This window comes from Lasioglossum baleicum, chromosome 2 (assembly GCF_051020765.1).
Source record: "Lasioglossum baleicum chromosome 2, iyLasBale1, whole genome shotgun sequence".
Taxonomy (NCBI): domain Eukaryota; kingdom Metazoa; phylum Arthropoda; class Insecta; order Hymenoptera; family Halictidae; genus Lasioglossum; species Lasioglossum baleicum.
Genome location: NC_134930.1, coordinates 1,927,333 through 1,999,421, shown reverse-complemented (window position 1 = coordinate 1,999,421; position 72,089 = coordinate 1,927,333). Strand labels below are relative to the sequence as shown.

Below are 72,089 nucleotides of genomic sequence, written 5' to 3'. Positions count from 1 at the left end.
CTTTAGTATAATAATTCGATTACACTGGATTTTGTGACTCTCGTATAATCTTTTACACACACGTGGCATTTACAGACCATTTTTCGCTCGACATCTTTACAATACTCTCTCTCTACCGCTTCTACCAACTCTCTCACGCATCCACACTTTCGGTGTTACCAACATGCAGAATCATTATGAACTCCCGCCAAGTATTCAAATTCCAACACACCTGAAACCCAATCGATACCCCCCACGATGCGCCGATAAGACCCAGTATATAATGTCTGATGAGGGACTGTAACAATGCTAATAAAAAAAATTGTCTTTGACCACGAGCACATCTCATTTCGCTTCACCTCGCCTCATTCACTTTACCTCTTATTGTTAGTGTAAGAGTTATAAGATATATCTTTCCGCGAGTTACTCTTTCCCTTAGTTCATTCGCGGCAAAATACGAGTGTCAGTTCGACGACTATATGTATATTAGTTTCCTCCTTCCCTCGATTGTGCCGCGTGACACCACCAACGCCCGGCAACCGGCGCGCCGTACAGTGGGAACTTTCGACCAAACTCGATTCAAAATCAAAGAACTTTCGATAGACATGAGGTAGAGCGATGAAATTTTTGTTAAATTATAGCTGAAACTTGACAGAATATGGGAAAAATAGGGAGATTTTGGTACGAACGTTTTTTAACGTTCAACCTATCATACATTATTCTTATTTTTATCACCAGAAGTTAAAGAATTCGTTGATGAGAAGTAAGTTAAAAAAGATTAAATACTTACGTTCTTCCTGTGTAAATGAAAATATAATCATGGAAAATAGATATCTAATTTAAATTACAATACAGTCTCACATAGCCTACAAGGAGTGCCAGCGACAATCGCAGCGATACGTCGGGTGATCGTTCGTCAAGTGATATACGTCAAATAAACGTTCGAATACTTCATTATGTTTAATTTTATTGTGTTTTATATATGAGAATACAATATACCTTCAAACTGGTGGGTTATCAAATCATTTCAACGAAAAAATGATTAGGACATTAGTTCTGTTCACAAAAATCGATTTCTTGTAAAATCCTGAGGTCGTAGACAAATTTTGAGACCAGATTTGAAATCAGCGTGAAAAAATCTACGGGAAGTGATATATAACATGTTAAAAAGAAATTTTTCCGCGCGTGGTAACGGAGAAACCATATTTTCTTGAAATTATGAAAGTTTAACGAATTTTCTCGCAATTTTCTCAGTTTGGTCGAAAGTTCCGACTGTACGCCCCGCCGCACAGTGGTCTAAAACGCGAAATTTAGTGACATTTTGGTATAACTTCTAAGTTATTAAAGATATCGACGTGAAATTTGGGGTGTAGGATATTAACATGTAATCTTTTTTAATAATGTATAATGTGGTATACTTTTCGTTTATGTAATAGTTTTTTTTACTATTTTTTAAACATATTTACAAATTTAACAACCTTTAGCAAATTTTTTTGAAACGGAATACATTCAGCTTAGTCAATATATTATTTTTCTAAATTTTTGAGAAATCGCTATTTGAATAAAATTTGTTTCTTGATTTTCCAAAGCCTCCGGAGAAAATCTATCTGATCCTTATAAATTCACAATCTATAGTACCTGTATAATGCACAAAGTGAAATGTAAACAATAATAAAATCTATTGCAAAATTTGCCACCGAACAGACAAACAAACAAACAAGAAAGCGAGCTAATAAAAACGTGGTAATAAATATAATAAATTCAGATTTGTACGGAACGCCTCCATTCTTAATAAATAACAAATAGCAGAATAATAAAGGAAGAAATGTTGAACACGGAAAATAGTTAACGTAATAAATGTTCAACTATTTATGTACTTACCAAATATTAGTGGAACGATATGTTTTATCACGAACGAGATATAACAAACACAAAATATAAATATAAACGCAATATAACAAATACAAAATATAAATTACTGTAAACAACGTATGACTCGTGCTGAGTTAAAGTATGTTGCAGTGAGTGTGTGATGATGAACGAAGTGACAACAATATAAATTTGGAGTAGGCGTGAAATTGACGATCGGGCAAACCAATTCATCGATAGCATTTTTTTCTGAATATTGATGGGAGAAACGGTCGTATAAGATGATTGTTTAAAACGTATACAACGCGTTCGGAGAATTATACTTAATTCTCCTTGTATATTAATATAAACTGTACTAAACAATGGTATAATACTGAACTAATGCATAAAGTATACTGAGGTACGCACTAAATATAAACTGCACAAAACAAAATTTAAATAAAAAGGAAAAAACATAGTATATAACGCTCAAAAAATTGTAGCATAGCATAAAGATTTGAAGTGTTTCAAGTATAAAGTGTTTCTTAGTTGTCACGCAGTCCCGACGATAGATGCGAGAACCAATACGCACAGCCGCACGGACGGCTTTAAACAATAATAACTTTTGATATAGGACGATCTAGGAAATGATTTTTGCATGACTACATAGAGGAAAGTATGCGGAAAATATTCCCTTTTGTCAAATTCTATGACCTCTTATGACTCAAAAGATATTCCTTGCGAAGCCTTGATAATTTTGCAAATTTTCTTCATTACATTTAGCGTAACATTTTTAATGCATTACAAATACTAATTTTCAATTGACAAATAGTAATTTACAGCGTAAAGATTAACCTTTCATTTAAAAAAAAATTGGAAGGAAAATATTAAAAAGGATCGTCAGGGCATCTTACAGAAGAAAAGCAATTTTTTCCATGAGAAAGACTATCTTCAAAACTTCCAACTTTAACTGTTTGTTACACTAATGCTTTTTATTAAATTTTATTAATATTTTCATTTTCGAGGTTGATGGATATTTAGAAAGCAATAAACACTCAAGAGATATCTATATGATAGAGTTGGTTTTTGGGCAAAATGTCACTAAATTTTGCGTTTTAGACCACTGTGCGCCGCGCCGCACAGTGGGTAAAACCGACGTTCTAGCTGTTCACGCCTATTTCACCATTATTTCAATACATAAAGACCACATTAAATAGGTCGTTGGATTCGTCTTGCCGTCAGCTATAACATTATTGAATAAAAAATATATAGTTATAAATAAATAAAGAAGGTGACCTCAATTTTTTATTAAAAAAAAATTGTTTTTGAAATTTTTGTATTGATATTTGTAAAAAACTGTGTACTGATTACTTTTTGTAGGAAACATTTTTTTGTCACACCATCGGAAATGTCTGAAAACTCGTGTGAATAATGAATAATTTGGTCACGATTTCGATCGAACTCACCACTGTGCGCGTGTCACGCGACGTTTTAAACTATCATAACTTCGGATAATGGATTATAATGGATCTAAATTTTGCACGATCTTTTAGAGGAGATCTTGCCGAAAATGTTCCACTTTGTCAGAACATGGGAATCCCCGGGCATGATAACTTTATCCCTTGTCAAAGGTGAAAAACTTCGACAATTTTCCTTAGTTGATTAAATATTTTTTTTTATATAAATTATGAACAATGATGTTTAGTTCCTGGTGCGTTCTCAACATAGATATACATTCTTCATATAAAAAAAATTGGTCACTTAATCTTCAGTAGGTTTTCCAGGACATCATTATGAAGACAAGGAATTTTTTCGGTGATAAATCGTATCTGAAAAAGTTTGATCTTTGACCGTTTATTGTAACGAGAGTTTTTAATAGCTTTAATTAATATTATCGTTTTCGAATGTAATAGACATTTAAGAAACATTGTGCATTCGTTAAAAATCGATATGAGGACTTTGAGTTTTTAGCCCGTGAACAGCTAGAACGTCGATTTTACCCACTGTGCGCCGTGCTGAACGCGTCTAGGTCGCGCTCTGATTGTTCCGTGTTTTTCGTTAATAACTACTGAACGAAGCAGCGGACGCCTTTTTGCAGAGGAAATTGTCGCTTCAGATGACCTCAGGAACCTTCCAATTCCGGGTTCTGCAGAAGTTTTGAAACACCCTGTATACACTCCTAATCTCCCAAACCTTCTCTTACCACCCCGTAACGACCCAGTACCGAAGTCGCAGGACAGTCCTTCGTTCTCGATGAAAAAGTATCGGGGAGGGTAATTTATGACACCTTCAAGTGCCCACGTTGCTCTCGCGATTTCTTACAACTTCAATGAGCGTGTTTCGACAGTTGCTTCCTGATGAAATTTATTGTTATTTTAGTGCTAATTTCTCCAAGTACAATCATTAAAAAGTCGATATTATTGGTAAATAATAGCTTTTTATTTTTAAAAAGTACAAAATTGCGTACGAAATATATACAGGGTGAGTCCGAAGAAACAGAACACTTAAATATCTCCGTTACTTTTCGTTGTACAAAAAAACTTCTTACGACCAAGTTACACTGCTTGAAGGGCCACATGTAAGGGTGTAAGGGAAAAAATTTTCGAGGTCATTTTTTTATGAGATATCAAGGTCATTGATATTTTTTTAAATGGAATGAGGTATTTTTTAATACATCAATCGATGCAACTGGACATTCGTTATAAAAAAGTAGTAACCTATGTATGTCGAAAAGTTAGTAGTTCAGGAGATATTTCAATTTAAATAACTCTAAAACACCATTACTGTCTTACTAAGACGTTACATAAGCTAGTAAACGCTAACATCAATTTCAATTTCAATGTCAATTTTTCAATGTCAATTTTTCAATTCCAACTTTAATTTCAACTTTAATTTCAACTCTTCCATTTCAACTTCAATTTCAACTCTTCCACTTCAACTTCAATTTCTATTCTTCCATTTCAACTTCAATTTTTACTCTTCCATTTCAACTTATTGTTAGCCCGTCTTATTGTTAGTACGACAGTAATGGTGTTTTAGAGTTATTTAAATTGAAATATCTCGTGAACTACTAACTTTTCGACATACATAGGTTAGTACTTTTTTATAACGAATGTCCAGCTGCATCGATTGATGTATTAAAAAATACATCATTCCATTTAAAAAAATATCGATGACCTTGAAATCTTGTAAAAAATGACCTTGAAAATTTTTTCCCTTACACCGTTACATGTGGCCCTTCAAACAGTGTAACTTTGTCCTAAGAAGTTTTTTTGTACAACGAAAAGTAACGGAGATATTTAGGTATTCTGTTTTTTCGGACTCACCCTGTATACATACATATAAGTAATGTAATTTATTAAATTTTTACAACATTGTGGCTACTAAAAATTTGCCTGCATGCATTACGTAACCAGTCACTAGCTAGTCACTGAAGGGTTTAACTATAGTTTTTTTGTTAAAGCTATTGCCATTTTCCAATTAAAATGCTTATCAGAATGTATGTATAATCTTCCACTTTTTCACCACAGCGATTCTGTTCCTCTATAAATTCTAATCCCACTTTATGGCGGATAGATTATCATGGATTGTTTGATGTTTTATCTTGTCATAAATTGTTGAAACCACTTATTAATCTTGGGACGATCATAACAACCGTTATTAGACCAGCTCCTGCTATTATGTCAATATGAAGTTGTGACGTCAATCTTCTTTGGTCTCGCGAATACTTTTCATTGCATGGATTTCCTCATGGAATAATTTTAGTTTTGTAAAGTATTAATCACTTTAATTTTTCTAACGTACAAGCTTTTTTTACATGGTACGTTACAAGAAAATATAATACTTTTAGAATGTTTTGCTCGATTACTCCTAATATAATTATTTATAACTTCATACTGTTAATATTTCTAACCGAATTGTAATACGTAAACTATAAATTTTCGTGGGTACACATCATGAAGACCATTGATAGGCGATAAGATAACTGCAAGATCCAGGAATATACCGGGTGACCCACGGTAAGTGCCGTTTGATATAACTCCGGACTTTAATCATAATTTTCTATATAGAGTGTCACTGTAACAAAAAATGTTCAACCACATTTTTTCAAGGTTATTTAAAAGTCACTGTATTTTTTAAATGGAATGCCATATGTTTGTTTTGATATTATGAAGGTAAGAAAAAAAAAGTGGAGCATACCACAATGTAAAGGAGTGAGGTGATTCACATATAGACAGGCAGTAGTTGATTGGTTGATCGATATCGATATATGGTGAAAACATAGTCACCTCTGGCGGCGAATTTGAACAAATGTTCGTTCACGATGTTCAAATTCGCCGCCAGAGGTGACTATGTTTTCACCATATATCGATATCGATCAACCAATCAACTACTGCCCGTCTATATGTGAATCACCTCACTCCTTTACATTGTGGTTAGCACATGGTTGCTCAGTTACATATCTCCGCCCATAGCTGTTGTATATGGTCTCTCTCTCTCTTTATACAAATAACAATTTATTCTTAATGTTTTTCGCACTCTCTTTTTCGCAGCAAGTAAGTGCTTCAAATTTATTTGATCCTGTGATTTGCACAGGTGTGGTATAAAATTATCTTACAAAATTTAATTTTTTCTTACGAAAATTTTCACGCGCAATAAATGTTTCTTAACGAAAATGATCCACAATGATTCCGATCCATGATTAGGATCGGAACATCGAGATACATGGTTAAATAATTGCACAATTGCTGTAGTGTTACAACTGATCGAACCTTGCGCCGAAATCATCAATTCTTATATAATTGAATTACAATGTATTTTATAATTCAGATCTTCATTCAATTAAATTACAATGTAATTCGTAATTGCAATGGAGTACAATTATAAAATACATTGTAATTGAATTACATTGTAATTCAATTATATTGTAATTTATAATTCAGATCTTCATTCAATTAAATTACAATTGTCAATTATACATTGCATTTCAACTATATTGTGTTTCAATTATATTGTGTTTCAATTATATTGTATTTCAATTATATTGTATTTCAATTATACATTATATTTCAATTATACATTGCATTTCAATTATACATTGCATTTCAATTATATTATTTCAATTATATTGTATTTCAATTATATTGTATTTCAATTACACATCTGATTAAAATACTTAGTAATTGAATTAAATTGTATTTCAATTATATAGTAATTCAGTTGCGACGTAATTGAATTACTATTAATTGAAATACAATGTAATTCAATTACGTAATTGAATTACAATGTAATTCAATTAGCACAACTCTGCCTGGCGGCAACTCGTGTCGGACGAAGATATTTTGCTTTCTGGTTCGAAGAAAACGTCGTCGTTGCAAACTTGAAAGAGTTCTCAAGATAAAAGTAGAGTTCGATTTTCCGCTGGACCCTTATTTTTTGAGATAAATTCAAAAATATCCTCAAAATTTGGTGCATAAGTGGTGTATCTCCATCTTTAATGATTGTTTAAACATATTTAATCATAATGTATTAATATTGGATATCACTGTATTCAGGAAAGTCTACAGAATCTTTTGCTGTAAAGAAAAATTCAATATCTTTTATAATAACATCACAATATTTGTTTAATGTTGAAAAATATGTCTTTTTTTCAAACTCAAATTCAAAAACTGTGCGTCTAGGGGAAAAATTAAGGGCAGTCTAGGAATCAGCGCGAAAAACTCTATAAGAATTACATAGTGAGAATCGAAACGTTTTCTGGCTGTTGGACAGTAATAACCGCTAAATAATCACACGTAATAGTTCATGATATCATCCGCAGTTAACGATAATTGACAGACCGATAATGAACGAACAGATCAGAGATTGCAACAGAGTCACTGCTTGCATTTATTGATATATCTTATGTAAGATGACTCCCATTACTTGCCAACTAGGAGTTACTTTTTTCATGAGTAGATCATTTCGAAACCAGACTACAGTACTGTTAAAAAGTAAGAGACACTGCTTAAGTATGTTCTGGAGGTACAATGGGAGACAAAAGTACAAGAAATTCGAAATCTATCAATATATTGACAATGAAAGCCATTCATGAGTATATTTTGCATTAAACTTTTGCGAATACTGTACCCTCTGTAGCTATATTCAGTGGTCTACACTTGTCGCGTTTCCATGCTAGTGGGAGACAACACGATAAATTTGACGTTTTGTAACAGTTTATAATTTTTTTGCTCTGTAACTGTTTAGTGAATCTTAACAAATTTTGAACATAATTAATTACATAATTTTTACTACATATAAAAAAACTGGAGTTTCTAGTTGCGTTTTTTCAAGGTTTAAATAGGGTTTGAAGTGGAATTTTATGAATTCTCCATAAGAAGACGTGTTAAAATGTGCAAACTTTAAGTTGCTATAATTCTTAAACGGTGCAGTGAGTCGAACACAAACTTTGGTAATTGCATTAATTTAGTAAGAATTATTTCTTGTCAAATTTTCAAAAATTTTGTTGCGTTTTTATATACCTCCAGAACATCCTTAACTTGTTTTTTTTTCTTACCCTCATAATATCAAAACAAACATATGGCATTCCATTTAATAATCATAAAGCGACCTTGAGATAACCTTGAAAAAATAAACCGAAATGTATTATGCATAGTGACATTCTACATAGAAAATGATGATTTAAGGCCCCCTACATCTCTGTCTTATTATCATCTTGTCACGTACTGTTCAGGAGTTATATCAAACGGAACACTCTGTATAATAGAGAACTATTTTATTTGTACTTCATCAAAGCCATTTATGTATGTATAAGGGAATTAGAATCTGATTTCACATTAGCTCCTTCAGTTTCGTTTAAACAAGTTTTACATTAATTCGCGCAATCTTATACAGGGTGTCCAACGCAACTGGTTGTACCTCCTAGACGGTCGGGAATAGAGGAAAATATTATAAGAAAAAGTTGAATGGCATCAGACGGTGCATACTACGCAACTAATTTTATGCACTTTTGTGCATCGGTGCATCAGAAAAATGCAACTGCACTTTTTTTAAAACTGAAAACCTACATTTTTGACTGCGCCAATCGATGCAGTTTGTTGTGCTCTACATAAAAGTACTAACATACTTATGCCCTAAACTTATTCGTTAGGAAGTTATCGAAGCTAAAAGTTCTCTGATTTATAATGGAACATTTTACGTAGGTACTCCGGAACACTTGCCGAGACCGAAATAATTCAGTGAACTTTAGCTTCGATAATTTCTTAACGAATAAGTTTAGGGCATAAGTATGTTAGTACTTTTATGTAGAGCACAACAAACTGCATCGATTGGTGCAGTCAAAAATGTAGGATTCCATTTTTTAAAAAGTGCAGTTGCATTTTTCTGATGCACCGATGCACAAAAGTGCATAAAATTAGTTGCGTAGTATGCACCGTCTGATGCTTTCCAACTTTTTCTTATAATATTTTCCTCTATTCCCGACCATTTAGGAGATGCAGCCTATTCCAGTTGTGTGGGACACCCTGTATAGTGTGTTCATGCATGGACTCTATCTACCAGAAATGTCATCGTTATTTTAAATAGTGCGTGAAAATGTTTAAAATAAAAGTTATAGGATTAAAAGTAATAGCAGTTTTTTAACAAGACAGCTTAAAATCAGCAACGTATTTAAGATGTCCAACTTCGGTGGGAAATTATGTATGTATGTACGTACATATGTATACAACCTATAAGGAGTTCTGTCAACAACCACGTTAAACTCATATTAGTCTGTGAACAAAAAAGTAACATATTGACCAATGAGCTGAGGCTCTCATGTAAAAGTCTACTGTTTAAGAGGAAGCATTTTGTGAATAGGGGTAGTACAAAAACATTACTTGTTCATGAGTTATCATCAAATGTGTTTCTTTTTGATTGATCAAAAGTAATTCACTGTTTTTAATGTGCAATACGTCGAGGGTATTAATATATTTTAAATAATTTAGTTATAATTTATTTATTATAGTTTATTTAGTTTATAATTTATTTTAGTTATAATTATTAATTTAGTTATAATTTAAATAATTTAGTTAAATAATTTAATTTAATTAATTAAATAATTTAGAACAGAATCAATATTGGCGTGTTTCTTATTGGTATTACGTAAAATTACATTAATTCTTAATGTATACCCTAGAGAGCACACGACGTCTCCTAGACGTCCATTTTACGTGTATTTTAGGTCTGAAAGTCTTGCATCCTAAAGAGACGTATTATTTGTTCGAGTTAGTGTTTTTGCTTCAATTCCAATTCCAATTCCACGTCCACTTCCACTTCCACTTCCAATTCCAATTCCAATTTATATTGTGATTTTAATTTTTATTATTTTTATTGGGATTTTAAGTGTAGTTGTTATTTTTATTACACTTTTTATGTCAATTCCATATGCGTTCTTCTGATAATGCTATTTTTTGGCTTATTTTGATTGGCTTGGCAAGAAAGTAATTTCGGTATTTTGAGGTGAAATAGAGCCCAATTTTTTTATCCAAGCAACGAATTTTAATGAATAAGATATTCTCCCGTTTGTTCGCTGATCTTTTGCCAAAAAGAATAAATACGAAAATATTTTATTGATTAAAGTTCATTGTTTGAATAAAGAAATTCGGTTTTATTTCACTTTAAAATACCGAAAATACTTTCTTACCAACCCAATATTTATTGGTTTATCTTTAAACTCGTTTTTGTCGAAATCTATTTTTACTCTTCCCTTCTTTTAATTTAATTAACATTTATGGACCTTTAAGACTTCTTAGGGACGTCTATAAGACCACACGAATGTCCTACGAACGAATCCTGAACGTCTTTTATTATTTGACGTCAAACAGACGTGTTAAAGATGTACCGTTTTATAACACAAGATGTTCGGGACATGTTTAAGACGTCTGAATGTCCAATTGAAGATGTCTTTGTGCTATCCGGGACGTTATATTAAAATATAGCAATATATTAAACAATTTTATGCTATTACTAGACTGCAGATTCTATGCATTTACGACAAAAATGGCACACAAGGAACACAAAACACTGCCCAGATAGCACAAAGACGTCTTAAAGATGTCCTTAAAACGCCGACAGTTATACATCCAGACGTCTTAAAGATGTCCTTAAAACGCCGACAGTTGTACATCCAGACGTCTTAAAGATGTCTCGAATGTCCTGCGAACGTCTTTCAAACGTCTCCTGAACGTCTTGTGTCAGAGAACGGTACGTCTTAAAAAACGTCTGTTTGACGTTTAATAAGACGTTCAGGAGACGTTCGTAGGACATTCGGGAGGTTCTTAAGACGCCCCTAAGAAGTCTAAAAGGTGGATAACGTTAATTAAACTAAAAGGAGGAAACAGCAAAAATAGATTTCGACAAAAATAAGTTTAAAGTTAAACCAGATTAATCAGAAAAACGCATGTGGAATTGAAATAAAAAGTGTAATAAAAATAACAATTGCAATTAAAAATAATAGACATTAAAATTACAATTACAATTAAAATCACAATAAAAATTGAAATTGGAATTGAAATTGAGGTGGAAATAGAAATTGAAATTGGAATTGGATTTAGAATTGAGATTGAAATTGAAATTGAAAATGAAATTGAAGCATAAACACTAACTCGAACAAATAATACCAATGCTAATACTTACTGCTAGATTATGGCTATACATATATAAATACGACTCTGTTTATGGTCTTAAGAGCGTTTTAAAGACGTCTTTTTAGGACGTAAGATTTTCAGACCTAAAATAGACGTAAAATGAACGTTTTTAAGACGTCGTGTGCTATCTGGGTCAACGCAACAAAAAAATAGAAGGCTAGAGTCACATTGCTGTTAATTCAATAAAGCTATCTCTATTCAATTTTCGTTCGTTGACATTAAGAACGAAAATTATTAATTTGCATAAAGATACTCACAATCAGTCTGGTCACTGCAGTTGTCATTCTGTGCTTGAGTTTCCAATCAAGACCACGATCACTGATATAGGAACAAAAGTAATCAGACATGAAAAAGCACTTGTGGAATTAATGATATCTATTTGAGTCATTCCTTCCATTAGCGATATAAGGTAAAACCGGAAGAAAATTAATAGATCTCTTGTTTCAAGTTCAGTATTACGTGCTGGGGCCTCGAGTTTTGCAACGTCGCGTAAGACGGTGGACAATGAATTGCTATAACACCACGCATTGACACCGTGACTCAGCAGCACCATCTATGGATTGTACTACTGATACTGCTACATCATAAAGCTCAACGTTCTCGAGTTTACGTTAACGTGCGATCCGATGATTAGTAGTTTCGCGGCCAGCTCCGATAGTTGATCACTGAATCTCGTCTATCATGAGGTTCGATGTGATGATCGTAGTCTCGGTGTTCGGCCTGTTGTGCATCGCCAGGCAAGCGGATCCAGCCAGGATCTTAGCCCTCGTCCCGACACCTTCTTACAGCCACCAGATCCCGTACCGGCGATTATTTCTCGAGCTGCACGAACGCGGCCACGAAATCGTGCTTGTCACACCGAATCCGATCCCAAACATGAACTCGACGACGTTCAAGCAAATCAACATCAGCGGAACGTACAAGGATGCCAGGACCTTCGAATTTGTTAAGCTTCGATTCGACAAGTACGAATGGTTGTCGTTCGTCGAAGATAGTCTGTTCGAGATGGCTGAGAAACTCTCCGAACATATATTCAACCACACGGACATGAAAGCGATCTACGCGCCCAACAGCAACAAGAAGTTCGACGTCGTGATGATCGAAATGCTCGCGGTGCCCGCTACATACGTCTTCGCTCACAGGTTCAATGCGCCGTTAATAGGTATTTCTTCACGTTTACGTACAATTTATGTCAAAGTATAATCTACAATTCAATGTAATGCCTTGTACAGACCTAAACATTTCGACAAACAGCACGCGGAACCGCACTAAACGGCGCACAGTGGGCTCGATTGAAGAAGCACGCGACATTCTACGAAAAAATCAACTTTCTAATTTTGATATTTTTTCAATTGCTATCGATTTCTAAATGTCTACCGATCACGAAAATGATAAAATTAGTCAAATACAATAGCAGTTCTAGTTGCGATACATGCATGATGCTAGACAGTTTAGGAATATCATTTTCCCTACATAATTTGGCTGTTCATTCTTAAAGTGTCCTGATAACGGTGATCAACATCTTGCCCTGAATTTTTTTCTACATCAAAATGCACACTTTATTGATAAGAAATCATACTTTTCATTGACAATTATGATATATAACACATTTTTAAAAAATACTGAGCAAAATGAAAATAATCGTTAAAAATTTGTATCTTTGACATACGCTATCTGTCGGGTCCCAGGAGGACCCACTTTTTAACAAGTAAGAATCTATTCAGTGAACCTTCCTCTATGTAATGTGACAAAAATTATTTCCTTGTTCGAGTCCTTTTTCAAGATATTATTGTCTGAAGACATCCGCGTCGCGTTATCTTGTCCGCGCTCGGACGCGCGCTACGCGCTGAATTCGTCAAGTACGCAGCCTCTGAAAGTCTGACAGAACTGTGTTGAATATTTATATTTCTATTATATTTCTATTTAATATTAATTTATATTTTGCAGTAAATAAGTCAGTCGTTCATCTCTGATATTTTGACTGCATTGAATTTGACGAATTCTTTTCGACAGTGCATAAGTTACATTGTAATTGTTTACGCGCATCGATCTTCAAATCTTTATGTTTTGTTTTGTCGACGCAAATTGTGGATTGAAACAGAATTATCGTCAGTCAGAGCAAAACTATCAGCCTGTGCAGTACTGTGATTCCGAAATGATTTTCAGTTTTATATGTTTTCTGTTCATATTATTTAATATAATACATCAAGTAAGTTAATATATATCAATTATATTTTATTTTTAGAACTTCATATACAGTAAGGAGCATAACTGATTCCACACACTTTAAATCAGAATAACTTTTATATGAATATGGTCCTAACGACTTTAATTTCTCTGTAAGACTAGAAGAATTAGTTTAGCAAATGACGTTTAATAAATAAGTTGAAAAAATGCATTTGGTCGGAATTGTTAAAAACAATACCAAAAATTGATTTTTACAGCTTTTTTAGCGGGCCCAATAACGAAAATTTAAAAAATGTGTTTTGTCAACTGGTATAAATTATATACGCTCTGAAAATTTCATTGAAATTAGTTAATTGGTTTACAAATTATAAACGATCAAAAGTGGTAAAAATTGCAATTTTTCAAGATTTTCGGCCTTGACAAATTTTTCTCAATAATGTAAAACTTAAACATTTTATCTATTCGCATTAAATTGCGAAAATATATATATTAAATACAACATTATAGAATAAATAATTTATAAAACTATTTTAAATTAATAAAAATGGTTAAACAAATGTGAAATATATAAGGTTAAAAATCATTGAGAAGGAATTATTTTTTTATACATTCAGTTCATTGCAATATCTTCAGTGGTTTAAGAGTTATTAAAAAATGTCGCGTGCTTCTTCAATCGAACCCACTGTGCGGCGCACAGTGGGACCTTTCGTCCAAATCGGAGACAAAATCAAAGAACTTTCGATAGAAATGAGGTAGAGCGATGAAATTTTTTAAAAATTAAAGCTGAGACATTGCAGAATATGTGAAAAATAGGGAGATTATGGTAAGAACGTTTTTTAACCTTGAGAAAATTCGTTAAACATGTAGAATTTCAAGAAATCGATTTTGCAATATCCTGAGGTCGTAGACAAATTTTTAGACCAGATTTGAAATCAGCGTGACAAAATCTACAGGAAATGAAGTACAGCATTTTAAAAAAAAATTTTTCCGCGCGTGGTATTGGAAAAACCACAATTTTCTTGAAATTGTGCAAGTTTAACGAATTTTCTCAACGTTAAAAAACGTTCTTACCATAATCTCCCTATTTTTCCCATATTCTGCAAAGTTTCAGCTTTAATTTTTAAAAAATTTCTTCGCTCTACCTCATTTCTATTGAAAGTTCTTTGATTTTTTCTCCGATTTGAACGAAAGGTCCCACTGTGCGGCGCACTGTGGTGCGAAATGGCCAAAAAGCGGTCGAAAATCCGTAAAACTGAAACTATCCAACGAATTTGTTTAAAATTTTGTGGACAGGTTGCAACAGGTACAACGCTTAAATGGCAAAAAAAAATTTTCAAAAAATTATTAAACATTAAGTAATATGGGCTAATTGGAAATCTCTGTTTTCGGCTCATTTTTTATTAATGGAAGCACATCTTAAAAGTGTTAAGCAGCTTCGGTCTGGCACTAATCGTTTTGGCAAGGTATAATATTGAACTAACTTTGTGTAAAAAATCTCGGGCAATTTCGAACAATCTTGGCCGCAATTTAAGTTTAAATATCAACTTTTAGAATTTCCGCGAATGAATCGCGCGGAAATTACGATCATTTGGGGTTTAGGGTAAAAATTTTTAAGGATATATTAGTTAGTACAGTTAGTTAAAATGAATTGTGTAAATTAATTATTTTTAATAAATTGTTTAAATGAAAAAAGTTAATAACAATTTTTTATACAAAATAAACAAAGTTTTCGTTCGTTAGATCTCTGTTTTTCCAAAAGGTGGCAAAAAATCCGTAAAGATGAAACTACGTTACTCATACCGTAGAACTATCACTGGATTTCCCTGCAATCTTCTCTAACAATACTTGGAAATTCAGAATAACTGAATTCTTGAATGTATCACTTTCAGGGAGTAAAAATTCATGTTTTAGGTGAAATTTTTAAGGGGCATAACATAAATAATAAAAAAAATTGTGAAATTCATAATTAAAAGAATATTCATTCTTTCTTTTTTTAAAATTGTTATTACAATTTTTTGTGAAATAAACAAAGTTCTCATTTAATTTGCGACCACTGTCACAAAAAATTCAATAGGCATTTTTCTGACAATATATAGTGACCTCTATAAAAATAACTTATGTAATATAAAAAAATTGTTATTAACATTTTTTATACAAAAAGGATTAATAAATCATATACATTTCACATTTTTCTTTATTATTTAAAAATATTCCTTAAAAATTGTCACATTAAACCCCAAATAATGGTAAGTTCCGCGCGATTCATTCTTGGAAATTCTAAAAGTTGATATTTAAAATTTAAATTGCTCCAATATAACACCTTACTAATACAAGTAGTGCCATACCGAAGCTCCTTAACACTTTTAAGATTTGCTTCCATAAATAAACAATGAGCGTAACGCAAGGATGCTTCCGATTAATCCATATTTAATGTTAATTAGTTAATGTTAAACAACTTTATTGAAAAATTGTTTGTGCCAGTTAATAGTTTAAAGCATGCATAATAACCCATATAAATTGCAGAGCTGTAAGTATTCAATTATAGGTGTGTGCGTGTGCGTGCGCGTGTGCGTGCGCGTGTGCGCGTGCGCGTGCGTGTGCGTGTGCGTGAGAGAGAGAGAGAGAGAGAGAATCCTAAACATTCATTACATTACGAATAAGTGTCAAGACGTAGAAAGAAATGTGTAAACAAAGACGTCGGTGAATTAAATTATCTGAAAAAATTATGTCTCTACCTTCTAATTTGTTTCAAATTATTAAGGAGACCCTTGCTATGAAAACATTGGATTTGTTTAAAACAATTGCAATGACTCAGCTAAACGACACGTCGCGTCGTCGCGTCGCGCCGTTTCAATTATCTCGCCATCGTCCGCCGCTTCGGGCGAATCTACTACCTGTAAGCGTTAAGTAGTATACTCATGTTAGCGAAAGTCGTGGTTCTCTGTCAGATGTCGGACGTACGTGCCGCGTGGACAAAAGGTTGTATCGCATTTGAGCTTTCAGTAGGGGGAATGTGTTGCGGAACTATAATTTCGCGCAAGTCAGACTCCGGGACGTAACATTCAATCTCGGTTTACGGCTATCGTGTCTCAATATTGACAAAACATTAATCTGGTAATTATTTACACTCAGGGCTTCCTCACCGATTTTGATGATAGGGTCTAGCCGGATAAGCATGGGCCAGCGGCCCCCGCTCCGATTTTCCTGATTCCTGTCTTAAAACGTCGCTTTATGTCTACAAAAACATTGTGTACAATTTCAAATGTCTACCCCTACCGATAGGGGGTGATATTGAGGTAAACTCCCCCGCACTGAATTGCAATTTGCTCTACAACGAGAAAAGATATCGACATGGGATGAACGGCAAACAAAAGATATAGATACACTCCATATTTCAGATTTTTTTCAGAATTTTTTGCTAATTATTTATAGTTGAAAATAATTAATTAATTTTTTGGGAATTTTTCTCACTATCTTCCCCAGGGTTGACACCTACCAAAAACTTCTAAAATATTGCTACGATTTTAACCTATTTTGTAAAAAAATTTCAAAAGTGTCCGTTCGGTGGAACAGTATCAAAAAAAATAAAGTATGCCGGCGAACGCTCGGTTTGATCAGTAACGGCGCAGCGGCCGAGTCCCCTTGCGGTGGCTAGTGACGGGAACGAACGAGAAGTTGGCGCGTGTACGGGAAAGCTGATACATGTAAAAATGCAACTAAATCTTCTAATATATGATTACAGTTGGAAGTCTAAACAATTATATTTTAGGAAATAGCTTACATTGAAGAAGAAAAATACGTGTAAAGTTAGTTTGTTGCTGTCAAGCCACAGAAAGAAGAAGCTTCTCACAAGTATGTTGTATTGTATGGTCACGGTGTTAGAGGCTCTGCTCGATGCTACGGGGGGCTCGAGTTCGAATCCTCCCTCAACTCAACTTTCTCTTCTTGTTTTTTTTCTTTTTGTTATATGTATTTATAAACTAAACGATTTTTATTGTTTGCGCTTCAATATTCTATGTGATAAAATTACAAACATAATTATTAATTTGTAATTATCCCATAGATTAAAATGGTTTACATGTCGATATCTTTTCTCGTTTTAGAGCAAATTGCAATTAAGTGCGGGGGAGTTTACCTCAATATCACCCCTATCGGTAGGGGTAGACATTTGAAATTTTACACAATGTTTTTTAGACATAAAGCGACGTTTTAAGACAGAAATCATGAAAATCGGAGCGGGGGCCGCTGGCCCATGCTTATCCGGCTAGACCCTTTAAATATGTTGTCAAAGTCATCATTCTGAACAACTTTTTCCTATACATGTTACCGCCGCTCGATTTTAGTTTTCGAGATATTTGCGAAAAACTATCGCTAATACTGTATTGTATTTTCCGTATTCCTGCACGCTCTGCGGCAACGTAAGCCTGTCCCGGCGCGCCGTTTGTTCACATTTTGCTTGTAAACAGGCTGCAGAGATGAGAGAAAAAATAGGGTCTCACTCTGACCATACATATATAGGGTGAGCTTTCAGTTTTGAAAGACTACTCCTACATTTTCGTATGCGTGGTCGGGCCGGCCTAACATCGATCGATTTACAATTACCAACTTTTACAATAATATCGTAAACTAAAGCCGATCGACAGAAACTGTGAAGGGAAATGTTGTTCAGAATCATGGTCTTTACAACATATCCAAAGCTCGTCGAAATCGGAGAGGATTCACATCATCGAAAAACTTGTTCGTTGCGGCATCGCGGCGTGCCACCGACGCTCAGCTGCCGCTGGGCTGTACGCGTCTAGCTCGCGCTCTCATTGGTCCGTGTTTTTCGTTAATAACTCGTTAACGAAGCCGCGGACGACATTTTTTCAAAGGAAAATGTCGCTTGAAATGATTTCAGGAACCTCCCATTTTCGGCTCCGGAGGGAATTTTGAGACACCCTGTATAAAAAATGGCTATATCTCAGGAACGATGACGTATGTAGTCTTTTGGTTTTTTCAAAAAAAAAATAGAAAAAAAACATACGCGTGGAAGACCACACGCGACAGAAGTGGAACTTCTTGTTTTTTGGGTGTACATACAGATTTCAACAAAAATTGATGATATCCCAACAAAAACATTCTGTAAACAAGAGCCAAGTTCTTATGGCCGTGAAGAGTTGTGAGATCAAACAAAATACGGCCGAGTTCGTTAGCTTAGAAATACCTTTTACAATACTGAAAAAAGCGTTTGTAGAAACTAGTTTAAAAGAACGCCATTTAATTTTTAAAGAGTTACATGGAGGGCTAATTTATTCAAACTTGGCCGCTACCTAACACCTTTTATGGCCATTGGTGTAAAAAGTAACGTTTTGTTACTGTTAAACAGAATGTTTTTGTTGGATTGTTCTTTACAGCGAAACATTCTGTAGACTTTCCCGGATACAGTAATCGCCCCTTCGTTGTCCGAAAGCCGTGGTTTGCACGGCCAGCGACATTGCCCGGACATCAGTTTTGATTTATGACTGCGTCTAGATTGTCTAGATGTCGCGCCGACTGCGTCGAGCGAGACTTCAGTAGCGAGCCGAACATAGAGAAGGACAGAATGAAATACGGATCGCGTGGCCGAAGCGTGTCGCTGTCGCCGACACAGTTCAAAGAATCTCCCATACGCTGTTCTTCGTTGCGTTCGTCACCGTCGATTAAACCACTAGATACAGTTGAAATTATATCGTGTTTGGTGTCATTTTAATCAGAGAAATAAGCTAGCGAAAATCCCATAAAGAAATAATGAAAATTAAGAAGTTTGAAAATTCGATTCATTCGAGTCAATGTTGTGGTGATCACACCAATATACAGGGTGTTTAGCTACATGTGGGAGAAAAAAGAGGTGGTTCTTGAGAATAATATAAGACGAAAATGAAGAATAAAAAAAATTGCGATCTCGGCTTCGTTACTTAGTTATTAACAGTTAAAAATCTGCCCAAAATGCGGCCACTTTTCAACAGCGGTGCACGTTGCGTACGTGTCACAGGTGCGCGACAGTCTCGTATCAAGTGACAAACGCATGCATACCTTGGTTCTCATTTGGGGCCCCAGGGAGGTGAAAATGTTTAATAAATCGTTGGACGACACTGAACCTACCTACTCGTTAAAATCCACAAGTGCATTTCCAATATCCGCCCTATGACATTATCGAGTAGAAGGGGTGTATGCCCTTTCACTTTTAAATTCTTCTCACACATATCCACAAATCCTTATCCTGCACTATAATTGTTCATAACACCGTACCTAATATACTGGAATAAACGCTCTAGCACTATTTACAATATCATACACATGTAAGATAGTAATATTCGAGGGAAGTTTGATAATATTTATTCCGACTTTTCTACAACTGCTCCGGAAAAAGACTGACGGCTCTCCGTTCGGCGTTGCCCACGGAGCCTCGGCCGATCGTCTTTCTTACAACATTCGTTCATTTCTTCAAGCGACACTCATTTGTTTAACATCGGACATTCACACACACACTCACACATACATTCCCGTCTTTATCACACATGCATTCCCGTCTCTATCCCTACACTCACTCGGCCATTCCTGACCTAGCTCCGACCTCGGAGCATTATCCATGTTACTCAAAGTGTTTACGTCATTCTCGTACATTTCATTCTCGTTTATTTCATTCTCGTTCATTTCATTCTCGTCTATTCCATTTTCGTTTATTTCATTCTCGTCATAAAATCTCACATCCTTCCACGGTCGCATGTTTTTCGCCTCCCTTACTCCTTGATATGGTTTTTGAGAATTTTGAAGTCCCTCTGGATCGACAACCACATATCTATCGTTTCTTAATTTTTTATGAATCATATATGGGCCTTTGAATTGAGGAATTAATTTCTTTGATGTTCCAGGGGTAATTTCAAAATTCTTTAACATGACTAAATCATTCTCCTCGTATTCATTTGCTTTTCGTCTTTTTTGGTCTACATATTTTTTATTATACGACTGTTTTTCCACAATCTGTTTAGCCGCTTTTTCTCGCAAATCCTTTATTTCCCCCGTTTTATTCTCTCTAACCGTATTTTCCACATACTCCTTTATATCATCTATAACATTCCCTTTCTGCTTTACTCCGAATAGTAACATACTTGGTGTTTGCCCCGTGGACTTACTAATTGTATTATTTAACGCGAATTCTACATCGTCAATCGTCTTATACCAATGTCTGTTTGTTTCGTTATCGCTTAATTTCGCTAACATAGGCACAAGTACTCGATTAACTCTCTCTACCTGGCCATTCGCCTGTGGAGATCCCGTCGCAATTTTAATGTGTTTTATATGTTTTGATTCCATAAAATCATGAAATTCGTTTGATGTGAAACATGCTCCCCGATCCGATACCAGCACGTTTGGTCTGCTGTAATTCCGAAAATATTCTAACAGACATTGTATCGTTTCTTTACTAGCAGTTGTTTTCGTCGCATATAATTTCACAAATTTTGTAAACCCGTCTACAACTACTAAAACATGTTGTTTTATAGCTCGGTTCTTATCAATAGGGCCTACATGATCCACGTGGACTGTCGCAAATGGTACATTTCCTTTCGGCACAATATGCAAATACCCTTCACTTTTACCTGATACTGGAGAAAACGCGATACATTTCAGGCAATTTTTTATGTGCATCTGTACTTTCTCCCACATTTTCGGAAACCAATAATTTTCCAAAATTATGTTACACGTTTTCTCCTTTGCTAAATGTCCCATTTCGTCATGATATTTAAAAATTACATTAGTTTCCATTTGCCGAGGTACATAAAATAACAGTTTTCCGTGTCTCTTCCTATATACTAATCCGTTTCTTAGTTCGTACATTTTGTCCTCCCGGCACTCTAATCCATCCCGTATTTCTATTATTACCGGATCCTGGTTTTGGCATACTACTAGGTTCCATTCTAACGGGTTGTCCTCAATGACCATTATTATTGAATTCTTTCGACTTAATGCGTCAACATGTCTCATTCTAATTCCGGGTCTGTGTTCGACCGTATATTCGTAATTCATTAATTCCAACGCCCATCGAGCAATTCGCGGATTTAACTCTTTCTTTTTTAACGTTAACGTAAGTGAATCACAATCAGTTATTATCTTAAATTTAACGCCTTGTAAATAAACTCTAAATCTACGTAACGCATATATAATCGCCAACGTTTCTAATTCAAAGCTGTGGTATCGACTCTCGGTGTCTGTGCTTAATTTTGAAAAATAAAAAATGGGATGAAATTTTCCATCTGATTTCTTCTGCATTAGGGTTGCACCGAACCCTTTGGCACTCGCGTCACAGTGCAGTTCCGTTTCGTCTCTTGGATTATAAATTGCTAATACCGGGTAGCTTGTTAATTTTTCTTTCAACGTCTCAAACGCTCTTAATTGGTTTTCTCCGAAACTAAATTTGACGTTCTTTTTTAATACTTCATACAACGGTTTAGCAATTGACGCAAATGATTCTATAAATTTTCGGAAAAATGAACAGAGTCCCAGAAAACTTTGGATTTCGCGATCCGTTCTTGGGCAGAGAAATTTTCGTACTGCTTCAATGCCGCTTTTTGTCGGTTGAATGCCCTTCGCTGATACCAAATAACCTAAATATTCTATCTCTGTCTGCAAAAAAAAACATTTGTCTAGTCGTAACGTGATTTTATTTTCTACGAACAATTTAAATATCCGTTCCAATACCCGAGATTGCTCTTCCAACGATTTTGTTGCTACTAATATATCGTCCAAGTACACCGTAACATTACCGGCTTTAATTTCTTCTTCTAATACTGTATTTATAAATCGCTGAAACGTAGCTGGACCTGTCTTTATCCCGAACGGCATGCGTACACACTCAAATAGCCCAAACGGGGTGATAAACGCTGTATATTTTATTGATTTTTCCGCCACCTTAATACGGTAATAGCCGTCTTTCAAATCTAATAACGTAAAATATTTCATGTTTGCCAACGCATCAATCTGCTCTTCGATCTGAGGTAAAGGATAATTTTCGCGAATCAACATCTCATTTAACACCCGATAGTCGACACACATGCGTATTTCTTCGTTTTTTTTTCTTACTAATACAATCGGTGACGCATATTCCGAATTACTTGGTCTAATGTATCCCTTCTCAAGCAAACTATCTAATAATTTTCTTAATTTTTGTTTGTCGTCATATGCTAACCTGCGTGACATTGCATGAAACGGTTTCTCCTGGTTCAATCGTAGCGTTAATTCTTGTTTTACGGCCGGTTCAGCCGGTCTCTCCGGATACACATATTTTTCAATAAATAACTCTTTACATTGTAACTTCGATCCGACGTCAATATTCGAGTTTATATTGATTTCTTCGGTGATCTCACGCGGGTCTTCTATCGCGATGTTCAATATTTCCGGAACCGCTTCGCTTTCGATCGACGGTCTTAATGACAATTTAAATTTTCCTATCAGTACGTCCCGTCCTAATAATGCCGATACTTTAAATGTATTTTCCTCTACTACAAATATTGGAATGTTTTCTTTAACTTTGCCGTACAAACTAACCCGAGCTTCAATCATTCCTACAATTTTAATCGGCGATTTATTTACTCCCACATAGTTTACTTTACTCACGTCAACCGGAAGAATTTTTTCTTTATCTACAAATCTTTCCTTGATCATGCTAACCGGACTTCCTGTATCTAACTGTGTGTCTAAATTTAATACCCGCCGTATTTTCGCATTATCTAATTCAAAAATGACAATCTCACGACATTCCTCCTTGCTCGCTGGTTCCTCGTAGACGTTCGCCACCTCCGGTTGCGCCGTCTCGTTCTCCACCTTCGGTCTCCTGTTCTGCTGGTTCTCTGGACAATCTCTCGCTTGATGCCCCGTTTTGAAGCAGTAGAAGCAGGCTCCTTTCTCGCGTACCGGTCTCTCGCAGTCTCTCGATATGTGTCCGTAACCGTTACAATTATAACACTTTACTGGTTCTTTTACGTCCATCTTTCGCACTCTATTCTCCTGCCTAGAACTCGTTCCCACACCACTTATACCACTCGAAACACTGTATTCCTTCCGATGCTGGTTTCTTCCTTCTGTTTCCAGAGTGATTCCTTTGAACACCTCCAACAATTCCGCTTTCTTCTTAATTTTGAGCATTTTCGCCTGATTCCTCAAGCCTCGTTCTGGGATGCCCTCGATGACAATTTCTATAACCTCTTCTTCGTTGTCCATGGGTACACGATTTGCTAGAATCGTCTTGTCATAGAAATAGTTTTCGAAAGTCTCAGTGTATTGCCACGTCCGACTCTCGAATTCTTTTTCCCGTACAAGTCTCGTTGGGCGATGATCAAAAAATTTCTTCATTTCTTCCAACAATTCATCTAGGCTTAAATCGCGGTGTTCTGCCCGCGAATGAAACCACGCTGCCGCTTTGCCTTTCAGCTTCGTTGTCATTAATAATTGGCCCATGTTGTCGCTCAAGTTGAATACTCTTACTACATGTCTAATTTGTCTCTCCCATACAACGAAATCGGTTCCTTCACTGAACTCGGCGAGTGATTCGCCGATCGTCTTGAGGCTGACTTTTTCTGTGGACAGCACCGGTGGTTGACTGCCCAAAGCTGCTTCGCGTCTCGTCAATTCTCTTTCTCGTTCTAAAATGTCGATTCTCTCGGCCAATAATTCGCGTTCCCTCCGTACGAGTTCTAACTCCTGCCGTGCGAGTTGTTCGCTCAAACGTGCGTTTTGTAATTCTGACTGGTTTCGCTCGTCGTTCACCTTACCTTCACCGTACCGTTTGGTACGACGTTTCCCTCTTCTTCCATCCATCGTCCTTCAGGATCTGCTTCCATTAGCCTAGCCAATAATTCGTTCTTTGATCCTGACGTACTCAAATTCTTCGTTCTTAAAATTTCCTTCAGCTCCGCGACCGTATACGTACTCACTCCTCTGAACATTTCCGCACTGCGTTACTTTACTTCGCTCACAAAATATTAACCGATTACCAAATCACGCACTGTTGGACGTATTCCTCAGCTATTACGGTAAAATTTTATTTCCGATATTCGAAAACCCGAATAAATCACACTTTACTTTATTTACGCCGACTCAATCCCACTTCTGATTTGTAAGATAGTAATATTCGAGGGAAGTTTGATAATATTTATTCCGACTTTTCTACAACTGCTCCGGAAAAAGACTGACGGCTCTCCGTTCGGCGTTGCCCACGGAGCCTCGGCCGATCGTCTTTCTTACAACATTCGTTCATTTCTTCAAGCGACACTCATTTGTTTAACATCGGACATTCACACACACACTCACACATACATTCCCGTCTTTATCACACATGCATTCCCGTCTCTATCCCTACACACACGCACTACGGGTTTACAGAGAGTACAAGTTTACTGAGGGGAATGAGGAGAATGTAAAGAACTGGTAATCCTTTAATGTTGAAACACTGCACTTTATTGAACTTGATTTACGTCGGGAGACTCGCTCACAGACAGGACGGACATCTTGAGGTCGTGTGATTTCTGCGAACAGAAATCTTCGACGCGTGCAAGAAGAATCGCCCGTACCAGCCGTATGCACACTGATTCAAGACAGCTGATGTGATCAATGGCACACACATGAGATATTTCGCGGTCACAGACAGAATGAGAAAGAATCGCGAAATTCGTGAAAACATGATGGACAACGTATGTATTGGTATAGCAACGCGCGATGTTTGGGCGGTAGTTTGCTGTAGTCTTCACTTGTTTTATCGATCTGGCATCGACCTCATCAGCTGTCTTGAATCTGTGTGCATACGGATGCGCGATTACTGTATATATTTGAAAAGTGACTGCAGGAGAACGTTTGATATTTGCTAAAAAGCATTTTATAAAATCTATGTAAATTTAGAAATCAGTTATCTGGAGTGATGAATCAAATTCTGAATTACGATCAAATAGGAGAAAAAATTTATTTGAGGATGAAACATGAAACGTTTATACACAAATTGATAACACCCACAGTCAAATACTGTGATGAAGCAGAATTATTCTAGTAAATGTATTTCTGTTATCAAATCAAGCTTTATTTACTTTTACTAAGTAAGAATTTATCCCATTAATTTGTTAAACATATGATGTGAAATAATTTTCTATTTTGGTGTACTTTTAGGGTTGAGCTCTCTGGGACTTTTCACTTTTACTGAACACGCTCTCGGAGGTCTGGTGTTGCCATCGCACGAGTCCACCTGGGAAGTAGAGGCGAACGCGGGGATCAATCAGTCATTCTGGAAGAGACTAAAAAATTACCTCAAAGTCTCACGGTTAATATACCTCATGTACCGTGATCTCTATCCACGTCAGCAGAAATTAGTGGAAAAGTACTTCGGCACCGACGTGCCTCCAATGCTCGACATACAGAAGAACACCAGCCTTATATTTGTTAACCAAGCTGATCCCATTACGCCTGCCCGACCAAAGCTTGCGAATGTCATTACCTTCACTTCTTTCCACGTCGAGAAGAACCTGCCGCCTTTGCCCGAGGTATATATACTAAAAACTCAGATCAGGAAATTAACTTTTATGCTAATGTATTGAATCAACAGGAAAGCAGAACAAAGGCTTGAAAAATGTTGATCTTTCAGTTTCTGTTTGTTTGAATTCGGTACTTCAGTTTTGCGACTTTCTAATAAACCTATCTCAAACTTTTTCAATTGTTGGTAACATAGGTAATATAGTACTTAACTCGATAACAAGAGAATGTAACAAAAAAAATCAAAATGGTGTTATCAAGGAAAATATTGAAACTTGAACTCTTTCATTTTGTTAGTATAATATTGCGTAAAATAACTGATCAAAGGCAAACTTCAGTCAGTCATTTTAGAACTTTTGTCTGACCTAGCAGACTAAGATTGGTCCAGCGGCCCACCCACAATTTTTATTGATATTGTGTGGAAAACAATGGAAAACTAACCCTTCATATAAGGATGATATGAGGGTAAATACCCTTAACTGTATCATTCTTTTTTCTCGATTGTTAATTAAGATAATCAGATCTTAATCAGATCTCAATCATCTAAAAATAACTTCCCTATATAAATCGGGAAGTTAAAAATTATTATTATTATTATTATTATTATTATTATTATTATTATCGAAGAACATCGTTCTTGAATTTTTTGGAAGTGGTCACTCGAAGGGTTACTTGCAATCCCCACTGTTGGTTTTTGAGAAGCAAGATAATTTTGTAATAAGGAAACAGGCAGATATCTTTTAAACGATATTTATGTAGATGCTCTCTCTTCACAAGTTAGGCTGAGACTGAGGATGGTCTGGAGCTCGCCGGTACATTTCATGCCAAAAACGTAAGTCATGTCGGCATGCGGACTCAAAGGGCCGCCGCTCTATCTTTGTTTACAAACCTAAGATATCGCAGAGATTAATGTAACAGGACCTGCAGAGATGGTCCCTGGAATGTTTAAAACAATAGTTCTCGGAACAGTATTCATTTCTGTGTCATGACGTTGTTACGAGCCAGGGCCGCGAGCAGCACGAGTGGCCGGCGAAGGGTTATTACCCTAAGAATATGATATAAATTTGTTAGTTAAGGAACGCGGACGAATCCAATGCGAAATTGGGGAGCCGCTAGGATTATTGACAGCGAGGACGAACCTGACGCGAAGTCAGGGATCCTCTAGGAATGGAGTCAAACGCAGACGAACCCGATGCAAAACCGGGGAGCTGCTAGGAGGTTGTATAATAGCACAGACGAACCTGATGCGAAATCAGGGAGCTGTTAGGATGCGGACGAACCCAATGCGAAACTGGAGAGCCGCTAGGTTGGATAAATCTCTGTTTGGACAATTGGAATGTCGCGAAAGAACCTGATGGTTAATCAGGGAATTGCTAGGATAATTAGTAAGCCTCGTAACTAGTATAATTTAATTGATATAATCCGAGCGGTAAGATTGTATCATGTGGAGACGTTCAATTACTTGGTTAGGATATTGGACGATAATTATGGGTTTAATTAATTTGAGTTAATTATCAAAGAAGACAAATATATTCTTACTATAGAATTTCGTATTACAAGTGTGTTTGTGTCGCGAATGGACTGAATTTAGAACATAAAGAAATTGAAAGGTGATATTACCTAAGCTAAGATGCACGGTGTTGACGCACTGGCAATGCGGGGGACTCGGAGCAACCTTGTCACCGCCCAACAGATTTTACACCGAACTCGCGGAATCTGTACGCGGTTAAACTTTGATTCAAAAGGAACGAACGTCCGATCTCACTGGTAGTTGACTTCCGAGATGCAGCACGACGCGACACTATTCGTGATTACGACAGTACTAGCCCACGAGAGTAGAAATGTAAGGGCTTATATAGCCCTGCAATGACGGGTGGTACTTGTCAGTACCCTTCAAGTGAACATTCGTATTTTGTCAACGACCAGTTGGTCGTGCGTACGTTTGGGCCCTAAACTAACCTAAACAGTTATGTAGATTTATCTAGGGTAGCTCTGTTCGTTTATCTAGGACGGTTCCTGCCAGAGATGATATTGAACACCTGTTCGTCATCCGTAACAACGTCATATATCGACACCCGCAGATATGGTTCCTCGAATGTATACAGGGTGTCCCACTGTATCGAGAACGGCAGAATATCTCGGAAGACAGTGTCGTTATCAAAAAAGTGTTCCTATAAAAGTTGTTTAGTATTACGGGCTACGTTACGTGGTATTAATTGTTTTGTTGTGGGTGGAGTGGTGGAGGACATTTCAAGGTCACCTTGATTTTTTTAAATGGAATACTATATTTTTTTCTTTAGAGAATAATAGCGGGTAGTGAGACGAATCCAAAGATGTGCTACACGATATTATTCTGATTTTGATGAAGGTGAAAAAAGCTTGTGTTTACATCCTGGATCGGTCGTCGGCCAACAGCCAGCAGCCGCTGCTAAGTGGCGTCGAATACGTCGGTATTAAATTACTGCGATAGGACTGCGATAGGTTTGTAGGAATTTGTTTGTAAAACAGATTGCAGTCGCGAAAAAGCACAAAAAAATAAAATAAAAAAATTTTTTTTTTTAAAATAGCAAAAAAATTTTTTTTTGAATTAGCAAAAAAAAAATTAGCACATCTTTGGATTCGTTTCACTACCCGCTATTATTTTATAAAGAAAAAAATATAGTATTCCATTTAAAAAAATCAAGGTGACCTTGAAATGTCCTCCACCACTCCACCCACAACAAAACAATTGATACCACGTAATGTGGCCCGTAATACCAAACAACTTTTGTAGGAACACTTTTTTGATAACGACACTGTCTTCCGAGATATTCTGCCGTTCTCGATACAGTGGGACACCCTGTATATCATACAGGGTGTCCCAAAATTCGTGAAAATCCCGAAAGAGGGTGGTTCCTGAGACCATTTCAAGCGACATTTTCCTTTGCAAAAATGTTATCCACGGTTTTGTTTAGGAGTTATTAACGAAAAACACGGACCAATCAGAGCGCGAGCTAGACGCGTGCAGCCCGGCGCGCCGGCAGCCGAGTGTCGGTGGCACGCCGCGATGTCGTAACGAACAAAAGTTTCTCGATGATGTGAATCCTCACCAATTTCGATAAGCTTTGGATATGTTGTCAATACCATGATTCTGAACAACATTTCCCTTCACAGTTTCTGTCGATCGGCTTTAGTTTACGACATTATTGTAAAAATTTGTAATTGTAAATCGATCGATGTACTATTTCCTATCCGATTTCGATAATCTTTGGATATGTTGTCAATACCATGATTCTGAACAACATTTCCCTTTACAGTTTCTGTCGATCGGCTTTAGTTTACGATATTATTGTAAAAATTTGTAATTGTAAATCGATCGATGTACTATTTCCTATCCGATTTCGATAAGCTTTGGATATGTTGTCAATACCATGATTCTGAACAACATTTCCCTTTACAGTTTCTGTCGATCGGCTTTAGTTTACGATATTATTGTAAAAATTTGTAATTGTAAATCGATCGATGTACATACTATTTCCTCGCCGATGTCGATGAGCTTCATTTCAAAGGAAAAAGATATTTAAAACATCGAATTTATAACATATTTCAAAGTCATCGAAATCGGTGAGGACCCACATCATCGGCAACTTTACCCGAACGATAGAAGAAGCACAAACTTATTGAATTAAAAACTCACTTATTCAGCCGTAAATCCATTTGACTACCACATACAACCACCACACTTTTACATAATCTTCGAATCGGTGTTTTCGAGAATCATATGATTCTCGAAAAATCAATATCTCCTTGGGAACGATTTCATTTGTTTTAAACGACGCCTTCATCGAATACATTGTACGCTGGGAGAGCACAGTTTCGCGCGGCATCGCGAAGAGCATCGAACTCTTTCCGCGTCGGAGTAAGTAATTTCGTTCGATATCGATACGAGTTATAAAAGTGTGCTACGAGTTCAACAATTATGTAAAAGTGTGGTGGTTGTATGTGGTAGTCAAATGGATTTACGGCTGAATAAGTGAGTTTTTGATTCAATAAGTTTGTGCTTCTTCTATCGTTCGGGTAAAGTTGCCGATGATGTGGGTCCTCACCGATTTCGATGACTTTGAAATATGTTATAAATTCGATGTTTTAAATATCTTTTTCCTTTGAAATGAAGCTCATCGACATCGGCGAGGAGATAGTATGTACATCGATCGATTTACAATTACAAATTTTTACAATAATATCGTAAACTAAAGCCGATCGACAAAAACCGTCAAGGGAAATGTTGTTCAGAATCATGGTCTTGACAACATATCCAAAGCTTATCGAAATCGGACAGGAAATAGTACATCGATTGATTTACAATTACAAATTTTTACAATAATATCGTAAACTAAAGCCGGTCGGCAGAAACTGTAAAGGGAAATGTTGTTCAGAATCATGGTATTGACAACATATCCAAAAATTATCGAAATCGGATAGGAAATAGTACATCGATCGATTTACAATTACAAATTTTTACAATAATATCGTAAACTAAAGCCGATCGGCAGAAACTGTAAAGGGAAATGTTGTTCAGAATCATGGTATTGACAACATATCCAAAAATTATCGAAATCGGATAGGAAATAGTACATCGATCGATTTACAATTACAAATTTTTACAATAATATCGTAAACTAAAGCCGATCGACAGAAACTGTAAAGGGAAATGTTGTTCAGAATTATGGTCTTGACAACATATCCAAAGATCATCGAAATCGGATAGGAAATAGTACATCGATCGATTTACAATTACAAATTTTTACAATAATGTCGTAAACTAAAGCCGATCGACAGAAACTGTAAAGGGAAATGTTGTTCAGAATCATGGTATTGACAACATATCCAAAGCTTATCGAAATTGGCGAGGATTCACACCATCGAGAAACTTTTGTTCGTTACGACATCGCGGCGTGCCACCGACACTCGGCTGCCGGCGCGCCGGGCTGCACGCGTCTAGCTCGCGCTCTGATTGGTCCGTGTTTTTCGTTAATAACTCGTTAACGAAGCCGCGGACGACATTTTTTCAAAGGAAAATGTCGCTTGAAATGATCTCAGGAACCTCCCATTTTCGGCTCCGGACCTAATTTTGAGACACCCTGTATATACAATAGTTCTCGGAACAATATAAATGACGTCATATATCAATACCCACCGTCTAAAAATTGAATGTTTTTTTTCTACCTTTAATGATTTGATCAGATTTTCATTGCGAAAAAAATATATTATATGAAGAAGGTAAGTTCGAGTATTTTCGTTCTTTTTTTATCTGAATATCTTAATTAACAATCGAGAAAAAAAATGATACACAGTTAAAGGTATTTACCCTCATATCATCCTTATATGAAGGGTTAGCGACTTAAAATTTTAGGGGGTTATCTTCCAACCTAAAACCATTCTTATCCACACAATATCAACAAAAATTGTGGGTGGACCATTCTTAGTCTGCTAGGTCCAATTTGTGTATTGTGTATTTTGTAAATTGTTGCAGTAGAGAAAATCAATATTTAAGATTAGTCATTTGCTTAGGGTGCATCTAGAGCCACGAACCCTCCAAGGCATAAGCATAACGAGCCGCACCTTACTTGTGTTAACTTCGACCTTCATCTACACAGGCAGATGATTATCTTCTATTTTTTGCTGGTAGGATCTGAAACGCTTTGTGGACAACGCGACCGATGGGTTCATCTATTTCAGTTTAGGCAGTAACGCTAAGAGCTCGGACATGCCAAAAGAAACCCTACAGGTTTTCCTCGACGTCTTCGCCAAATTGCCCTACAAAATTGTGTGGAAATTCGAAAAGGACATGCCCAACAAGCCGGATAATGTCTTTATTGGGAAATGGCTTCCACAGCAGAGCATTCTTGGTACAGTATCATATTTTATCTAATGTATCACCTTCCCAGGTGATTTACATACTGTTTATCACACTGCGGACCTCGATATGCAAAACAAAAATTGTGTACATCTACAACAACAAACAGGAGCTACAAACTAGCACACTTTTCTTTTTTTCTTTAATAATTTCAGTAGGCCGAAAGTAAATTATTATAATGTAATTCATTGTAGTAGGTCGAAATTAAATTACCCCAAACTCATTGTCACCGAGGTCAAAGTGATCGCTTGCCTTGTTATCATCAGAATCTCGTAACAGTCGTGAGTAATCTCTTCATGTAAAAAAAACATCTTATACAGCGTGCCCCTATTGCTATTGTTACTTGTAGCAAAAGATGTTTCAGCAGAGGCTTAAATGGTATCGAGTGGAGCATATTTTGATGTTATTAGTTTTTTCGTGAGTGGACGCGTGAAGGTCATATAAAGGTCAACTTTGTTTTTTTAAAATGGAATGAGGTATTTTTTACTTCATCAATCGATGCAGCTGGACATTCGTTATAAAAAAGTACTAACCTATGTATATCTAAAAGTTAGTAGTTCAGGAGATATTTCAATTTAAATAACTCTAAAATACCATTACTGTCGTACTAATTGTAAGACGTTACACAAGTAAGTAAACACTAACGTCTTAGTACACACACACACACACACACACACACACGACAGTAATGGTATTTTAGAGTTATTTAGATTGAAATATCTCCTGAACTACTAATTTAAGCTTTAAGTTAGTACTTTTTTATAACGAATGTCCAGCTGCATCGATTGATGAAGTAAAAAATACCACATTCCATTAAAAAAAACAAAGTTGACCTTTATATGACCTTTACGCGTCCACTTACGAAAAAACTAATATCATCAAAATATGCTCCACTCGATACCATTCAAGCCTCTGCTGAAACATTTTTTTCTACGAGTAAGAATGGCGAGAAAATCAAGAAATCGAAATCGGGTGGGACACACTGTATATAAAATAGACGTTATCTAGAAAAAGAATGAAACAGTCTCACAACTTTATGGTTACAGTATTTTATATACAGGGTGTCCCAAGACCCCTTCGACTCCGGGAAATGGGAGGTTCCTTAGGTCATTTGAAGCAACATTTTCCTTTGCACCAATGTCAGCCGGGGCTTTGTTTAGGAGTTATTAACGAAAAACACGGACCAATCAGAGCGCGACCTAGACGCGCGATGGCACGTTCAGCCCGGCGCGCCGGGAGACGAGCGCGGTGTAACGCCGCGATGCCGCAACGAACAAGAGTTTCTCGAGATTATGTGAATCTTCCCCGATTTGGATGAGCTTTGGATATGTTGTCAAGACCATGATTCTGAACAACATTTCCCTTTACAGTTTTTGTCGGCCGGCTTTAGTTTACGCGATAAGTAACTTGTAATTGTAAATCGATCGATGTACTATCTGAACTATCTCCTCTCCGATTTCGATGAGCTTTGGATATGTTGTCAAGACCATGATTCTGAACAACATTTCCCTTTACAGTTTTTGTCGGCCGGCTTTAGTTTACGCGATAAGTAACTTGTAATTGTAAATCGATCGATGTACTATCTGAACTATCTCCTCTCCGATTTCGATGAGCTTTGGATATGTTGTCAAGACCATGATTCTGAACAACATTTCCCTTTACAGTTTTTGTCGGCCGGCTTTAGTTTACGCGATAAGTAGCTTGTAATTGTAAATCGATCGATGTACTATCTGAACTATCTCCTCTCCGATTTCGATGAGCTTTGGATATGTTGTCAAGACCATGATTCTGAACAACATTACCCTTTACAGTTTTTGTCGGTCGGAAGAACTTTACTTGTCAATTCATATGGGTGGATCTCTTTACCCGACTTACGGCAACTTTACCCGAACGAGGGAAAAAGCAGAAACTGATTGTATTAAAACCTCACTTATTCAGCCGTAAATCCATTTGCTGCTTCGAAATGTGTGTCACTGGGTCACTCGGTGACGAACTGCACAGATGTCTTCAGGTATACGACAGTACCGAAAGCTAAGGGATGTACGGCCAGGTCGACGAACTGCACAGCCGGTGGTAAAAGGCCTAAGGGATGCGCGGTCAAGTCGACGATCCAGAATTTCACTTTCACTTTCGAATCGATAAATAATTCGTATGTTTATTTCACACAGATGCCTTGAAATTTTTCCACACTCACAATCACTGTTCACATTTGTCAACACATAGTTATGCACTAATAATAATTGCCATATCCCTTGTCCTGCTGCACAAATCACAACAATCAGGTAATGCAATCACTAGACTGCGGATTTCATGCATTTGTAGCAAACATGAGTAGGTGCATTTTAAGACACTAGAGAGATTAAAGTAATGTCAGAACACCAATGTATTATTTTCAACTTCTTAAAATGATCACAGTAAGAATCAAATATCTGTCTGGCTCCTGTCCCTTGTAATAGCGGCAGCCAACTTTCATTTTACATAAAGATCCGCAGTCTAGTGATTAGATTAAATAATCGTTTAATTAGTTTAAGCAATTATTATTAGTGCAGAACTATGTGTTGACAAATGTGAACAGTGATTGTGAGTGTGGAAAAATTTCAAGGCATCTGTGTGAAATAAACATACGAATTATTTATCGATTCGAAAGTGAAAGTGAAATTCTGGATCGTCGACTTGACCGCGCATCCCTTAGGCCTTTTACCACCGGCTGTGCAGTTCGTCGACCTGGCCGTACGTCCCTTAGCTTTCGGTACTGTCGTATACCTGAAGACATCTGTGCAGTTCGTCACCGAGTGACCCAGTGACACACATTTCGAAGCAGCAAATGGATTTACGGCTGAATAAGTGAGGTTTTAATACAATCAGTTTCTGCTTTTTCCCTCGTTCGGGTAAAGTTGCCGTAAGTCGGGTAAAGAGATCCACCCATATGAATTGACAAGTAAAGTTCTTCCGACCGACAAAAACTGTAAAGGGTAATGTTGTTCAGAATCATGGTCTTGACAACATATCCAAAGCTCATCGAAATCGGAGAGGAGATAGTTCAGATAGTACATCGATCGATTTACAATTACAAGTTACTTATCGCGTAAACTAAAGCCGGCCGACAAAAACTGTAAAGGGAAATGTTGTTCAGAATCATGGTCTTGACAACATATCCAAAGCTCATCGAAATCGGAGAGGAGATAGTTCAGATAGTACATCGATCGATTTACAATTACAAGTTACTTATCGCGTAAACTAAAGCCGGCCGACAAAAACTGTAAAGGGAAATGTTGTTCAGAATCATGGTCTTGACAACATATCCAAAGCTCATCGAAATCGGAGAGGAGATAGTTCAGATAGTACATCGATCGATTTACAATTACAAGTTACTTATCGCGTAAACTAAAGCCGGCCGACAAAAACTGTAAAGGGAAATGTTGTTCAGAATCATGGTCTTGACAACATATCCAAAGCTCATCCAAATCGGGGAAGATTCACATAATCTCGAGAAACTCTTGTTCGTTGCGGCATCGCGGCGTTACACCGCGCTCGTCTCCCGGCGCGCCGGGCTGAACGTGCCATCGCGCGTCTAGGTCGCGCTCTGATTGGTCCGTGTTTTTCGTTAATAACTCCTAAACAAAGCCCCGGCTGACATTGGTGCAAAGGAAAATGTTGCTTCAAATGACCTAAGGAACCTCCCATTTCCCGGAGTCGAAGGGGTCTTGGGACACCCTGTATATATACATCGTTTAATTCTTGGTACATAATTACACATGCATAAAAGGTCCCATCTCACCGATTTTGATAAAATTTAAATATGTTGTAAAACTCAACATTCTGATCAACTTTTTCCTATACATGTAACCGCTGCTCAGCCTTAGTTTTTGAGATATTTGAGAAAAACTGCAGCTACTACTACATTGAGTTTTGCCTATACGTGCACGTACGTGGTGTGCGTAAGGGGGCCGACGCGGCCGTGCAAGAGTGCGTGGGCACACGCACACATCGCTAAATTCGCATATACGTATATGCAATTACAAGGTTTACGACTTTTCGAAATTACGCTTCAGCATTGCAAGGAGTAGTTCAGAATTGGTCAATTATGATTCCTAAAAGTCAGATACAGGTCGGTACGGTGCCCAAAATGCAAATTTTTACGTTATAGAGGAATAATTTGTAATATTCGGCGCAGACAAATAACAATACGGCCTGTCACAAACGACAATACAGCACCTCGAGGTTCCGAAATTTTGCACTAGTAGCATAACAATCTGGTTCCGAAATTTGACGGCTGGACGTTACAAATGTTCCACTAGAATATGGCTGATAATGCAGGTCGTACGTTATACCGTTATACCGTTATTAAAATAGTTTATAATATTCGGCAGATATTGCCTGTCCAACACCACTGGTATTGGCCTATCCTGAGGCAACCGAAGTAAGCAAGACGTCAGAAGATAGCGGCTTCGCGTACCAGTGTTTTTGTTCAATAAATTTAGTGTTTGCATGGACGATGGATACTGTATTATTGATGGACAATATAATATCGACCTGCATTATGAACCGTATTCTATTGGAACATTTGTAACGTCCAGCCGTCAAATTTCGGAACCAGATTGTCATGCTACTAGTGCAAAATTTCGGAACCTCGAGGTGCTGTATTGTCGTTTGTGACAGGCCGAATTGTTATTTGTCTCCGCCGAATATTACAAATTATTCCTCTATAACGAAAAATATGCATTTTGGGCACCGTACCGACCTGTATCTGACTTTTAGGAATCATAATTGACCAATTCTGAACTACTCCTTGCAATGCTGAAGCGTAATTTCGAAAAGTCGTAAACCTTGTAATTGCATATACGTATATGCGAATTTAGCGATGTGTGCGTGTGCCCACACACTCGTGCACGGCCGCGCCGGCCCCCGTAAGGGTCAGCATGAGATGCGACCGTTCGTCAACTGTTTCTATGTATAGATATATCACGCGATCGTCGAACGATCTATATACCGCAAGAACTTTTAAAACACTGTCACGTCGTCTATCGTTTCGTAGAGAAACGGCAGCGACTCTGGGTATTTACAAGCGATACCGCCGGGCCGCGTTCGGCCGCGCGAAACGCGGTCCACCCGGGATAAAACTTGTATTGCTGAGAGCTGACAAGATGATCCCCGGGGGGCACAGAGGCAAGAGGGGTCTCCAGCTAGCGCCGCCTACCCCCACCTCTGACGGTCCCGTACTCGCCGCGTGACCACACCCTTTCAGCTGCTACGTCACACGACGCATAGTAGCAGGATTCCCGTATTTACGGAGGGCTACGATGTTTCACGACTTACAGCCAATATCCAATGCCGTGAATACGAGGATCCTATTGCAGTCATGAAAAGTGACAATTTACACAAGGAGAATGCAAAGCCTTCGCGTCACAGATTTAGTTGAGACTTTACAGAGTTACAGATCTCGTTCCCCTGATTACGAATATACCCCATTATAGGGGCAACTATTCAGTAATTTTCGAGATATTTGCAAATTAAAGTTTTGTGGACGCAACATGTCAGTTTACATAGTTCACTCTTTTACTAAGTAATGGTTTGGCGTAGCGGCAGCGAACTGAACTGCTATGCCGTGGGCTCGGGTTCGAGTCCCGTCGTAGTAACTTTTTTTATCCTTTTTTTAGCTTTTTACATTACAGACAGAGAGCGAGAGAGCGGGAGAGAGAGAGCGAGAGAGAAAGCGGGAGAGAGAGAGGGAGAGAGAGAGAGCGAGAGAGAGAGCGGGAGAGAGAGAGCGAGAGAGAGCGGGAGAGAGCGAGATATATATATATATATATATATACATATATATATATAAGAATAGGAATAAGAATAGGAAAATAAGAAAGTTTTACGTCATGACAATTTTTCAGCAGTATTCTGAATTTTGTGGCTACGCCGTTGAGTACCCTCACTGAGTACCCTAGGGTACGTCTGATTCCCTCCCTTCGTCACGCGACTCGAGTAGTGGGGGTGACTGCGTCGGCCAATAGAACGCTCTAGTCGAAACTGAGTGTGAGCCTAGGCGCCCCCCCTCCAAGCCAACCAATTGGGCGCGCATTCTTGCCTACGTCACCGCATTCCTGCCAGGGATCTTCTTGTCAGCTCTCAGCATTATGTAGGCGCGTTGTCTCTCTCTAGATCTTCTATGCAAAGTTCGGGCGCCAGGCACAGGCACAGAAGGTGCCACGCGAAGTTCGCGAATACGATTGCTTCGAGAGACAGTCGCCCGAGCCTATGACAATCGAAATTAACCGAAGATGTTACGTTGACGGTCGCAGGGTACTACGCGGGTCGAGCACGAGGCGATCCCCGCGGCGAGAAGGTTTCTCACGTAATAAACATTCTCATACGATCTGGGTTAACACAATTTATTCTTCCGATCTTACAAGAACGATGCCGGTAGTGACCGGCAGCGTTTTGAGGTTAACCGGTGCGTAACAGGTGGTCCGCAACGACGGATCGTTGCACGCGCGATTTAACCTTTTCCGGTCCCTTCCCTTACGCTATGAATCCGGCAGCAACGTGATTTTAACGTCTGCGTACGCGAGCTTCACGTTCCTCGCCCGAATTCGGATGGAAAACGTGTTACAACAGTCTTCTCGTCGACAGGACGAATCGCGGAAATACGACGAGAGCACGTGGCGGCGTCGCACCGTGGGACGACTCGAGGTTCGATTGAAACTGCAACGACGCGCGGATTCTCACTAAATTTATTGGTGTCTAGTTCCACGCTAAACTCCGTCACCGCGTGCGTCGAGGCCAAGACGATGCGCGGATCCACTCATCCGACCTCTATTGAAACTAGCACCCGCCAAATATATTTTCTTCGCACGTTCGCTGACCAACGGGTTCGCCCCGTTCGCGAATTGAATAACGTTCTCCGCGAATACCGGCAGCTTCGAAGCCGCGTCGGTGTTTCGGCGATGCGATCGCGGACACGACACGCTTACCGAGCCAACGCGAGAAAGATCACTGTACTACGTTGAGATCTGACAAAAGCTTACCCAGGGCAACGATTGATGGTCTCACGTTCTCGTCCCTCTGTGTACGGCAGCTCGCTTCGCAAATACCATAGTTCTTATGCAATGACTAAGGTTCGAAATTCGCAACTAGTTTTCGCTAAAGCCAACGAAGAAGTGATCTCTCACGGTGTGACTCGGGAACGCGGAAGCGGAGCGTCCCCCCCTTGCCGCTCTCGTCCCCCCGCACGCAGTTCGACCTACCGCTGACAGATTTTCGTACGGGGCCTAGCCCTGCGCGACGGCCCCTGGCGTCCGGCGTTCCGTTGGTTCTCCGGCAGCGATGCTCGTTGATTCGCCGCTTCCCTCAGCGGCGATCGACGCGAGCCAATCCGGCAACTGGCCAGGTTTCTCTCCGGATGAGGCGACGGCGAGACAGCTGAGATCCCTGGCTTGGCATCGCATGTCCTCGTCGGCGCCTCCAGGTTGTCTATCCTGGGCCGCGTTGATCCCTCGCTTCCTCGGTGTGGGAGTTTTCGCCGGCGCCGATCCTTTTTCCGTTTCTCGGCGAGAGAGGTGCTTCGGGTCCCCCCTTGGGGCCCGACTACGGTCCTGCAGACATGCTCAAAAATATAAGTGCTCGCCCATGGGTCTCGTTCGCGCCCAGGGCGAGTGTTCGCCACGGCGCATCTCGCCTGTTTTGCTGCCGGTCTTCCGATAATCGGTATCGGGTGACGTTGGCAAAACCGCCACGTCACAACACATTAGGATGAAGAATGAGTACATATTACGACGACACCACACACACACCCACACAGTGTTTCTGAGAAGAAACGGCTAACGACTTTGAATAACCCGAAAAGTTTATTTTACGAGTAAGCGGAAATGCCATTAGTCCGAGTTAGGTTTCGCTAGATAACTGGAGTTATTGTTAATCTGGAAGTGGCGTTAGTTTAATAATAAACGGGTGGGAAATTATTTAGAAAGAAAAGGTCTGGGTTATGTCTGGCTAGGAATTTGCGCGAGAAACAAAAATCTTTCTGGCCATCATAATTTTAATCAAAAAGGTATCTGTTCCCAATATTTCATCCAATTCTGAGCGTGGACGTCTTCGGAAGTTTAACCCAGATGAACAACAATGTCAATTATCTAGCCAAACCTAACTCACTCTAATGTCATTTCCACTCGCTCTTAAAATAATTTTTTCGGGTTATCCACAGTTGTTAGCCGTGTCTTCCAGAAACACTGAGTGAGTGAGTGTGGTGTCGTCGTAATATGTACTCATTCTTCATCATCATATCATCAAAACTCCTGCAGAACCCGGAAATGGGAGGTTCCTGAGGTCATTTAAAGCGACATTTTCCTCTGCAAAAATAGTCGCCGCGGCTTTGTTTAGGAGTTATTAACGAAAAACACGGACCAATCAGAGCGCGACCTAGACGCGAGTTGGCACAGTCGGCCAATTGACAGTTGGCGCGCCGGGCCATAACTCCTAAACAAAGCTGCGGACGACATTTTTGCAGAGGAAAATGTCGCCTCAAATGACCTCACGAACCTCTCATTTTCGGGTTCTACAGGAGTTTTAGGACACCCTGTATAAATCGTTCGACGATCGCGTGTTACATCTGTAGAAACAGTTGACGAACGGTCGCATTATGCGGACGCAAACGCACAGCACGGATGTGCACGTATAGGCAAAATTCAAGGTAGTACTGTCCGTCCAACAAGAGATGGCACAGATTTTGAAAGTGTGTGGGTATTAGGTGCCACGAGAATTACTAGTGGCAGTAGCTCCCATAAGCTACGACACCAGTAGATCAGAAGGATAGGTTAAATAAATAATTGAATCACGAGGTGGTCTTGGCACGTCCAACCACTTCGGAAGCCAGCAGCAGAGAGCGCGCGAGAAGCGGCGACGCCAACATGGCGGCTGCCGATCTCCACCAACAATGGCACGAGTGTGGGGTTACAACTTCCCCACAAGTGGGGCGCAGAGGGATCTGCGAGACCCCACTCCTGACGCTCGGCTGCGGATCCCACTCAGTTTCGCCAGATGAGGGGAATCACGGTGAGATGATGTACCCCCTCTCTGATGACCAGAGTAGAGTAATATGTGTCTGGTCATCAGAGAGGGTGTACCTTGTATTCCCCCCGAGTGCTGGTTTGGGTACTTTCTGGCGACTCTGATCCCACTATTACGCTTAGGTTCTGGCGGTAACGGTCGTGATAGGAGCTCGGCGTCACCACATCGCTCTACTGCAGACGCACTCAAGACGCTCGTTTGTTGTCTTTGTCAAGCGATTCGGCCAATCGCGGAGGACGTATAGCGCGAAGTAGGGATACCACGTGGTATTTACCTACGAGTTTCTCTGTGCCATGGTGCCATCTCTCGTTGGACGCATAGTAGTAGCTGCAGTTTTTCGCAATTATCTCAAAAAGTAAGGCTGAGCGGCGGTTACATGTATAGGATAAAGTTGTTAAGAATCTTCACCTTGACAACATATTAAAAAATCATCGAGATCGTTGAGGTGACACCTTTTATGCATAATTACCGAATTATTTTCTTTTTCTAATTCTTGTCTTGTTAGTCGATGACGCAGGTGGTTGAGATGCTAAGAATAAATATTAAATTATCTAAGAGAGTAATCGTTGTGACATCGATTTCTAAGGTGTTAGAAAACTGCCGATAGCTTTCAAAAGATCTTAAAAATAACTTTTTCTACAGTATCACTTTTTCCTATGGTGTTTTCTTATGTTAACAATCCCAATAAAGATATTTAGATAGTATCTAGTCATTTTCTCGTGAATCTCGTATAGATATTGACGTTTGGTTATTAACCGTGGAACACTGTTATATAGCACACCCCAATATCAAGATGTTCATCTATCAAGGAGGTCTGCAAAGTAGCGAGGAAGCGGTGCACTTCTCGGTACCATTATTAGGATTTCCAATATTGGCAGACCAGGATTACCAAGTGCTCAGGATGGAGGCCCTTGGTGTTGGTAAATACATGGAAATCACGACTGTGACGAGGAAAGAATTGGAAGCTGCTATTCTCGAGATCATAAATAATAAACAGTGAGTAAACATAGCTTTAAATATATATTCTGGGATGAATTACAGTAGAGCCTCGTTTATTGCACGGAATCCTCGTTCGTTGCAAACTAGCGAGTGCCACTACGAGTTGTTAGCAGTTCTTGAACTCGTGGTGGAGATTATGATGGCTACGTAGGGGAAATACGGAGTGAGAAAGTGGAGAAACAGTTCTCGTGATTGATTGCCCCTCTTTCGTTACACAACCTGTATTTTTGAACGAATTTTCGCTCTCCTTTCGTATAATGAGCGAAGTGCTACAATATTATGAATGAATTTTTCCGGGGTGTCTCGACGGAAGAAGATCAGTTAAATGTCCAATCGAATTGGAAAGAAAACAAAAATTTCTTTCGCACATTGTGAATGGCCAATATTCTTGCCGAATATAAATCGTTTAACACCGTTCATAATAGATAAAAGAAACTTCCTTTTTTCCAATTCGTAGAGTTAATTAGACCAACAAAAACATCCTGTAAACAGGAGCCAAGTTCCTATGGCCGTAAAAAATTGTGAGATCAAACAAAATACGGCCAAGTTCGTTAGTTTAGAAATACCTCTTGCAATACTGAAAAAAGCGTTTGTAAAAATTAGTTTAAGAGGACGCTATTTAATTTTTAATGAATTACATGGAGGGCTAAATTATTTAAACTTGGCCGTTACTTTTTAAACCAATGGCCATAGAAGGTGTTAGGTAACGGCCAAGTTTGAATAATTTAGCCCTACATGTAATTCATTAAAAATTAAATAGTGTTCTTTTAAACTAATTTTTACAAACGCATTTTTCAATATTGCAAGAGGTATTTCTAAACTAACGAACTTGGCCGTATTTTGTTTGATCTCACAACTTTTTACGGCCATAGGAACTTGGCTCCTGTTTACAGGATGTTTTTGTTGGGATTTCATCAATTTTTATTGAAATTTCATCAATTATCAAGTAGGTATCAAAGATTAACACTCTGCCAGCGAATTAGAACCCAACTTTACCTAGATTTTTTTTGTTATAATTTTAGTGTAATTTTCTACCTTATCGTAATCTAACAGTTAGAGCTTTTTGCCACTACCTCGAATGGCGCTGTACGGACTTTTCAAGAGAGCAGATGATTCTTTCCGGAATTTACACGGTTCCTTATGGGAAAAGCGGCATATTTCATTTTCTCCATACATAACCTATTTTGTAATGTTTTTTTTTAAATACAAACCCTTTAAGGTGTAAAATGTCAAACTTTGATAATTATTCCTTTGAGTGTTTGTTATAGTGGACCAAAGTACCAAATTTCTAGCTTGTAGGTCAATGGGAAGTACCCAAAAGGTTTTGATGATCTGTCAGTCAGTGACAAATTTAGCGATTTTTGTGGTCCTATATCTCGGAACGTACTAATGTTGGAAGATTAATGATTTGTCAATATGGAGACATGAGAGCATTCACCAAGTGTACGAAATTACATCTCTCCATCTGCCTCCAGTGCCGCGTTATAAACTTCTAAAAAACGGCTAAGTTGTTTCGTGTAAAAGGAGGTAGTGCGAGGAACTAGGCTGGTGCACCACCGTGCATCAGATAGCCTCTTTTAGCTGAGACACCTTTATAAATTCAGTTTACAAGTGAGCATGCGAAATGAAAAGAATTAGTATGTAACGCGAAATCATTGCGTTAACCTTTTTTTGTCCGCCATTTTCTGATAAGGTTTGCAGGAAAGTACAATTTTATTCGCTGTTTTCAGGTACAAGCAGAGAATAATGGAACTCAAAAAGCTTGTGAACGATAATCCGTACAATATTGTGGAACATTTAGTATGGTGGACGGAGTACGTGATTCGCAATAAAGGTGCTCCTCATCTTCGTTCAAATTTAGCTCATCAACCATGGTACCAGCGCTGCGATATGGATATTGTGATATTTCTGACGATCGTGGCCGTTTTAATCATTTCAAACATAACTAGTATCATTGCGAAATTGGCTGTGCGCTCTTACAATCATTACCGAAGGATATCCACATTGAGGAAACAAAAAGTTAGTTAATTATAAAGTGTCAGAACACAAAGAGTTCAAACTTTCGATGTAAGAACCGACGACCTGTATAAGAATATATTTATTGCTTTTGATTGTTATGCGTTTTATGGTGCACTGTACTGATCGACGCACGAGGAGACCTCGCGTATCGAGAACGCCGGATCGCAACGAGTTTTTGTGTGGACATAGCTTACGCACCCTCATGAACTATGCAATTGGTTTTAGCCGCTAACGCGAACCCGTTTTCGAGAAAATCGATTTTGAAATGCGAAATGTACGTTATATTCCTTGAGTAAAGTGAAAACCTTTTGTCACAGCGGTCGGTGGCCGAGCGGGTTGAGCGAATGTCTACCACGAGATTGGTCGGGGTTCGTATCCCGTGTCGGCATTTTTTATAAATATTTATTTTTTCACTTTCTTTTTTATTTTTCTACGAGCTCTTCAATTTTTCAAAATTCAATTTCAACTTCGACTTCAATTTCCATTTCAACTCTTTGATTTCAACTTCAACTCGTCAATTTCAACTTCAATTTTTCAAATTTCGATTTCAACATCAATTTCAAGTTCAATTTCTACTCTTGTATTTCAATTTCATCTTCGACTTCAATTTCCATTTCAACTTCAATTTTTCAAATTTCAACTCCAATTTCCATTTCAACTTCAATTTTTCAATTTCAACTCTTTGATCTCAACTTCAATTTTTCAAATTTTTCAAAGTTAAACCTAGCTTTATCAGAAGTACGAATGTGGAATTGACATAAAAAGTGCAATAAAAATAACAATTGCAATTAAATCACTATAAAAATAATAAAAATTGAAGTTGAAATCGAATAGTTGAAATGGAAATTGAAGTCTGTTCAGGATTCAAACGGTGGAATTCGGTCTATTTCGGTTATACAGGTGATCTCAGTGTCACCTGTTTTTGTAATACATAAATAGAGCACACGTCGCCGTCGCGCGACGCCGCTTAGCAACAACACACGCTCTCATTAGCCGAATTCCACCGGTTGAATCCTTCAAATGTTCTATACGTAAAATCACGCGATTCCAGCGAACCAATCAGGGTTCGCCCTTGCTTGGTTATACAGGGTGTCCCAAAATTCGTGAAAATCCCGAAAGGGGGTGGTTCCTGAGACCATTCTAAGAGACATTTTCCTTTGCACCAATGTCAACTGCGGCTTTGTTTAGGAGTTATTAACGAAAAACACGGACCAATCAGAGCGCGCCCTGGCCCGCCGCGCCGCGCCGCACAGTGGTCTAAAACGCGAAATTTAGTGACATTTTGGTATAACTTCTAAACTAATAAAGATATCGACGTGAAATTTGGGGTGTAGGATACTAGCATGTAATCTTTTTTAATAATGTATAATGTGGTATACTTTTAGTTTATTTAATAGCTTTTTTTACTATTTTTTTAACATATTTACAAATTTAACAACTTTTAGCAAATTTTTTTGAAACGGAATACATTCAACTTAGTCAATATATAATATTATTCTTATAAATTGTTGAGAAATCGCTATTTAAATAAAATTTGTTTCTTGATTTTCCATATCCTCCGGAGAAAGTTTATCTGATCCTTATAAATTCACAATCTATGGTACCTGTATAAAGCACAAAGTGAAATGTAAACAATAATAAATATAATAAATTTAGTTTAGATAAATTATTTATTCTTACTATATTAGTTAACAGTTTTTATGTAATTATCATTGCCTCAGCCTCTGGGTCCAGAGCTCTTGGTTTCTTATTGCTAGACTTTACACGTAAAGATGATATGTACGGATCAGAAGTTAATAATAATTTATGGAATATATCTTCGTTGGTAGCAATTCGAGAAATTTTTCGACTACTTTTATTTCTATAATTTTTAAAATCTTTGTGTCTACATTCCAGGGCCTCCTCAGACAATTGACCAATTGGTAACAATGCGTGTTTTATTATTTGTGTCCCATGAATTAAAAGTTTGTGTACTGAGGCCGGCATATAATACCAGCCATAAAGATGTATGAAATGTTTTGCTGTATTAAAAGTGTATTCTTGAAATTTGTCAAGGTCTATTGCAGATGAAGATGAAATGACTTGTAGTATGATGTGAAATTTCTTAATCAATGTTGCATCTATCCCTGTTATACTGGCCGAAAGATCTGAATTTGAAAAAAATTTTCTTGCGGTATTACCATCATTCGATGAACCCCATCCTTGTTTCACTATGTCCACTAGTAATCCCATTTTTTCTCTAAATTGCTGTTGGATATGTTTTTTTCGCTCATCCCGAATTTGTTTCAAATCGGGTGTACTTGCACTCCATTTTTTAAATGGTAAATTATAAGAAACATGTAGTAAGCACTCAAAGCATCTGATCCACGCATGGAGGGTAGAAAGTCCAAATGAATAATTGTTACTGTTGCACACTTTTGAGTTTATGATATCTAAATCGTTCATTTCTGTAGGCTTAGCGTTGCAAATATAGCAACGCATTGCGGATTTTGTATCGGTCAGGACATTGCAAATTTTGTTGTCCACCATTGTAAGAAGCATTACATACTCAACTTGTACATTATTTATTTTAACCGGTTTTAAATTTGCTATTTCGTTCTTAATTGTGTTTATTTCTTCGTCTATAATTTGTTGTGTTTCTTTCGTAAACGCAAATTTGATCGGACGACAGAACCATGTTGAGGACGGTCGCGGATTTTTCCATATGACTTCATCAGTTAATTTATTATGTATTTTTAATGGCACTAGACTGGAAGCAAAAATACTATCGTCACTCATATTAAAATCTGTTTGAATTTGTTTGTACCTCGCTTGTCCTGAAGCACCGTCACATCCCCACTTACACGTTGATACTAATTCCTGATCATTTTCGAAATCACCTACACTTTTTAAAATTCGTTTATCCGTGACGTTTAGCAAACTTTGTAATTCAACTTTTGCATATTTCTCTGTTATCGTTGTAGTTTCCTTTGGTGTATAACATTTTCTTTTTTCCTTTAATAACGTACAGTACGACGGAAGTTGATTGTTATTATATTGTACAGCTTCATTTCTAAATGCAATATATTGAAATTTGGACAGGTCTGCTGTAAGGAACATACATAGAGCCTTTTCTGCCGAAAACCTTCCTTTTGATGTAGGACCACGTAGCATAGCCGTCATCTTGTCAAAGTCGCATTCATTATTTTCGATGTACTCAAGCAAACGAGCTTTGTGATACATTTTATTCTTTCGAAAGCTCATCTTTGTGGCATTTAATAGTTCCTCTAGTGTAAAAGAATTTACGAGAGATCTAGCCCTTCGTATCTTTTCTCGGCTACTGCAGTCCGATAATGCTTTCCTTCCTTTGTGGATGTGTACAGTGGACGATTCTATTCTAGGAGATTTTGTTGTTGTTGGAATGTGTGATACTATTGCACAGGGATATATGTAATCTCGCTCTAACCATTGTTTGTTACGCTGTAAAAATATTGCTTCTACATAACGAGATTCCACCCATTTCTGTTTCAAATTATAAACAAATTTTCTCAACCCTGCTTTTAATATATTTGAATTTTCGGGTGAAATATTGATTTCTTTACATATTTTCTCATGCAAGAATAGATAATTACTTAAATCTTCCGACGAATTTCTTAGAATCATAAATAAATTCAGATTTGTACGGAACGCCTCCATTCTTAATAAATAACAAATACCTGAATAATAAAGGAAGAAATGTTGAACACGGAAAATAGTTAACGTAATAAATGTCCAACTATTTATGTACTTACCAAATATTAGTAAAACGATATGTTTTATCACGAACGAGATACAGCAAACACAAAATATAAACACAAACAGGCAATAGAAATATAAACGCAATATAACAAACACAAAATATATAACAAATACAAAATATAAATTATTGTAAACAACGTATGGCTCGTGCTGAGTTAAAGTATGTTGCAGTGAGTGTGCGATGATGAACAAAGTGACAATAATATAAGTTTGGAATAGGCGTGAAATTGACGATCGGACAAATGAATTCATCGATAGCATTTTGTTCCGAATATTGGTGGGAGAAACGGTCGCATAAGATGATTATTTAAAACGTATACAACGTTCGGAGAATTATACTTAATTCTCCTTGTATATTAATATAAACTGTACTAAACGATGGTAATACTGAACTAATGCATACAGTTTTCTGAGGTACGCACTAAGTATAAACTGCACAAAACAAAATTTAAATAAAAAGGAAAAAATATGGTATATAACGCTCAAAAAATTGTAGAATAGCATAAAGATTTGAAGTGTTTAGAGTCTAAAGTGTTTCTTAGTTGTCACGGAGTCCCGACGATGGATGCGAGAACCGTTACGCACAGCTGCACGGACGGCTTTAAACAATAATAACTTTTGATATAGGACGATCTAGGAAATGATTTTTGCATGATTACATAGAGGAAAGTATGCTGAAAATATTCCATTTTGTCAAATTCTATGACCTCTTATGACTCAAAAGATATTCCTTGCGAAGTCTTGATAATTTTGCAAATTTTCTTCATTACATTTAGCGTAACATTTTTAATGCATTACAAATACTAATTTTCAATTGACAAATAGTAATTTACAGCTTAAGGATAAACCTTTCATTTAAAAAAAAATTGGAAGGAAAATATTAAAAAGGATCGTCAGGGCATCTTAAAGAAGAAAAGCAATTTTTTCCATGAGAAAGGCTATCTTCAAAACTTCCAACTTTAACTGTTTGTTACACTAATGGTTTTTATTAAATTTTATTAATATTTTCATTTTCGAGGTTGATGGATATTTAGAAAACAATAAACACTCAACAGATATCTATATGATACAGTTGGTTTTTGGGCAAAATGTCACTAAATTTCGCGTTTTAGACCACTGTGCGCCGCGCCGGCAAGCGAGTGTCGGTGGTACGCCGTGACATCGCAACGAACAAGAGTTTCTCGATAATGTGAATCCTCTCCGATTTCGATGAGCTTTGGATACGTTGTCAAGACCATGATTCTGAACAACATTTCTCTTTAGAATTTTTGGCGATCGGCTTTAGTTTACGAGATAATCGTAAAAAAAAGAGAAGAAGCATAAACTGATTGAATTAAAAACTCACGTATTCAGCCGTAAATCCATTTGCTGCTTCGAAATGTGTGTCACTGGGTCACTCGGTGACGAACTGCACAGATGTCTTCAGGTATACGGCAGTACCGAAAGCCAAGGGACGTACGCACATCCAAAATTTCACGTTCGAATCGATAAATAATTCGTATGTTTATTTCACACAGATGCCTTGAAATTTTGCCACACTCACAATCACTGTTCACATTTCTCAACACATAGTTATGCACTAATAATAATATTGCCATATCCCTTGTACTGCTGCACAAATCACAACAATCAGGTAATGCACAAAGACAGACATTTTGGGATGCAGTATTTTTCAGCCAAAAAAATTGCTTCTTTTCATCGAGGTGTCCTGATTACCCTATTTAATATTTATTCTGGGTCTTTTGTGTAAATGAAAAACAGTCCTTTGCGGTAACAATTAACGCTGTTAGTTGAGGATGGTTGCTCGCAATGTATTAAAAATTAATATTTAATGAAATGAATAAAATCTATATACTTTCTTAGAATTTGCAAGATGTATCTTTTAGAGGACCTAACTGGACCTAATCGGATAAACAGATCATTTTCATTAGACCTTCCTCTACATATGCCCACAAAAATCATATCCGAACCGATCCGATCTTGGAAATTATGATTGTTTAAAGTTATCGGGACGTGTCACCTGACGCACATAGCAACTCACATACAGGGTGTCTCAAAATTAGGTCCGGAGCCGAAAATGGGAGGTTCCTCAGGTTATTTCAAGCGACATTTTCCTTTGAAAAATTCTGTCGATCGGCTTTAGTTTACGATATTATTGGAAAAATTTGTAATTGTAAATCGATCGGTGTACATACTATCTCCTCGCCGATTTCAATGAGCTTTATTTCAAAGGAAAAAGATATTTAAAACATCGAATTTATAACATATTTCAAAGTCATCGAAATCGATGAGGACCCACATCATCGGCAACTTTACCCGAACGATAGAAGAAGCACAAACTTATTGAATTAAAAACTCACTTATTCAGCCGTAGATCCATTTGACTACCACATACAACCACCACACTTTCACATAATTGTTGAACTCGTAGCACAATTTTATAACTCGTATCGATATCGAACGAAATTACTTACTCCGACGCGAAAAGAGTTCGATGCTCTTCGCGATGCCGCGCGAAACTGTGCTCTCCCAGCGTACAATGTATTCGATGAAGGCGTCGTTTAAAACAAATGAAATCGTTTCCAAAGAGATATTGATTTTTCGAGAACCATATGGCATTGATTTTTCGAGAATCATATGATTCTCGAAAACACCGATTCTTGACGAACGAACGATGCCATGGACGAGATATCTCGTGTATCCTTATGCACACACCGCTAGATCACGTATAAGTACGCGAGGACTGCAAGGGTCCGGGATTAGACTTCTGATTTCTCAATAATGCAAGGACGGGGTTTTTTAGTAGTCAAAATCGCTAGACGAAAGATCAATCTAGGATGCGATTATTCTCAAAAGTCCTATTTTTACGATTACGAGCAATGGTTTTGCAATATTCGGCTGCATGTTGTCCGTCGAAGAGGCTAGAACGCCGCACAGTGGGACCTTTCGTCCAAATCGGAGACAAAATCGAAGAACTTTCGATAGTTCCATACCACGCGCGGAAAAATTTTTTTCTGAACACGCTGTACCTTATTTCCCGTAGAGTTTTTCACGCTGATTTCAAATCTGGTATCAAAATTTTTCTACGACCTCAGGATATTGCAAAATAGATTTCTTGAAATTCTACATGTTTAATGAATTTTCTCAAGGTTAAAAAACGTTCGTACCATAGTCTCCCTATTTTTCCCGTGTTCTGCAAAGTTTCAGCTTTAATTTTAAAAAAATATCATCGCTCTACCTCATTTCTATTGAAAGTTCTTTGATTTTGTCTCCGATTTGGACGAAAGGTCCCGCTGTACGGCGTTCTAGCCTCTTCGACGGACAACATGCAGCCGAATATTGCAAAACCATTGCTCGTAATCGTAAAAATAGGACTTTTGAGAATGATCGCATCCTAGATTGATCTTTCGTCTAGCGATTTTGACTACTAAAAAACCCCGTCTTTGCATTATGGAGAAATCAGAAGTCTAATCCCGGACCCTTGCAGTCCTCGCGTACGTATACGTGATCTAGCGGTGTGTGTATAAGGATACACGAGATATCTCGTCCATGGCATCGTTCGTTCGTCAAGAATCGGTGTTTTCGAGAATCATATGATTCTCGAAAAATCAATGCCATATGGTTCTCGAAAAATCAATATCTCCTTGGAAACGATTTCATTTGTTTTAAACGATGCCTTCATCGAATACATTGTACGCTGGGAGAGCACAGTTTCGCGCGGCATCGCGAAGAGCATCGAACTCTTTCCGCGTCGGAGTAAGTAATTTCGTTCGATATCGATACGAGTTATAAAAGTGTGCTACGAATTCAACAATTATGTGAAAGTGTGGTGGTTGTATGTGGTAGTCAAATGGATTTACGGCTGAATAAGTGAGTTTTTAATTCAATAAGTTTGTGCTTCTTCTATCGTTCGGGTAAAGTTGCCAATGATGTGAGTCCTCACCGATTTCGATGACTTTGAAATATGTTATAAATTCGATGTTTTAAATATCTTTTTCCTTTGAAATAAAGCTCATCGAAATCGGCGAGGAGATAGTATGTACATCGATCGATTTACAATTACAAATTTTTACAATAATATCGTAAACTAAAGCCGACCGACGAAAACCGTCAAGGGAAATGTTGTTCAGAATCATGGTCTTGACAACATATCCAAAGCTTATCGAAATCGGATAGAAAATAGTACATCGATCGATTTACAATTACAAATTTGTACAATAATATCGTAAACTAAAGCCAATCGACAGAAACTGTAAAGGGAAATGTTGTTCAGAATCATGGTATTGACAACATATCCAAAGCTTATCGAAATCGGATAGAAAATAGTACATCGATCGATTTACAATTACAAATTTTTACAATAATATCGTAAACTAAAGCCGATCGACAGAAACTGTAAAGGGAAATGTTGTTCAGAATCATGGTCTTGACAACATATCCATAGCTTATCGAAATCGGATAGAAAATAGTACATCGATCGATTTACAATTACAAATTTTTACAATAATATCGTAAACTAAAGCCGATCGACAGAAACTGTAAAGGGAAATGTTGTTCAGAATCATGGTATTGACAACATATCCAAAGCTTATCGAAATTGGCGAGGATTCACATCATCGAGAAACTTTTGTTCGTTGCGACATCGCGGCGTGCCACCGACACTCGGCTGCCGGCGCGCCGGGCTGCACGCGTCTAGCTCGCGCTCTGATTGGTCCGTGTTTTTCGTTAATAACTCGTTAACGAAGCCGCGGACGACATTTTTTCAAAGGAAAATGTCGCTTGAAATGACCTCAGGAACCTCCCATTTTCGGCTCCGGACCTAATTTTGAGACACCCTGTATAGTACTTAAATACCATCCAAATATGAATATTTTTGCAATTGCATTAAAAGTTCGTACCTACCTGTTGGATTATCAACGAGTTACAAAAATGAATCAACGATCTCAGAGTCGTATTCTTAAACAGAGATTACGAAGTATCGATGGAACGTTCTCAGAAGTATACTTTCTTACAAGTGCCGAACTGTGGGGGGGCTAACCTAAACAGTTTGGAGATACGAAGGGACTCTGGTTTCCTTTCTGGGGGTCCCAAAGATTCTTTCCTTCTTAAAAGGTTAGTTGAAGCTAAGACATCTCATGGTAAAGAGCTTCCTTCCGCGCCGTGAAATAAAGGCTAACTTTTACTTTAAATGTACCAGAATTCATTCATTTACACCCATATCCAATACTACCTAAAACAAGTATGTAATTTTTAACAATAATATAGTTAATCTATTAATTTTATTGTTAAAAACATAACGAACGGTAATAATATAACTGGACTAAGAGTTTCTTAGTTTTTCTTAGTGAGTATCACTGTTTTTGGGTAAGTATATCTGTCATTGAATCATAGTTAACAATTGAGAGACTGTTCTAGCGAACTGTTTAGATTAACGAGACGCGAGATGTTTATGCTACTTTATCTATGCAGATAAAGTAGTATGTTAATTAGATTACATTTTATATCTGACAATATTTGTTGAATGTAATAATTTTAATCTCAGTTTTTGTGCCTGCAGATATCCAGAAGCTGCAGATTTAATAATTAATTAAACTAAACAAATTGACCAAAAGTTTACCTGTTAACATCAATTTAGAAACGTTTTGCTAAGATTAAATTGGCTTGTCTTTTATATTTGTTATATTTTTGTTCATATTTTTATCTTTTATAAACACATTACACATACATGAAATAATACGAAATAACAAAGGTTGTAATATATAGAATGAACATGATCTTAAAACAATTAAATTGAAAAAATTATTTATAATTATTATAAATTATTATAAAAAATATCTTTCGACACGCTTGTGAGGTGTTTTTACCTCCTCGAATTTATATTTTACGTATTCTATAAAACATTACATGTATGAAATGTAAATATAAAATACATATTTAGTAACTAAAAAATAGTTCGAGAGATTATACTTAAACAATTTTATTTTAATACAAAAAATCAATGAAAATTAATTAACACTTATTGTTCAACAAAATAGAAAAAATTTTATTTGTTAACAGTTCAAATTGGCTATTCTTAAAATGAATTTTAGTGTAAATTTCATCCCGATATCTCTTATGATTCAAGAGTTATAACAAAATGTCACTAAATTTCTCGATCCAGCCCACTGTGAGTCACCATGGCTCCGCGAATACATAGAATTAAATACCCTGTTTAGAACATATGCCACTAACGATTTTGAAAAGAAATTTTGTACAAATTGATGAACAACGCGATATTCGGTAAAACTATGGAAAAATGTTCGGAATCATGTAGACGTAAAACTCGTGACACGTTGGGGATGGGTTACATGGTGCAGAGGCAATGATCGCGAAACCAAATTTCCATAAACGCTGTGTATTTTCCGAAAACTTTTTTCAAGAAACCAATCTATGTGGGTATATGCATATTAGATATATCCAAAACCTGCTTGTACGAATTTCATCATGAGTACATGGTTCCTCGATATGGTAAAACTTGTGAGGTAACACTGTCCAACACCAAATTTGTTTTCAATATACTGTTAGGTCCTTCTTATAGAGTTTTTTCCGCTGATTCCGAATCTGTCCTTTTAATTTTTCTCCTATACGCACAGTTTTTGAAAAACATGGCTTTGAAAAAAAAAACATATTTTTCAACTTTAAACAAATATTGTGATGTTATTATAAAAGATATTGAATTGTTCTTTACAGCAACAGATTCTGTAGACTTTCCCGAATACAGTGATATCCAATATTAATACATTATGATTGTTTAAACATGTTTAAACAATGATTAAAGACGGAGAGACACCACTTTTGCAGCAATTTTTGAGGATATTTTTCAATTTATCTCAAAAAATTAGAGTCCAGCGGAAAATCGAACTATACCACGCGATAGAGCAGACTTTCATCTTGAGAAACCACCCTTTGAAGTTTGCATGGTCGACGTTTTTTTCGAACCAGAAAGCAAAATATCTTCGCCCGACGTGAGTTGTCACCAGTGGCGCTCACCACCAGAACGGTCGTTCGCCGCTCCGTATTCCGCCGCTGCGCCGTATCCCGTCCGAGCGCCACTGGCGGAAACTCATGTCGGGCGAAGATATTTTGCTTTCTGGTTTGAAAAAAATGTCGATGTCGCAAACTTCAAATCTGTCTATATCTGTCTGCAGCTGTCCCTGTACCTGTCTGTAGCTGTTCATGTACCTGTCTATACCTGTCTGTAGCTGTTCCTGTACCTGTCTATACCTGTCTGTAGCTGTTCCTGTACCTGACCATACCTGTCTGTAGCTGTTCATGTACCTATGTCGTCCTCGACATGTCGATCTAGATCGTCCTGTTAGATGACAATGATCGCGCACCCGTATATCGTTTTCCTCACATGGTTTTTCGCAAATGTTGCAATGCACTGCGTTGATAAGTGCCTCGCACTGTTCATTCGTTAGCTGTTTCATACTTTATCAAATAAAAAAATTATAAGAAAGATCTCATTTTTTATTTAAAACCAATCCTCCTCCTCCGCCTCCTCCTCCTACTCATACAATTAACTCGTATTTATTAAAAAGAAAACAATTACAGTAATAATATCGCCCCCTCCCCATACAGCGAGATATTTTTTACATTAGTGAAAAGTTACTCTTATCTACTCTTTAATTATACAAATATACAAGTATTAAAAAATAATTAAAATATAATTATTGCAGCGAATTTCTTGTCATTAGTCTTCATTATTTTTGTTTCCTGCGAACGGACAGATAGACAGTTATATATCATGTTATATACTTTGGGATATTTTTTCTTTGAAAATTTATTTACCTTTGAGCGGCGATTCTTTAACGAATCCGCAGACGTCCATACCGCGCTTCGTCCAGGATCAATCTCCAATTTCGCAATCATTGTGAAACACTGTGTGAAAAAACGTAAAAAGAGGTGTCGTGTTTGTGGTTTTGACTCGCGGGGAAAAAAATTCAAAGTCGCGTCTTTATAACTGATACTTTACATGTTTTTTTAATAATTGTTAACTCATGCTCAAAATGTTTGTACTTCGCGCAGACTGCAATGGTATATAACGTTTTTGTCGGTTGTCAACAGTGAAGTCGACACGGTTTGTTGTTGGCAATTTCATACACGGGATCGCGAACTAGTATATCGTATTTCGGACAGTTGAAATCTTCCAAATTTATCGAGTTTGTTTTCATTTTTCAAAGGATGTCTCTCTCTCTATCGAAACATCCACCTTTGTACGCTACGACAGGATTCGCGTAATCGCGCACAAGATTTTGAATTACTTCGAATATATCGTGCTGTTGATATTTTTCATACCCGAAATCTTTAAATGGAATCCCGTGTATGACATTGCTGACATACCATGCTGACTTTTTGTCAGCGTCGGATAAACAACGTTCTTCCCCAAGCGAAATTCGGAGAGTTCGAACGAGCCGTCGTGACAAACATCGATCATGGCTAATTCTTTGCATATAAATTTTTTCCCCACAATGAACCTATCCATGTCAATGATGTGACTGATACGATTCATCTAAATAAAGAAAGTTTTTTTCACTAGATTTGACATCGTTTATTAATTTTTTATTGTACGTACCGTTGAAGAAAGAGGGATGCGCGAAGTTGGCTGGCCGGATGATAAAAACACACACGCGACGTAACTTCGTATAGTGACCCTGATTGTCGACGTTTTTTCTTATGGTATAACTCCATACGACGACTGTTACGAGCAATTTATAATGGATACCCCTACCACTAATGTAAAAAATATCTCCATATAATATTCCACACACACACACACACGCAACAAGTCCAACAGGCAGTACGCGAAAACCGTCACGTATGGAAAAATGGTTGATCTTTGAATCTCAACACGACAAACGCTTGCAACGATGGAACGTTCGCGAAGACTTTGCGTTCCATCGCGTCCTGTTCATTCATTCTTACCATCCCCACCAACTACAATAGAAAAGTTGGAAGAAATGATTTGAAATGCTACTCTTAATGAGCGTTTACGATAGCTGGCTGTATGGCGATGGCAGACAGAAACAGCGACACGGTCCTCTTACATCTTGCATTACATCGATAAGAAGATCTTTCAGAGGGGACCGTTGTATATTTATGAAATTAAACAAGACGTTCATCGAATTCAGTTCAAATGAGTGTTTACGATAGCTGGATGGCGATGACAGACATAAACAGTGACACGGTCCTCTTACATCTTGCATGACATAGTTAAGGAGACACGAAAACATAACACGAAACACGTTCGGACACGTTCCCAGGGATCCCCCCTCCCCCTCCCCTCGCCGGGCTTACGTAATACAGTAATTCTTCGATCGGAGTCTTGGGGGGTGTCTCCGATCGGAGTCCAGTGCCTACTCACTCCACTGCCGGCCAACGCTGCTCCGCGCCGTAGAGCGCGGAGTTCTCAAACTTCTTAATTTTAATGATCGGTTTATGGGACTTTTACTAGCTTATTCCTGGCGTTTCTCTGATTAAAATGATACCAAACACGATATAATTTCAACGTTATTTAGTGGTTTAATCGACGGTAAAAGTTTCGAACGCAACGAAGAAGAGCGTATTGGAAAGAAAGAGATGCGAACCGGCGGCGGCTACTGTTCGCGTCTCTTTCTTTCCAATACGCTCTTCTTCGTTGCGTTCGAAATTTTCATCGTCGATTAAACCACTAAATATTGGCCAAAATATATCGTGTTTGGTATCATTTTAATCAGAGAAATGTCACGAATATGTTGGTGAAAGTTCCATAATGATATCATAGAAAATAAGAAAGCTGAGGTCTTGGTGTTTCATTGTGATGACGCACGGGCCTTTAAACTGTGCCGGCGACGGCGACACGCGATCCTATTTCATTCTGTCCTTCTCTATGTTCGGCTCGTCGTTTGAAGTCTCGGCGCGGTAGACGCAGTCATAAAAATATAGCTTCCGTACTCTACCCAAGTCCGTCCAACACCCGGGTGTGGAGACTCCGATCGAAAAATTACTGTACCAGGAAACTGGTCTTGAACGCAATACCAGGAAACTGTCCTTGAAAAGGAATATCATCTTTCAGAGAGGTCAAGAAGACACGTGGATATTTCAAGGGATTGCTGTATTGCCCCCCTCCCCACCCCGAAAAAAATATGACGCAATAATTCCGTAAAAATTATTGCCCCCCTCCCCCTCCCCCAAATTCCATTAAAAAATATGACGTAATATATGCTTGCGCAATACCGCTCGGCGGTACCGCACTCCCGTGAATTCAAAAGTGGATTAGAACCCGCCTATATACACTACTGTGGAAAGCAGGCATGCACAGGTGGACGATTTGGGAGCAGGAGCAATCGACCCTGCTCCTGAGCAGGATCGGAGCAGTGACCTTGCTCGGACGTATGGAAGGGGAACCCACCAATTGTAAACGGAGCACGAGAGAAGACGAGTGGGAGGGGCGTGGGGAAGTGGAGAGCGCGCCGGAGTGGTCAGACTACAACAACGTAGACGCCGCCCCCACTCTCACACGCTTTCGTGGGCCCAAAGCGCTATTTCACTATTTTGAGAGCGACAGAGCGAGTCCGATGTATACAAAACGGACGAGACAGAGCGAGCGATCAATCAATTGCCATGGTCGGCATAGGTGGCGTAGAAGTACATATACATATAGTATGTTTGTAGCAATACCTGTTCCTACTCCTATAAACGGCGGAAGCCACGCGTGAGTCGAAAAGTGTGTGAGTGTCAACCGCGAGACTAGGGAGCGTAGCCTCGTATTCGGTGTAAAGGAGCCCTCGGAAAGGGGCAACTGAATTAAATATATTTGTTCACAGTAAATCACAGTAAAAATGTGTTGTTTAAATGTTTTTGAATACATTATTTTAATGTCACAGCTAAAAACATACATATTTCATATTTCATCATTTGAAGCAACATTTTCCTTCGCCAGAATGGCGTCCGCAGCTTTGTTAAGGAGTTATTAACAAAAAACACGGACCAATCAGAACGCAGCTCAAGGAACCTCATTTTATTGAGAATTCGCAAAGGAAAATGTTGCTTCAAATTATGAAATATGTATATGTTTTTAACTGTGACATTAAAATAATGTATTCAAAAACATTTAAACAACATATTTTTACTGTGATTTACTGTGAACAAATATATTTAATTCAGTTGCCCCTTTCCGAGGGCTCCACTACACCGAATACGAGGCTACGCTCCCTAGTCTCGCGGTTGACACTCGCACACTTTTCGACTCACGCGTGGCTTCCGCCGTTTATAGGAGTAGCAACAGGTATTGCTACAAACATACTATTGCTGAGAGCTGACAAGAAGATCCCCGGGGGGGCACAGAGGCAAGAGGGGTCTCCAGCTAGCGCCGCCTACCCCCACCTCTGACGGTCCGTACTCGCCGCCTACCCCCACCTCTGACGGTCCCGTACTCGCCGCGTGACCACGCCCTTTCAGCTGCTACGTCACACGACGCATAGTAGCAGGATTCCCGTATTTACGGAGGGCTACGATGTTTCACGACTTACAGCCAATATTCAATGCCGTGAATACGAGGATCCTATTGCAGTCATGAAAAGTGACAATTTACACAAGGAGAATGCAAAGCCTTCGCGTCACAGATTTAGTTGAGACTTTACAGAGTTACAGATCTCGTTCCCCTGATTACGAATATACCCCATTATAGGGGCAACTATTCAGTAATTTTCGAGATATTTGCAAATTAAAGTTTTGTGGACGCAACATGTCAGTTTACATAGTTCACTCTTTTACTAAGTAATGGTTTGGCGTAGCGGCAGCGAGCTGAACTGCTATGCCGTGGGCTCGGGTTCGAGTCCCGTCGTAGTAACTTTTTTTATACTTTTTTTTTAGCTTTTTACAATAGAGCCAGAGAGCGAGAGAGCGGGAGAGAGAGAGAGAGCGAGAGAGAGAGCGGGAGAGAGAGAGCGAGAGAGAGCGGGAGAGAGAGAGAGAGATTTATTGTAGCTTTCTCAGCTATTTTATACACTGATTGTCTTACATGCTAGGGACGGATGTACGAACAAATTCTTTCAATTTACGTTTAAATGTAGGTAAACTATTACATTGCCTTAGGGAGAGAGAGAGAGAGCGGGAGAGAGAGAACGTGAGAGAGAGAGCGGGAGGGAGCGAGAGAGAGAGAGAGCTTCGCTCGCCAACCCCACAGCGCCGCGCGGTTTCGCCGCTCACGCACATGGGATAATGGAATTATGAATTCTGGAATAAACTTACGAAAACTCTCTCCCGTTCTCTCTCTCTCTCTCTCCTGCTCTCTCTCCTACTCTCTCTCTCTCTCCCGCTCTCTCTCACCCGCTCTCTCTCTCTCTCCCGCTCTCTCTCCTCCCCCGGTCTCTTTCTCAAAAACTATTTTATATAATAGAAAAATATATAAATATAATAGAAAGATTTTAATTTATGGTGTTAATTAAAGATAGGATGATAATATACAGGGTGTCCCAAAATTCGTGAAAATCCCGAAAGGGGGTGGTTCCTGAGACCATTTCAAGCGACATTTTCCTTTGCAAAAATGTTATCCGCGGCTTTGTTTAGGAGTTATTAAGGAAAAACACTGACCAATCAGAGCGCGACCTAGACGCGAGTTGGCACAGTCAGACCGGCGCGCCAACTGTCGATTGGCCGATTGTGGCAATTCGTGTCTAGGTCGCGCTCTGATTGGTCCACGTTTTTCGTTAATAACTCCTCAACAAAGCCGCGGATAAGATTTTTGCAAAGGAAAATATCGCTTGAAATGGTCTCAGGAACTACCCCCTTTCGGGATTTTAACGAATTTTGGGACACCCTGTATATACGATTATTAATATGTGCTGTAGAATGTTAATGTCAATACTGATTTGAACATTTTATAATAAGAATAGGAAAATAAGAAAGTTTTACGTCATTACAATTTTTCAGCAGTATTCTGAATTTTGTGCCTACGCCGTTGAGTACCCTCACTGAGTACCCTAGGGTACGTCTGATTCCCTCTCTTCGTCACGCGACTCGAGTAGTGGGGGTGACTGCGTCGGCCAATAGAACGCTCTAGTCGAAACTGCGTGTGAGCCTAGGCGCCCCCCCCCCCTCCAAGCCAACCAATCGGGCGCGCATTCTTGCCTACGTCACCGCATTCCTCCCAGGGATCTTCTTGTCAGCTCTCAGCAATATGTATATGTATATGTACTGTGACGTGGCAGTTTTGCCAACGTCACCCGATGCCGTTTATCGGAAGACCGGGTCACCCTCTGGCAGCCTAATACGAGAGAGGCGCCGTGGCGAGCGCTCGCCCTGGGTGCGAACGAGACCCATGGGCGAGTTCTAATATTTTTGAGCGTCGCGCCAATTGCGCGACGCGTATCTGCAGGACCGTAGTCGGGCCCCGAGGGGGGACCCGAGGCACCTCTCCTGCCGAGAAACAGAAAATATCGGCGCCGGCGATGACTCCAACGCCGAGCAAAGCGAGGAATCGACGTGGCACAGGAAAAACAACCTGGAGGCGCCGACGAGGATGGGAGCTGCCAAGCCAGGAATCTCAGCGGACTCGCCGTCGCCTCATCCGGAGAGAAACCGGATCGCTGCCGGATTGGCTCACGCCGATCACCTCTGCGGGAAGCAGCTAATCCACACGCGCCGCTGCCGGAGAACCACCGAATCGCCGAGCGCCAGGGACCATCACGCAGGGCTAGGCCCTGTTCGAAAATCTATCCGCGATAGGTCGAACTGCGTGCGGGGGGATTAGAGCGGCAAGGGGCCTCTCTTCCGCGTTCCCGAGACACGCAGCGAAGGATCACTTCTTCGTTGGCTCGATCGTAGAGTAGTCGTGCGTAGTATTATACGATTGCATAACAAAGTAGTTTTTGATCCAATTACGAAGCGAAGCTGCCGGAAGCGAGGGACGAGGAAACGTACACCGATCGTTACCCTGGGTAAGCTTTTGCGAGTTCTTCTTTCGATAAAGTGATCTTTCTCGCGTTGGCTCGGTAGTGTGTCGTGTCCGCGATCGCGTCGTCGAATCACCGACGTGGCTTCGTAGCTGCCGGTATTTGTGATGGATAAGATTCCATTCGCGACCGGGAAGAACCCGTCGGTCAACGGACGTGCGAAGAAAATACAATTAGCGGGCGTTAGTAGTCTCAATAGAGGTCAGACGTAGGGATCCGCGATATCCGGACCTCGATAGGCGCGGTGACGGTGTTAGCGTGAGACGAGCCATAATTCTTTTAGCCAACTTCGCACGTCGTTGTCGTATTCACGCTAACCTCGAGTCGTCCCACGGTGCGACGCCGCCACGTGCTCTCGTCGTATTTCCGCGACTTGTTCTGCCGACGAGAGAAATATTATAACGCATCTTCCATCGGGATTCGGGCGTAGGACGCGAAGCTCGCGTACGCCGACGTTAAATTCACGTTGCTGCCGGATTCATAGCGTACAGAGAAGGACCGTAGACGGTGAAATCGCGCGTGCGACGGACCGCCGTCGCCGACCACCTGTCACGCGCCGGCTAACCTAACAACGCTGCCGGTCGTTGTCGGCAGTCGTTCTGTAATTATCATCGATCGAATAAAGTTGTGTTACCCGAATCTCTGAGTCGTTATTGCGTGAGAAACCTTCCCGCCGCGGGGAATGCCTCGTGTTCGACCCGCGTAGAATCCTGCGGCCATTAGTTATCATCTCCGTGTAATTTCGATTGTCGCGGGCTCGTACTATGGTCCCTCGAAGCGTCCGCATTTGCGAATTTAGCGTGGCACCTTTCGTTCCTGGCGCCCGAACTTCTCATAAACGATCTCGAGAGACAACGAGCCTGCGTACAATTTTTGTCCCGGGTGGACCACGTTTCGCGCGGCCGAACGCGGCCCGGCGGTATTGCCTGTAAATACCCGGTGTCGCTATCGTTTCAATCAGAAACGAGAAACGACGTGACAGTACTTCTACGCCACCTATGCCGACCATGGCAATTGATTGATCGCTCGCTCTGTCTCGTCCGTTTTGTATACATCGGACTCGCTCTGTCGCTCTCAAAATAGTGAAATAGCGCTTTGGGACCACGAAAGCGTGTGAGAGTGGGGGCGGCGTCTACGTTGTTGTAGTCTGACCACTCCGGCGCGCTCTCCACTTCCCCACGCCCCTCCCTCTCGTCTTCTCTCGTGCTCTGTTTACAAGTCACGCTTAGTGGGTTCCCCTTCCATACGTCCGATCTGCTCTGAGAGCATACGGGGAGCAACTTGGGAGCAGTGATGGTAGGTAAGGCGCTTTTTTCGCGCATGCGCGACTATTCTAACCTCAGACGGCCTCAATCATGTACGAAAATCGGGTACCTTGGCCACCTCGCTAATTTCGCATAATTTCATAATGTTATAGCTGGCGTCAAGACGAATCCAACGACCTACTTATCTATGACCCTGAGCCCATAAATAACGCTGCAATATTTTATTCCCGTTTTTCGGCCCACTGTGTGACAGCGGCGCGGCGTAGGGCGCCGCCGCACAGTGGGCCGGATTGGGGTAAAGTGTGACATTGCCTCGTAACTTTTGATTCGTAAAAGGTATGGATGCGAAACTTGGACAGGACAATGTTCAACTTTCAATGCTTATTACAACTATAATATTTATTAAATTGTACTATGTTCTTCATTTCCGAGGTCTATGGACATTTGGGATGCAATGTTCATATATTAGATATCGATACGAGAAAGTTCGTCTTAGGGGTAAATGTCACACTTTACCCCAATCCGGCCCACTGTGCGCCGAGGCCGCCACAGTTCCCCACAAACTTCGGACGTAGATACGGTCCTGACGAAACTCGCGCATGCGCGAAAAAAGCGCCTTACTTACCATCACTGCTTGGGAGCACGGGAGCTGCTCTGAGAGCAAAGAGCTGTGCATGCCTGGTGTAAAGTAACGCGCAAAACGTGGTCGACACGAAGCAGTGTGATTCAAGGTGGCGTATGTAAAGACGGACGACATCGTAATACCAGTGTTCGATGGTACTGATTATACGAACTAGAAAAAGAGAATCTTGATGTTCTTGAGCTGTAAAATGTGTAAAACTGTGGTAGACAGACTAATGATGTCTACGGATAAGAGAGAGGAATGGGAAGAAATGTCTGTAAAGGCCACAAACTATATGTATATACAGTGCGATTAGCAACAAGCAATTGGAGTACGTGTGTGAACTGATTCCGCGTACGATATAATAAGGAAGTTCGACAGTATGTATTTGAAAGAGTCAACGGCGTTACAAATAGTCTGTAGGAATAAACTAGAAACAATAAAAATGAAAAATTATACTGAAGTAACTGTCTTCTTCGACGACTTTGAAAAAGCGGTGAATAGTTTAAAATCCGCCGGTGCAAAAGTGACAGAAAATGAAAAATTGAACTATATGCTGAAAGCACTACCAAGCACGTACAGTCATATTGGTGATCTAGTAGATGTACTCCTGGTGGAAGAAAGGACTGTGGATTACCTAAAGAGTAAAATTATGTTAAAATCATTTGAAAAAGCTGATGGGGATAAGAATGATGAAACCCACGTTAAAACAAATGCTTTTACGGCAGTGAAACCGTCTACTAATGAGAAGCGAACGGTGACGTGTTACAATTGTGGTAAGCCAGGCCACATGAAGAAGGACTGTCGACAAGGACAAACGTATAATAGAGGACATTTAAGAAGAGGACAATACACACATGGGCCAAGAAGATTCCAGAATGTGAGTGAACAAGTGAGAAGGTCAAATTCCCAAGCTGGACGGGGATATTACAGAAGTACACAGAACGAACAAAGAAATGGAAACTGTTTCATGGTGAATGTAGCCGGAGCAAGGGCGAACAACGTAAACATAGCGGAAAGTCAAGAGGTAATATGGATCCTCGATAGCGGATGTACAAACCACATCGTTAACAGTGAGACCTATTACCAGAATTATGAAACTCTGAAGGAACCGGTAAAGGTTAGGATCGGCGATGGCCGAACGCTGTACGCAACAAAGAAAGGTAATATACAGGCAACATCTTTTGTATATGGGAAAATGTCTGAAATCACGTTAAATGATGTATATTATGTTAAAGACATGGATTCAAATTTGATTAGTTATGCTATGGTAACGGAGAATAGAAACTGAATTAGTTCGTTTCCCTAGTAACATTTACGGTTGGCCAACGGTGGCCAACGGTTGGGAGTTTGTTGGGAATGGTGGAGCATGGTTAGTGGTCTTGCCGACAAATCCCCAACGTAGGGCCAACGACGAAAAATTATGTCAATTTGCCGACGAATACTCAACGTAGGGCCAACGACGATAAAATGATGTCAATGTTACGTACGGAGGCTTTGCCTACGTGACTTTTGTTCCCTTCTTAAAACCACGTGTTCATGCAGGAGGTCCAGCTCGCATGCCCAAATAAATAGTTTTTCCCCTTATGGGAAAGTGCATACATCTGGGAAACATAGACGATCTTCCAGATTTCCACTTACCCCTACTACCATTTTTAGAGTAATTTGACTAGTATATAAAGGGCTCGAGCTTGGCCACCACGGGCTTAGTTAAAGACTGAACACGAATCTGTACGCGTCTAGTGCGGTTGGGTCTGATTCCCTTTCGATCGTTTTAACTTGAAAGAAATTTCGAAACGCGGTTCTTAAGTCAAGTCAATTAATTTACCCCCGCATTTCTCAGTGCGTGAAAACCGAGAGCTCGGGAATTAGCTTCCGCGAATAATACAGCACACTACAAGTGTATTCCATTTCTCTAAAGAATATATTGTACTCTTTATATTAGATAATTGAGAGTCTTCAATATCTTTTCTACATCCTTTAAACTCCAGTAGCTAGCATTTCACTCATATCGATAAACCTTCACCGCTCGAAGTTTATAAACAATTCTATATAAAGTTACGAGAGCTGAACTGCCTAATACCTTACCTTTTTCCGAAATCCTAGTGACACCCGATGATGAAACAGGCATCGGCTAGTCCACGACAACCCTTTCCCTATCTAGTGGCGACCCGGTGGTGAAACAGACATCGGCTAGTCCATGACTACCCCTTTCTCCTCACCTGTGACACCCGGTGATGAAACAGGCATCGGCTGGTCCACGAAAACCTATCCTGTGACACCCGGTGATGAAACAGGCACCGACTAGTTCACGACAATCCTGTTCATACGAACAAACCTCGGCCACGTCTATCCGCCAGCCCTCGGCTCGTAACATCAACTTGCCAACGAATACCCAACATTGGGCCTACAGATATTATAGTCGGTTAAATAACGTGGAATTTACAACGATTATACTACATTGGCCCAACGAAAATCTGCCAACATTTACATATTTCGTCTAACAGACACCAGAAATGTTGCTGCAATTAAAAACATGTTATAACATATACAGGGTGTCTCAAAATTAGGTCCGGAGCCGAAAATGGGAGGTTCCTGAGATCATTTCAAGCGACATTTTCCTTTGAAAAAATGTCGTCCGCGGCTTCGTTAACGAGTTATTAACGAAAAACACGGACCAATCAGAGCGCGAGCTAGACGCGTGCAGCCCGGCGCGCCGGCAGCCGAGTGTCGGTGGCACGCCGCGATGTCGTAACGAACAAAAGTTTCTCGATGATGTGAATCCTCGCCAATTTCGACAAGCTTTGGATATGTTGTCAATACCATGATTCTGAACAACATTTCCCTTTACAGTTTCTGTCGATCGGCTTTAGTTTACGATATTATTGTAAAAATTTGTAATTGTAAATCGATCGATGTACTATTTCCTATCCGATTTCGATAATCTTTGGATATGTTGTCAATACCATGATTCTGAACAACATTTCCCTTTACAGTTTCTGACGATCGGCTTTACTTTACGATATTATTGCAAAAATTTGTAATCGTAAATCGATCGATGTACTATTTCCTGTCCGATTTCGATAAGCTTTGGATATGTTGTCAAGACCATGATTCTGAACAACATTTCCCTTGACGGTTTTCGTCGGTCGGCTTTAGTTTACGATATTATTGTAAAAATTTGTAATTGTAAATCGATCGATGTACATACTATCTCCTCGCCGATTTCGATGAGCTTTATTTCAAAGGAAAAAGATATTTAAAACATCGAATTTATAACATATTTCAAAGTCATCGAAATCGGTGAGGACCCACATCATCGGCAACTTTACCCGAACGATAGAAGAAGCACAAACTTATTGAATTAAAAACTCACTTATTCAGCCGTAAATCCATTTGACTACCACATATAACCATCACACTTTTACATAATTGTTGAACTCGTAGCACACTTTTATAACTCGTATCGATATCGAACGAAATTACTTACTCCGACGCGGAAAGAGTTCGATGCTCTTCGCGATGCCGCGCGAAACTGTGTTCTCCCAGCATACAATGTATTCGATGAAGGCGTCGTTTAAAACAAATGAAATCGTTCCCAAGGAGATATTGATTTTTCGAGAATCATATGATTCTCGAAAACACCGATTCGAAGATTATGTAAAAGTGTGGTGGTTGTATGTGGTAGTCAAATGGATTTACGGCTGAATAAGTGAGTTTTTAATTCAATAAGTTTGTGCTTCTTCTATCGTTCGGGTAAAGTTGCCGATGATGTGGGTCCTCACCGATTTCGATGACTTTGAAATATGTTATAAATTCGATGTTTTAAATATCTTTTTCCTTTGAAATGAAGCTCATCGACATCGGCGAGGAGATAGTATGTACATCGATCGATTTACAATTACAAATTTTTACAATAATATCGTAAACTAAAGCCGACCGACAAAAACCGTCAAGGGAAATGTTGTTCAGAATCATGGTCTTGACAACATATCCAAATATTATCGAAATCGGATAGGAAATAGTACATCGATCGATTTACAATTACAAATTTTTACAATAATATCGTAAACTAAAGCCGACCGACAAAAACCGTCAAGGGAAATGTTGTTCAGAATCATGGTCTTGACAACATATCCAAATATTATCGAAATCGGATAGGAAATGGTACATCGATCGATTTACAATTACAAATTTTTACAATAATATCGTAAACTAAAGCCGATCGACAGAAACTGTAAAGGGAAATGTTGTTCAGAATCATGGTCTTGACAACATATCCAAATATTATCGAAATCGGATAGGAAATAGTACATCGATCGATTTACAATTACAAATTTTTACAATAATATCGTAAACTAAAGCCGATCGACAGAAACTGTAAAGGGAAATGTTGTTCAGAATCATGGTCTTGACAACATATCCAAATATTATCGAAATCGGATAGGAAATAGTACATCGATCGATTTACAATTACAAATTTTTACAATAATGTCGTAAACTAAAGCCGATCGACAGAAACTGTAAAGGGAAATGTTGTTCAGAATCATGATATTGACAACATATCCAAAGCTTGTCGAAATTGGCGAGGATTCACATCATCGAGAAACTTTTGTTCGTTACGACATCGCGGCGTGCCATCGACACTCGGCTGCCGGCGCGCCGGGCTGCACGCGTCTAGCTCGCGCTCTGATTGGTCCGTGTTTTTCGTTAATAAGTCGTTAACGAAGCCGCGGACGACATTTTTTCAAAGGAAAATGTCGCTTGAAATGATCTCAGGAACCTCCCATTTTCGGCTCCGGACCTAATTTTGAGACACCCTGTATATAATTGGTCATATATATTTATATATGTATATTCCAAATTGATTTTTTTCATATATTTATGAATATATATACTCTCACAATTTGTTATAATAAAGTTTTATTGTGTGCAGTCTTGGAATTTATTTATTTCTTTAAGTTTGTGGTAATATAATAAAAATTTGGTTAGTAGTTGAAAAGAAGAATAAAATAATATGCATGGATTTGAACTTGGGTCCTCCAGCGTTACAGTCAGAGACGCTAGTAGCATCGCTGAAACACTTCATTGTAGTACGTTCACCGTATTTGGCATAAAGATGAGAATGCTGCGCCAGAAAACAAGCGAAGCGCGCGTCGTTCAAGATGTTGCACCGATCATCATCGTTATTCACTATTTCATTCTTCTGTGCTGTGTCGAACTGTCGAAGTGATCGTTCTTTGTGTCGAAGTGATCGTTCTTTCTGTCGAAGTAATCGTTCCTTGTGTCGCGTGCTTTTTTTAAACTTTTGATAATGTAATGTACAAAGTGGTGGAATTCAATTCAACACACGACAGCTGTAGAGGCATCAACGTTGTACGCACAGAATGGTTAACATGTATAGATATATTTATTGATTATATAAGATAAGTGATTTTTATATGCTGCGATCACAATATAATGCACTATTGACAAGAGTATAAACGCAATATTCTTTTCAGATGATTTGACTAAAGCCCGTGAGAAGTGCAGGCAGGCTGAAAGTGAGTCAGAAGTGGCAACTGAGTGGGAAGGAGAGCGAGGAGAATCGAGAAGAAAGAGGAAAATTAGAAAAATTGTTTATAACAGTGATGAGTCTGATAATGACGAACAACATTGTATTAGTAAGTCATATGCATGCGTTTAATAGCAATGAAAAATTTTGTTTCCTTTTGCTTTTCTTGTTGTAAGATTAACTTTTATGTCATTTTTCAGATTTTCCTGATGCACTATCGTTCGATAGAACATCAGCCATGGATGCAGCTACGCCAAATATTAAAATTTTTCATTGATACAGTAAATTAGTGTAAATATATGTAGTTTTTTCGTTGTATGTAAGAAATATGTATCTAATGTACTATTGTAATATGTAGTATGAATGTAAGAATAAAATACTCTTATAATGCACACATATACAGGGTGTTTACCTACAGGTGGGAGGCAACCAAAATCCTTTTCTCTTCGCGGCGTGCTACAGGAGATTATCAGAAAACGATAGAACTGGAGATTTTCTTTTCTCCGAGTACTTTTCTGTTCGCGAAGCTGACGCCGCGGGAAGATTCTTTGTTTCTTCGCTTGATAACGTGCCGTCTACTTCACCCTCTGATCCCCATCCCCGTCAGTTCCCAAGCTCCATTCGATCCTGCAAAGGCAAACGTTTCTAAGAATCACGATGCGACGGAACGATAGTAGCGCGAACCTGTTTGTCGAAAGAGCGTCGTAATCGACTCGAGTAACGCAACGACACAAAAGCGGAGGAGAGAAAAGGAGAAGGCTTGCGAGAAAGAGAAGATACAATCTGGACCGCCATTGTTTCATATGATTTGCCGGCAGTTATTGTTTTGTACGTCGCTGCCGCGAACTTTTACAATTGGAACGGGCGGCCTCGACAACGTGCGACGTCTCGAGGATTTTCTGTCCTTTTTCAGCTCCTTGTTTCTTCCATGCACTTTGCCGAGCGCTTTACAGAACAAAGAGCTGTCTTTCCATATGAATCACGTCTCTTAGCCTCTATCGAATCCTAGATTAGGTTGTCCTAAACATTCGTTCCGTTTTCGATTAATGAACACAATGTGAATACAATTAAGTTTTTAAGAAAGCAAACTGCGTGGCTATGTAATAGGAAGTTTAAGTGTCCCTACTCCTAGCAAACGACACTCGCGCGTGAATGTGTGGTACACTCACACACCGCTAGACCACGTATACGTACGCGAGGATTGCAAGGGTCCGGGATTCCACTCCTTATTTCTCGATAATGCAAAGACGGGGTTTGTTAGTGGTCAAGATCGCTAAATAAAAGATCAATCTAGGGCGCTGTTTGCCTAAAAAGGTCTTCCTTTATGTTTCCGAGCAACGGTTTTGCAATATTCGGATGCATGCTGCCCGTCGGAGAGACTAGTATGCCGGCTAGGGTGGACCTTAGTTATAATTGGTGAAAATTATTTTGTCGAATTTTTTTCGGGACACCCCCCAGAATTGTGACACTTGACGAAAAAATAATGTGTGCAAAATTTGAAATCGATCGGATAACGGGAACTGCTGCCGCATCGACTTTGAAAATTTTTTAATTTTGTAACTCGACTTTCTCCACTGTAGTATATCAGAAATATATATTTTTATATATCGTTGAATTTGTCTTTTTACGCACTATAATAATGTAGAAACAAAATGTAGCATTAATTTTAAAAAAAAATTCGTGACCTTGAAATCTCAAAAATTGACTTTTCAAAAACATTTTTTTTTGCATTATATTTAATTTAATAAACAATACAACTTTTGTCTAAGAAATTTTTTTATATTTTTATAAACAGCGAAAATATTAAGACATTATACATATGCTTATAGATAATACATTATTATATACATATAATATATATGCAATATACATTATACATATAATACAGTACATTGTACAAAAAACTAAAATTATTTTAGAAAATTTCGTTGAAATAATTTATTTATTTCGTAATGACTGTTTTGATACATCTGGATATTGTTTCCTATTTTCGGAAATAATTTGTAAAATATACTGTTTCTCCTCTTCATTTTTTGATAATAACTGGTTATAGTCATAAATAAGCTTAATACCGCGCTCAGCAGTGTCATTAACAACTTTTAAGTTTTGTACAATATTTAGTCCAAATTTGAAGCCCTCGTCATCTTCCCATGAATCGGGATCTTTTTTTAAAAATTCTATAGGAATTGAAAATCTTTCAAAGAATCGTAGTGTTTTGTGGGAAATAAAATGTTCAATTCCTTTACCAGCATAGTTTTTAAAGTCTTCACGAGTTATTTCATATTTCTTACATGATTCGTCCGTTTCAATATTATCAGATTCGTTAACTTCAGTGGTAAGTGCCTCCACCATTCGTAATTTCGTATTCTTCTCCACGGTTTTATCAAAAAATGCTAAGGCTACCGCTTCTGTTGATAAATACCATAAATGGTTACAAAATTTTTTAATGTTATAGAACTTATTTTTTCGTCAGTAGAACGGTATGCATACAGTTTCTGTAAAAATTCAAAATCTTGACGTGGAGCTTCCACTGCTATTGGAGCTCGAATCCACGCTTTTATATAAATATTAGCGAGAAAGACGCAAATGTCGCGAATTCCATTTTCTTCGTCGGCGCTCAATAGAAACTGATTTTTAAATAAATATATTTTTAAACAATATAAAGCTTTCGCCATCCAACGAGCATGGTGGAAAGCTCC

General features: G+C 38.7%; 2 protein-coding genes across 2 annotated transcripts in view; one reads left to right on the top strand and one right to left on the bottom strand.

Moving 5' to 3' along the window:
- The first annotated feature begins 12,014 nt into the window (after positions 1–12,014).
- On the top strand, positions 12,015–44,788 carry LOC143216467 (UDP-glucosyltransferase 2-like). Its single transcript, XM_076439539.1, has 5 exons — positions 12,015–12,675; positions 25,869–26,239; positions 31,897–32,116; positions 41,958–42,177; positions 43,911–44,788. The coding sequence occupies exons 1-5, from the start codon at positions 12,195–12,197 to the stop codon at positions 44,206–44,208; spliced, it is 1,590 nt and encodes a 529-aa protein (XP_076295654.1). The 5' UTR covers positions 12,015–12,194; the 3' UTR covers positions 44,209–44,788.
- A 26,540-nt stretch (positions 44,789–71,328) lies between these two features.
- The window catches only part of LOC143219380 (uncharacterized), a 5,720-nt gene continuing 4,959 nt past the window's right edge, over positions 71,329–72,089 (bottom strand). Inside the window, 2 exon segments of the mRNA XM_076445397.1 lie at positions 71,329–71,840; positions 71,843–72,089. The exon segment at positions 71,843–72,089 is cut by the window's right edge and continues 4,959 nt beyond it. Of these exon segments, the coding sequence (XP_076301512.1) occupies positions 71,329–71,840; positions 71,843–72,089 (759 nt within the window).

Coding starts and splice junctions, on each gene's coding strand:
- LOC143216467 (XM_076439539.1), top strand. CDS start 12,195: ATGAGGTTCGATGTGATGATCGTAGTCTCGGTGTTCGGCCTGTTGTGC. Junction 26,240..31,896: donor ACCTGCCGCCTTTGCCCGAG/GTATATATACTA, acceptor TTTTGCTGGTAG/GATCTGAAACGCTTTGTGGA. Junction 32,117..41,957: donor TCCACAGCAGAGCATTCTTG/GTACAGTATCAT, acceptor ACTGTTATATAG/CACACCCCAATATCAAGATG.